General features: G+C 35.7%; 1 protein-coding gene across 2 annotated transcripts; it reads right to left on the bottom strand.

The window, feature by feature from the left end:
- Window positions 1-16,413: 16,413 nt before the first annotated feature.
- On the bottom strand, window positions 16,414-70,959 carry COL2A1 (collagen type II alpha 1 chain). 2 transcript variants are annotated; one of them, XM_063428204.1, is made up of 54 exons: window positions 70,670-70,959; window positions 67,379-67,591; window positions 66,040-66,056; window positions 65,601-65,633; window positions 65,460-65,492; window positions 65,315-65,368; window positions 65,097-65,189; window positions 59,879-59,956; window positions 59,197-59,241; window positions 59,050-59,103; window positions 57,801-57,854; window positions 57,395-57,448; window positions 56,162-56,215; window positions 55,490-55,543; window positions 55,155-55,199; window positions 54,541-54,594; window positions 51,700-51,744; window positions 51,185-51,238; window positions 45,042-45,140; window positions 44,560-44,604; window positions 44,270-44,368; window positions 43,818-43,871; window positions 43,155-43,262; window positions 41,542-41,595; window positions 40,304-40,402; window positions 38,940-38,993; window positions 37,190-37,288; window positions 36,627-36,680; window positions 36,179-36,232; window positions 35,485-35,538; window positions 35,162-35,215; window positions 34,592-34,636; window positions 34,227-34,325; window positions 33,231-33,338; window positions 32,220-32,273; window positions 31,446-31,499; window positions 30,545-30,598; window positions 29,868-29,921; window positions 28,283-28,390; window positions 27,835-27,888; window positions 27,518-27,571; window positions 26,940-27,101; window positions 26,552-26,659; window positions 23,986-24,093; window positions 23,147-23,200; window positions 22,669-22,776; window positions 21,019-21,072; window positions 20,146-20,253; window positions 19,351-19,404; window positions 19,154-19,261; window positions 18,712-19,000; window positions 18,267-18,454; window positions 17,639-17,881; window positions 16,414-17,217 (listed from the first exon to the last, which is right to left on the bottom strand). In XM_063428204.1, the coding sequence occupies exons 1-54, from the start codon at window positions 70,761-70,763 to the stop codon at window positions 17,071-17,073; spliced, it is 4,470 nt and encodes a 1,489-aa protein (XP_063284274.1). In that variant the 5' UTR covers window positions 70,764-70,959; the 3' UTR covers window positions 16,414-17,070. The 2 variants fall into 2 exon arrangements, with proteins under 2 accessions (XP_063284274.1, XP_063284281.1); XM_063428211.1 differs by lacking the exon at window positions 67,379-67,591.
- Window positions 70,960-72,089: the final 1,130 nt, after the last annotated feature.

Below are 72,089 nucleotides of genomic sequence, written 5' to 3'. Positions count from 1 at the left end.
CCATTTCTTCACGGCCCTGGTAAAATTGAATTTTAAGTACAATATTATTTTAGCAAACAGATTTGGGCTCAGCATCCATTTACCCCTTGGCTTATCCCCTTATAGGATGCAACAGCACCAAATCCTGGTTTGCCATATTTTAGAGCTTTAAGGGACTTTTGTGGGACTCTTGATTATTCAAGAAGTTGGATTAGAACATGCATTGTCATTTTCTTATCTACCGGTAATCTAGTTTATAATTTTTTTTTATTATTCTTGTTTAGTGTAATAATATAATATCTCCCTATCAATGGCTTTAATTTACTATTTTGATTTTATCTTTTTATCACATATTGCATCAGAGCATTTCTTTTTTTTTTTTTTTCTCGTCACTCCCCCCCTCTCTCTTTCGTAGATTACCTTTTATATCCTCAATAGCAGCTTCAGTTACCCCCTGTGGCGGACCACGGATAACTCAACAAGTCACCTCCGCTAATTCCCTTCTGTCAGTCGTTCCAGACCCACTTGACATACAAAGAGACTCATTTCCCCCCAGTAACTGGACAACGCCTAGTTCTGGAGGTACAACACATTTTTATTATGCCACACTCAGATTTTATGCAAATCCCCATGCAAGGGGTTTCCAACAGGGTCCTCCCCCTCCCAGGGTTTTTAATGCAGGAAATGGACTTCACTCCCTTTGTCCCCTGTTCCCTCCAAAGCCAGGATCTCCCGCTCCAGATGTCAGGGGGGTCTTCATCCCAGGAGTCTATGTATCTGGGAGTCAAAGTGCAGGAAAAGGTTTCCGCCTCTTTGTCTCCCAGGCAAAGAAAGCCTGCCAATGTAGCCCGTGCCCCAAAAGGGTGCCCACACCAACCGCAGGGACCCCCACAACGGCTCAAACAGCCTCTGTTTGTGGGGTACTTGTGTGAAACCAGGCAACGGAAGCCTCTCCTTTAGGGATAAGAATGCTCCCCCTGGCTGGCGTTCGTCTATACGAATGGCGGCCACCCATGGAAGCACTCATTAATTACTTCCCTTGCAGTTTCACACTTATGTTGCGAGTGTTAACGTTCTCATTGATTGGTGTGGACATTCCAATGGGGCCCTGGGGAGGTTTTTGTTCGAGAACTGAACGAAGAGGGAAGCAATTCACGAATGCTCCCCCTGTAAGACGTTCGTCTATACAAAAGGGCGGCCATCCAGGGGAGGACACGCGCCAAGGCTTATCTTGCGTTTTTGGCACTATGTCAGGGTGCGAACGTGTTCTAATGGACGTTCTAAATGGGTCATTGAGGTGATCCCCGTTCAGAGGTGAATGGATTCCCTTTGTGGAAGCAGTCCCGAACGGGGAGCGGGCATAATATGCTAACACATAGGGCAACACGTATAATAAAAAGAGGGGAAATGAACGAATGGCAGCAGTTCCGCCAAACCCCAACTATTTCATTTAGTGTTTCTTTTATAAAATTGTTCATGCCTTTTTATGTCTTGAGCTCTTTTTGTATTTTTTACTACATCTTATTTCTATCTTGTAAATCAGGGTTGCCCAATTTGGGACTTCCAGCTATCTATTCACAAACACATTCAAAATCCATGCTGTCTCCTGTTTTTAGGACAGCATTTGGGGAATAGCTGTCCAACATCTTGAAACTCTAGGTTAAGCATTCCACACTATCTTTCTTAGAGGGTGTTAATGGAAGTTGTTATCTAATATTAGCTGGAATTCCAAAGTCTGACAGCTGAGATGTATACAACGCACAAATTTAGTTGCTGGTTACTCATTAATTAGCACATACACAAGGTACTTACTGGAACTCTTAAGAACCATAAACCCTCTAGCTTATGCAAAAGGTCTCTGGGTGCCTTTTATTGTGGATTTTTTGTCACCAAAACAACTTTAGTTTAATGAATATTTTGTTGTGTATATATCATGACCCTGCAGTCTCACTGCTCAATTCTTTGCCATTTAGGATTTAAAGTTTATATTTGTTTATACAGCCCTAGTCACACCTCCCCTGCCAGTAACACAGCTCACATGGACAAAATGGATTAATTTTAATGGCATCTTATCTTACTTTAAAAGTTTTTATATCCTGCTCTGTAAATTGAACTGTAATTAAATATAGGAGTCTCCTGCAGGGTTTAGCAAGATATTAACAAAGCAAGAGATACATTCTAAATTAAACACATTTTGCAATATAGGAAGTGTAAATATTAGATGACTCAATACAGGAAGTAATTTACATAGTTACATAGCTGAAAAGAGACTTGCGTCCATCAAGTTCAGCCTTCCTCACATTTGTTTTTTTGCTGTTGATCCAAAAGAAGGCAAAAAAACCCAGTTTGAAGCACAATTTTGCAACAAGCTAGGGAAAAAAATCCTTGTTGACCCCGAATGGCAGTCAGATTTATCCTTGGATCATTCAGTTATTACCCTATATTGAAAGATTATATCCTTGAATATTCTGTTTTTGCAAGTATGCATCTAGCAGCTGTTTGAACATCTGTATGGACTCTGATAAAACCACTTCAGGCAGAGAATTCCACATCCTGATTGTTCTTACAGTAAAAAAACCTTTCCTTTGCCTTAGACAAAATCTTCTTTCTTTCTTCCAGTCTAAACGCATGGCCTCGTGTCCTATGTAAAGTCTGGTTTGTGAATAGATTTCCACACAATGGTTTGTATTGGGCCCGAATATATTCTTAATGTTATCATATCCCCTCTCAGGTGACGTTTTTCTAAACTAAATAGGTTTAAATTTGTTAACCTTTCTTCATAGCTGATATGTTCCATTCCTTTTATTAATTTTGTAGCCCGCCTCTGCACTTTTTCTAGTGCCATAATATCATTCTTTAGAACAGGTGCCCAAAATTGCACAGCATATTCAATATGTGGTCTTACCAGTGATTGATAAAGAGGCAAAATGATACTCTCGTCCCGAGAATGAATGCCCTTTTTCATGCATGACAATACCTTACTGGCCTTGGCCACTGCTGATTGACATTGCACATTGTTGCATAGTTTGTTGTCTATAACAATTCCCAAGTCCTTTTCATGTGTTGTTATCCCTAATTTGCTTCCATTAAGGTTATACGTTGCTTTTGTATTCTTTACGCCGAAGTGCAAAACTTTGCATTTTTCAAAATAAAATGTAATCTGCCATTTGAGTGCCCTGTCCTCCAGTCTATCTAAATCCCTCTGCAGCAAAGTAATATCTTGCTCACATTGTATTATTTTACAAAGTTTTGTGTCATCTGCAAACACTGAAACATGACTTTTAATGCTGTCTTCAAGATAATTTATAAACATGTTAAATAGAAGGGGTCCCAGAACAGATCCCTGAGGGACACCACTTGCCACCTCTGTCCAGCTTGAAAATTTACCATTAACGACAACTCTTTGTACTCTGTTTTTAAGCCAATGTTCTACCCAAGAACAAGCATTTTCATCTAGACCGATTTCCTTGAGTTTGAACACTAATCTATTGTGTGGAACTGTATCAAATGCCTTGGCAAAATCCAAATAGATCACATCCACTGCAACACCCTGATCTATACTTCTACTTACTTCTTCGAAGAATGCAATCAAGTTAGTTTGACATGACCTGTGCTTCATAAAACTGTGCTGATTTTTGCTGATAACCATGTTCTTCTCAAGAAATTCTTGAATATTATCCCTTAATAACCTTTCAAATATTTTCCCAGCCACAGAAGTTAAGCTCACATGTCTATAATTTCCAGGCAAGGATTTTGAACCCTTTTTGAATATAGGAACCACATCTGCCTTCCTCCAATCCTCCGGAACACTTCCTGAAAGAAAAGAGCCGTGAAAGATTAAAAACAGAGGTTCACTTATTTCTACACTTAGTTCCTTAAGTACACGTGGATGGATACCGTCAGGCCCTGGAGCTTTGTTTATATTAACTTTCTTTAGTTGCTGCAGCACCTTGTCTTGAGTTAACCAATTACAATTATTCTGCAAGTTTTTAGTAGCAATCATTTGCACATCTATTGCCATGGGTTCTTCCTTAATATATACAGAGGAGAAATAGTTATTTAAAATTCCTGCCTTTTCCTGGTCTTCATTAACTAACATCCCCGTTTCAGTTTTTAGTGTACCTACACTTTCATTTTTGTGTTTTTTTTTTTTTAGAATTTATGTACTTAAAAAATGCTTTGGGGTTGGTTTTGCTCTCTTTAGCTATCATTTTTTCATTTTGAAGTTTAGCAAGTCTAATTGCCTTTTTGCACGCATTATTTGCTTCCTTATATCTTTTATAAGATGCATCTGATTGGTCTGATTTAAATGCTTTAAATGCCCTTTTCTTATTTTTAATCTCTTGTTTTACTTCTCTACTAAGCCACATTCGTTTTAATTTGTTTATTTTATATTTATTTCCCAATGGTACATACTGAGAAATGTACCTTTCTAATATTTGTTGGAAGATGATCCATTTATCCTCAGTGTTCTTTTCACTAAAGAGTTTATGCCAGTCAATATATTGTAAAGCTTCCCTTAACTTATTGAAATTGGCCTTTTTAAAATGATATGTTTTAGTATACCCCATGTGCTTTTGTTATTATTTGTTATTTATCAATAGTTACTTTAGAGCTCATTTTTATTTTGAATATACCCTCATGTTTTGCTCTTTACATATATTATCTATGTTTTTATTTTATGTATACATTTTGTATTCGGGTGTTCACTACGTGTGTGCCTTGTTTGTTTCCATTATTATTATTATATGTTATAATATTTAATGGCATACTGCCGATGCTCCGAAACAATGGGTGACCCTGGACAGAGGGGACACGGGGGCTCAGCTGAAGTCGATGGTGTGGTGGGAGGGGGGTCGGGGCGGGGCAGGGGAGGGGATGGAGGGAACCCAGTGGCGCAGACGTTGAGGCCATGGGAATCGATCAGAGAACTGATGCATGTCTCTCCTGCCTGTAGCTCCTTACTCTCCATAACACACAACCCCAACATAGGAGGGGGACCCATCCACTGGTGCTTGGTCATTCTTAGGGGAAGGGGAATACATCCCGTTCCACACGGTCCTAAAAGAGGGATCTCTGCGGGGCTTAGACTCAATGCTGGGAGACAGGTCAAGGACAACCATTATATCTCTCCAATATATGCAGTTGACACACTACTACAACTCACTTCCTCATAAAGATCGACTGCACAGAGATCTCACATGGTTCGAAGACCTCTGCTACCGGGGAACCACACTTAAAAAGACAGTATCAACACTCTACCAACACCTCCTAGTAGGTGGCAACCCATATAATAATGCCTTCTGAAGACAATGGAAGGGGCTACTGGGTAGATCTTTCCCGTCAGCACAATGGGAGAAAGCAATGCTCTGGCAACACAAAAGCTCTTCCAGCTCCCACTATAAATTAGTCAACTATAAATTGATATCCCTGTGGTATAGAACACCAGTTTTGTTGCATAGGATCTTTCTGACAATGTCCTCGACATGCTGGAGATGCCAAGACGACAGGGGGACCCTGGTACATCTCTGGTGGCAATGCCGAGCCATTACCCCATACTGGGATCAGATTAAACTAGACGTACGAGCAATCCTGGGTGATGACCCTGATGGGTCAGCTGAACTGGCCTTGCTACATATTTCCTCACAACCTACTTCCGGATACAAGAAATCGATTTTACGCCACTTATTGAACGCAGCCAAATCTCTTATAACAGTATATTGGAAGAGGTCCGAGATCCCCACAATGGAGGAATGGCTCCAGAGGGTTGGGGACATCCAGGCAGAGGCGCTCCAGGCTTCCTTAGCAGGTAGTGAGACCAGGAACGCGGAGACATGGCAGCCATGGTTCTCCTATAGGGATGGACTGTAATGGACACTCTTGTGTGACATGGGGGAAGGGGGGCCGGGCGGTGGGCCACGCTCCCTCTTACTTCCCCATATGTCATATGTTTCCCTCGTTGAGCTTCCACTACAAAGAGGAGGCCACTCAAAGACCACCACCTAAGAGACCCGCTTACATGGAGACAGAGGGCCTCACACATACACGCGAGTATCAGACACACGCAGGCACACCTACCCGCGACCTCTCACGTCACCTGCACGGCCACTTGTTGCCCCTAAACGGGCCTCAATGGCAGCAGGGGGGGTACCAGTCACAGATGGGTGAAACGGCGACTCTCTGCCCTGCACCGCAGGCTTACCCCCCAGAAGGACAGTGCACAGCCTCTCCTAGTGCTAAATATGCTGACAGGGAAACGACGATCTGATTTGGGCAAACCGTACCGACACATTAAATACGTCATAGATGGGTGAAGACCGGGTACTGACTAACCTGTGCTCTTCACAGTGCACATTACGCGACACTGAATAGTCCCCAACACCTTGCACAACCGTAGGACTCACACATCCATCAAGATTTGAGACACAGAGACCATAAGGAGATTCTCTCTACCTTTCTCTATCTCTACACACTTACTACCTCTCTTCCATGAGCTGCCCTAAACTGGCAGATATTATCTTCAGACACTGGAAGGGGAAAACGAGACATGTTAACACTAAGACACTAAGACTACACCCTTGATGGAAAACATAAACGTGTAAATAAATAGCTCTACTTCTTATTCACAAAGTATCAATGTAAAGTGGGCATTGCAATAGCAATAACAATAACGGTTAAACAAACCACTCGAGCACTAGTCCAACGTATGTTGCATTAAATGCAACAGGAAAAGAATGTGTTCGTGAATTGTAAATGTATGTGTTTTACTGAAGGCCTGCCTGCCTACCTTTCATTCTCTTTACACTTCAATAAAAAAGATTTGCAAAAAAAAATAAAAATATATATATATATATATATATATATTTTATAATACTTTTCTTTTTACTTTGAATGGTATGCATTTAATATTTGTGATTGCTTTCCTTATGTCTTGGTGTTATTTAGTTGATATGCCCCTGGCCTTTACTTGACTTTGAGTTTCTAACTGCAGTATTTTATTTGTAGTCATAACTCGTATATCTTCAGGTGCTCCTTATTATGCAGATTGTGAGGAGCATTGGGGGGAATAAGAGGGCCAGTGGTTTAAACTAAAAGTGGAGTTTGGTTAAAGTGAAAGTATAGGAAATGCATAAACGGCTTTTTATTTTGTCAACTTTGCATTCCATATGTTGCTGAATGATTTTTAATACCCATACATGAAAGAATAAAGAAGATTTTTTTTTTTTTTTATCATTTTTTTTATTGTTTTTTTTTTCAATGTATATGTTTTATTAGATTTTGCATATAATAACATTGACACATACAAAGGGTAAATAATACATTAACATAAGAAGAAAGAACACAAAGTAAAATAAAGTAAAATAAAATCGTCCATAGTGTTACATGGCCCGGATTAAATATTATAGCCAGTGACGCCTGCGTCAGTAAGCACCAGCGATGTTAAGTATCTACGCTTTGTCCACTAAATTGTCCTGTATGGACGAGAATTGTCGACACAGGAGATACAGCTAGGAAAACATGGTTGCTATAATGAGAACAACAAACTCTACTTTGGACACATGCGAGGAGACTGTATCTTAGTATGTTACAAGGTGCATGAGTGTGTGCGGATATATTCTAAATGCTGTTTACAATACTGAACACATACACTTGTCTATAAAACGGTATCATGACTTGTGATACTAATATGCCGTTTGGCCGAGCACATTCAACTTGCGAGTTTGCGTTCTATACACAGAAAACATTCACAGGCCATGGCTTGTGCTAAGTGCTACTTGAGTGCTACGAAACATTTTAATGCACAAGGAAGAATAGGCAGAGGAAACAAGAGCTAAGGACGAGATTACATAGGGAGTGTGGGACATGAGGGAAGACATAGGGAACGGGATGTGGAGGTCAGAGTTTACCCCAATAACTAACAATACATTTACAGTTTTTTAGAAGACCGTTGCCCTAAACGTTTCCCAATTTTGCCAATTGGCTAGGAATTTGGCCAAACAGCCTTGTTTTGCCCATTCTTTTTCATGGTGGTATGTGGTGTCAGTTCTGCGGAGTACTTTTGTTACAGTAGGACAGGTGGGACTCTTCCAATGGGCTGCTATGCTGATTTGGGCTGCTAAGAGTATGTTAATTACCGCAGCTCTAGCTGGTAAAACTTGCAGGTTTGCAATGAGATGAATCAAGTAATTCTCTGGTGTGAGTGGGATCTTAGTTTTGCAAAGTGAGTGAATGGAGCTTTGTATATCACGCCAGAAATCACGTATGTCATCACAGTGCCAAAATATATGTTCCAGAGATCCCTCCGCTTTATTACATCTCCAGCACAAGGGGGAGGAGTCAGGATAAATTTTGTGAAGTTTGCTCGGGACCAAATACCACCTCATCAGCATTTTGGAGTATGCTTCCCAAAGTGTGACACAATTAGATGACTTTTGAGTGTATGAAATAGTTTGTTCCCATTCATCTATAGTGGTGGCTATGTCCAATGTTTTCTCCCATTTAAGCATATAAGGCAATTTTGTGGTATTGTGGGTTTTTTTGTCATAGAAAATAACAAGCATGTATCAATGAGACTCACGGGTCTCTGTGCTAGTAGCATAGCATTATAATAAACAGAATCAGTACTGGCAGCCTATCAAGGCCGAAGCCTGTGTGTATACCGTGTCCACTTTACCCCTGTAAGTATGGTACCTACTCGTTATTTGTGTAGTCTGGTTCATGCCCTTTACCTCCACTCTCTCCTGCGTACTCAGTAGGGGCACTTATGGGGCTATGGAAAGTGGAAGCTATCGGCAACAGTTGTGCGTAAACTATTGTGCATGCCAGCCAGTTCCGCAACTGGATAGATCTGGGAAGGGTTGAGGTCAGGGAGGAGAGGGAAGAGGGAAGAGAGTTTGAGAATGTGAGGGAGAGGAAGGGAAAGGAGAGAAAGGTGGATAAAAAGAGGGTAAAGAAAGATGGGGAGATGCAGTGCCTAGTGGCCCGCCCCTTGTGGGCCAAGACTCTCCTTGGATCCTGGCAAATACGTTCAAATGAAGTAAGGTCTCTGAATATGTTGGGTTGTTGTGGGATCTCAGTAACTTAGTCCCGTAACTGGGCGTACCTGAATTGTATCAGGAAGGTGGTATTAGGGCTGTTTGTAAGTTTGTTTATTGGTTTTAGTCTTCCGTCCTCCCCCGCGTGGTGGATTCGCGGGATCTCCTGTGGGAGTATGTCAGTTAATCCTGCTCTCGTCTGGAGCAAAGTCTGGGTTGTGAGTCAGGAACAAGAGGGTGTTGGAGGAAAGACCTAGTTTTGCTGCCAGGGTGTACCAAACCGACATTGTGGCCCTTACAAAGGGTTGAGAGGAGGATAGTGGTTGGCCGACGTGGGGACATAACCACAAGAGTGCTGATAATGGTCTACGCACTTGGTGCGTCTCTGTCTTTCCAGGGCTTATGTACTCCTTGCCAACTCCACTATTCTGAGTAAGTGGCTTGTCTGGTAATATAACTTAAGGTCGTATGATGGCCAGTCCACCTCTAGTGTTGGGGAGTGTCATCTGGGAAAACTTTTTGTCTGGGTCGTTTGCCCTTCCAGATAAATGTAATTATAATGGTGCGTAGTGATGTAAAGAAAGTTGTAGGAGCTGTGATTGGGAGCATCTGGAAAAGGTACAAAATTCTTGTCAATATGTTCATTTTTATGATGGCCTTTCGGCCCAGGCATGAGAAGAACACAATTTTTGGATTGTGTTCAGTATGGGTATAAAATTAGTATGGTACAAATGGGTCAGATCCCCCGTGAGTCACATGCCAAAGTATTTGATTGCCGAATTACTCCATTTGAAAGGGAAACTTTAACGGACCTGGTCTGCACGCCCCTGGATGCTCACGTTCAGTAACATAGATTTGGTGATGTTAATTTTGAGGTTGGATAGATTTCCATACTGTTTGAATTTAATTATGTTTGGGAGAAATACTTCTGGGTTAGATACGAAGAACAGCATATCGTGGCGTATGCCTCTTCTTTATGGTGGTCAGGTCCCAGCGTCATCCCTTTAATATCAGGGTTTGCCTGTGCTGCCCCCAGGAATGGCTAAAGGGCAAGGACGAAGAGCAGCGGTGACAGGGAGCATCCCTGTCTTGGTCCGTTATGTATAGGGAATGTATTTGTGTAAACCCCATTGGCAGTGATGAGTATAGGGCTTGTATCCATTGCCGCATGTGTTGCCCAATCCCTAACTCCGCTAGTGTTGCAAATAAGAAGTCCCAACCCACCCCGCTGTGCTTGGTGTATCAGGGATAGGACTCTTGTGGTGTTATCTCGTGCCTCCCTATTCGGGACGAACCCTACCTGGTCTGTGGACACAAGCTGAGGGAGAAAGGACCCTAGTCTTTTCACCAGAATTTTTACAAACAGTTTTAGATCGCAGTTTAGTAATGAGATAGATTGCACACTGCTCAGCGTCCTTGCCCTCTTTTGGTAAAATAATAATGTTTGTCGCCTGCGTTTGAGTAGGAGAATAATGGAGATTAAATGTTTTATTTTGAAAATTGGTTGCTGTTATCCATCTATTTGCACATTCAAGGGGAGATATGACTTTGGGGAGGGAGACTTGATACGTCAGCTAAGTAAGGCTGGAGATTAAAATATAATTGGAGAGGAAGAGTAAATGAAAGTTATGTGGGGAAAATATGATTAAAAGTGAAAATCAATCAAGTTTTCATGGATAAGTAAGAGTATTTTCTTTCAGAATTTAAATAAGTGAGGTTTAAGTGATAAACTAATTTAAGATAAGAAAGCTGGCATTGAAATTAAAAAAGTAACTATGTCTGTATACAGTGAATCTACCATTCTTAGCTAATCGTGGCAGCATAATTTATGGGTAGCTCCCCCCCAGCCGGATCAGGACAGGATACAATTAAACAATTAACAAGACTGTAGGCATAAAATGTCCCTCCTTCTTCCATACTTTAGATTTTATTCCTGTCCTCAGTCAGACAACAGGAGATTTTATTTAAGATAACATTTTTTTTTTTTTTTGGCCACCTCCCATGTTTACCATGGGTCTTCCAGACAAATTTCAGCCTTTCTTCAGCTGAAGAACTCAGTAATCAGCCTGCATGGGCATGACTAACTGAGTTTTGGATTCAGTTTACATAATGTCCCACATGAAAATGGGAAGGAGATTGATTCCCAACAATAAAATCCAGCCATATAAGTATAAAACGGGGGTTGGTTTTACTTTAAAAATAATCCCTTTTATGCAGTTCCATTATGTGAATTTCCTAGACCGTGTATTACAGGGGTCAGTTACCTTAAAAAAAAAAAAAAATGGTCCCCAAGTCATGGATATTATATCCATGTGAGGCAGTGTATTTTAGAGAAACCTCTTTCATGTTTTATTTCTATTGTTGCTGAAGTTTGTTGTGCTACCCTTGTTGTGGTATGATGTTCTGACCTGCTTCTCTATACCAGTGGTTCCCAAACTTTTTAGGTTCAAGGCGCCCTTAATATTTCCGTATTTTTCCAAGGCACCCCAAGTCAAAATTTCTAGGTTGTATATTTGTACAGCGCTGCCGCATTTACTGGCGCTATAGTGTAATGTTCAGTTTTGGTGTTTGAAGGGGTGCTTGTATACATTTATTGCGTTTTAATACACGGGTGTGTTTGTATGTAATGTTTGCGTTTGATTGCAAGGGAGTGTCTGAATGTAATGTTAACTTTTAATTGTGGATGTAGATTTGTGTGAAGTATTTGTGTTTGTATATATTTTTGTATATATATTTTTTGAATGCAAAGGGTGTGTTTGTATCTAATATTTGTGTTAGATTGCAGGAGTGTGCTTGTATGTTGTGCTGGTGTTTGACTGCTTGGATTTATGCACATACATACATACATGCATGAAAAAAACACTCTGAAGGATAGTGCGGGAAAACCAGGAGCTGACTCGTGATAATGGATTGATGGGGCAGTAAAAAAAATCACATAGGATCTGCAGAGACGTGAATATTACAAATATGTAGAAAATAAAAGGAAAATAGAGGTTGTTAAAATTAAGTACTATGCCTTTAAGAGATGTGAGATAAAAACTGGAGGTATAGAAATACAAATCAGAAATAAAAGATAAAATTGGTAAGAATTGTGGTGAAGGTAGCAAAATAGTAAAATATGCACATAAAAGATAGAAAAAATATAATATAAGAATAAGAATGTGTAGAATAAAATGAATAGGAGAATAAAAGAACTACTGAATCAGTTTGCAGCGAATGAATGTACAGTGTTAGTGTCTCTATCCCTGAAGGGTGCAGGGTAAATGACACTTTCACTGAATAATATACTTTGATCAGCAAAGATAAAAAATAATGATGAGATAGCATCACAGTATATGGAACTGTTTGCTTAAACAAAGCAATAAATGTATCACTATAGACTGAAGTTAATTGCAAAAACTGGATCAAATATAAAAAACAGTTTATTAAACAATAAAATATATACATATATATATATATATATATATATATATATATATATATATATATATATATATATATATATATATATATATATAAAATACAGAACAGGAACAGTTCATGATGGCATTACCAGTCTTATCAGTATCAAATGATGGTATGAACCCTCGTATCAGCTGAGGATGTATGTTGATTAAGTTGTGTAAACTCACCTCCTGATTGCGACTGGTGAGGACGGCGTGCGTCTGTGTGTACGTCCCGACGGGACCTCACTCCGGGGGATGGACAGAATGGACGGTTTCGGTAGATAAGTTTACCAAGGGTTATTTGTGTGGAGTGATCTTCTGCTGGTTAGATGGATCTGTATCCTGCTTTGTTAAGGAGTGAGAAGTGTTTTTGCTGTCGTTACTTCTGTGTAATACTTTTTGGGCATTATTTTTGCAGTATTCTTGAGTATCTTTATGTGTATTATTGTGCGTATTAATACCCCCGACCTTTTTTTAGCTTGGATATTACATAAGTGATGCTGCCATGATTAGCCAGGAAATGCAAAATTCTATTTTATACTTAGCAGCACATTTCTTTCCCTGGCTAGTTCTCATTGCAGATAAAACTGCCCTGAGTTTTATCTGAGCTGTTCAACTGGACTGAGGTATGGAACAGTCTAGTTTAATTGTTTCCTGTCTTGATCCTGCTGGAGGTGAAGACAGGAATTAAAATTTACTGGTAAGTATGAAATAAAATTTAGTTATTTTTTAGTTAGTCTATAAATAAAATGGTGTAATGTGTGAAAGAGATTTTTTTGTTTCCCTGTAGAGTGCACCTTATCTTATCTAAGTGAATCTGTGGTGTGTGTTGAGAATATCACAGAATTAGGTTTATATGTGTGCTAGGATATATAGGTTAATGTTTTGTGTTTCAAAGTGGAGATTTTTTTTTTTTTAAACTACAGTATATGAATAATCCTGGCAAAATCAGCTGTTCTAATGACATTACACAAAAATGCACACTTGTATTTACGGTGGGAGACCGGTTGGAATTTGTTTTATTCCAGGGATTTTGTAGTGATTATATTGTATTCATAAAAATTCATTTGAGACATATTTTACATTACTATGCACTTTATAGTCCTATTTTTAAGGGTGGTATGTGCTAACCAGATCTATAGTGTCTTTACACATCTGTTTCTGGGCAGATAATGACTGCTTTGATGGTGATTTACTGAGAGGTGAAAAGCAAATACCTGGTTATGTTATATCATTGTGACTCAGGAGTCCAAATTTATAGCCATACTTTTGTGCCCAGGTTTCCCATACTGTAGGCTTCTGAATACCCGTGCATGATGCTCAATACATACCTGGTTTTCCATTGCTTTCTAATATGTTTCAAATTTACATAACTTGTATTGTTCTTTCCTTTCTCTAACCTTGATATAGCTGAGTGACTCTCAAAGGGAAACTCCACTGCCCAAATAAAAAGCAAATATATATACATATATAATAGATATACACCCAATGAAAACATGTATGCATTCAATTATGCATAATCTCATTGATGGTACATCTAAAACCAGCTTATAAAAGCTATAGATCTCTTGTCTGCAGACTTTGCAAGCCCTACCCTTCATTTGCAGCCCAGACTTTTCTTGGCTGTCCAATCACAGACTTCCCAAAGCAGCTCAATGAGAAGTCCTTGTAAGGCAGGTGCTCTGGGTATTTGCAGTCTCTTGAGTTTAGCTTCACTGAGCTTCCCAAACCAGGAAGTGACATGACAGATTGTCTGCTTGACAGCCAAGGGGTGTATCCAGGTTAAGTTCCAAGTCACAATTTTTATCGAAATCTCCAGTTTAAGAAGAGAACACACACTTCCTAACCACTGTATAAAAGGACTGCTCTAACTATTAGGACTGACTGTTGTAATAGTATGCTGCCGGACTCCAACTCCCATTGTTTGATATCTCACAGCAGGCATGTAACCATGATTTTGTAAGAAAGTTCCTGTAGTATTGGTTATGTAAGTAGGTCTCTTGTATGTGAAGCATAGATTTTAGTGTTCTAATATGACCTAGTGTATGACCTAAATGTCATTATGTGGACTCCATGATGCATAGTTAGGTATGTATGGATGTAGGCTTAAGTGTCACTTACCAGTGTTTTTGTCTTTAGAAAGGTCTCCTGCTTCATTCATTGTATTTTGCTAAACATTCTCTTCAACTCACACTGGATATGGCTCATACTTTTGTTGCCTTTCTCCATTTGGTTTTACCTGCCTCTTACAGTTAATCGTGTCTTAAAAACAAACAAAAAAACAAACACATACACCACTTTAGCTTGCCTTTTTCATTTTATAAAAGTGCTAATTTCAATGAGAATTAACACTTTTATAAAATAACATCAATATACCCTTTGGCTGTCAATCAGACAACTGATCCTGTTACTTCCTGGTTTGGTTAGCTCAGTGATGCTAAACTCAAGAGGCAGACATTTGTCCAGAGCACGTACCCTGCAACGTATTCTCAATGATATTGTTTTTACATAGTTTTGTAAGCATTCTGCATAACTCATTTTACTACATCATTTGTGAATTTATTTGTGGTGCGGCATATTCAGTAAATATTGAGCTGCTTGCAAAATCTAGATTAAATATCTAAATATCAGCTTTTCTTTTATAGACATAATGTAACTAAATATATTTCCGTCACAACTTACTGTTAACCCATCACAACCCATCACAACTTACTGTTTAGAGAGCAAACCTTGTCACTTTGAATTGATACAACTTGAAAGTATTCACACTAACATTTTTTTCCTTTTTATTAAACATTTTTTTTGTCTGTGTATTATGCATTGCATTCAAACATTTTCTACTTAAGCTATTGTTGTAACTAAAAATGTTTTGACCATTGTAGTTCCATATGTTCTAAGATATTAAAAAAAAAATCACTTTACCTAAATTTTTTTTTTTCTCCACACTGAGGATCAATGAAAATAAAAAGCCTTAGGGTTATTTATTTTTTTTAATTAAAACTTTTATTTGTGTTGTTTCGTTTTCTCATGAAATATCCCAGATAAGATTAACATCATTCAACAAAGATTACATCGTAGGATGAAATTTAATACACATAAAAAATCAAACAAAACGTGTTTTATTTTTTTATAGAAAAAGCTTTCTATCTTTATTGCAGAAAAGTAGAAGTGATTGGAAAATGAGAAAAAAAGATACAGTAAGACAATTATTTCACAAGAAAGATTAGTGTTCGTGTTGGGCATATTTACTAGCCTACCATGCTGAAGATCAGTATAGCAAAATAATAATTAAAAAAAATCTATTTTACATATACAAAATAGTACATATTCTTAGTTCTTATCCGTTTTTGGATTTTGGGGTATTTTTTTGCATGCCCCGTCCCTCCCCCCTCAACCCCACCCCTTCTGGCCAAAATGCCTTCCTGTTTGTTTCTTGAAACTTCATAAAGTAAAGGTCAGAGATATTTCAATATAAGGGTTGGAAATGGATACTTCAAAATATAATTTGGGAAAAGAGCTTATTTTGAATGGCTTTGACCTGATTTGTATACATCATCCACTTGCCTACTACAATACTGATTTTACCGAGACTCTAGCTGCTATACTTTGGCATTGTCCACGCTGTGTCACTTGATATAGCAACATTTTAGTTGCCATCATCTATTCATTCATCGTTGTAGTCCTCATTATTAAGTTATGTTTTTCCTGAGGGGTTTCCTGAATTAGAAAAAGATAGGTCAAAATAGGAAAGATTCTCCAACTCAACTAAATTCGTACTTCTCTACATTGACCTAAATTTTAAAATTCATTTTTTTCAAAAAAAATTTTTGTCAAATAAACCCCTTTGAAGCATAATATACACCTATACATGAGATCGTAACCCACAATCTCTCCATCAGTAACTGTTTCAGTTAATTCCTAATGTGTGTTTAAATCAGCTTCAATATTTTAAGATGTGTGTTGTTCTAGTTTTAGTTAGTGTGAGGTAGCTTAAACCTGGGAAGTTTTAGATTTTGCCCTAAACTTCCTTCATCTCATATTGGAAAAAAAAGCAAAATAATAATAAAAAAAAAAATTAGGGGGGCAGGCGAACTGAAACATTGGAACTTTTCAAAAACCCTTCTATCTACAGCATAATAAAATAAAAAATGTAAAAGAACAAAGCCCAGATCAACTCGTACTTTCCAAAATATGTTTTTTTATATCAGTTGATGTTATAAAATACAAACTTGATTTACAACAATAGCACCATTTCATTCAATTACACACTGTAACCCTGATGATATACACTGTGGGGGGGAGGAGGGATGCTTTAAACTGCACTTCGTACATCAGTTAGGGGGCCTTCAAACATGCCAGTTAGTTTCACACCTTCGCCGGACCCATAGGTCTTACAGGAAGACAATAAATAAATAATACCATGATTTTATTTCGCAGTCTGCCCAGTTCTGGCCTTGTAATACAAAATAAAAAGTCCAAAATGTAAGCATGTGGATGAATGGAAATTTGGGGTCGGTTCAGCCATTCAGTGCAGAAGTCCTAAAAGTGATTGGAAAGTACTCAGGTCCTTAGGGTTTTTATTTAATTTTATTTTTAAAATTTTTTGGTTTTTACAAGAAGCAAACTGGGCCAATGTCAACGCCAAATTCCTGATCAGCTCCACCAATGTCCATAGGTGCAATGTCCACGATTGGCAGGCGAGAGGTTTTCTGTGTCCTGTATTCAATAACTGTCTTGCCCCATTTGCCAGTGTGTTTCTAAAATAAAACAAATGAGATATAATCATTAGTTTAGATAGTTGTTCTAAGTAATCAAGTCCATAAATATTTCAATGATTAAATTATAAATCATAATTTATACGGAAGACTCCTGATTCCTTAAAACCCTGTATGATTTTTACATCCATATAATTTCAAAGTTAACTTAATGTTTGCATATGTAAATCTTATATAAATTGCAATGTAAGTCTATATATTTTTAAAAGCACTACAAATGTAATGTTAACACTGAGAAACTATTTAAGACTAGCAGTGTTCAACAGTTGCCTTTTGACTTTTTCTTGAACTACATTTCCCTTGAACTCTCTGTGGCAGAGTACTCTGGAATTTGAAGTCCAAAATAGCTTAAAGTCCAAGGGTGCGTTCTCCATGTGTACCAATATACTAAACAATAATATACCTTGCATCCATCTTCCAAGGCATTGTATGTGAATCTGCTATTGCCTTCAGCTCTGATTTCAACATCATTGGTTCCCTGGAGCAGAATAGCTTTCTTCAAGTTGCCTGAAGCCTCATCCATGAAAGCAATGCTGTTCTTGCAGTGGTAAGTGATGTTCTGAGATGCATCAGTGGACAGCAGACGCAGGAATGTCATCTGGATGCTAGCAGTGTTAGGAGCTGAGCTGTCATCACCATAGCTAAACTAAAAAGGCAGAGAAAAAGATGTTGTTGACCAACAGAAAATTACAGTTTCATACAAAGTAGAATTATTATTTTACTTAAGACTAGATCAGGACTAAAAATTTCCACTCACTACTAGCCATTGGCGAATCTAGTGAAAATTTATACCTAGCGAGTAGAAATTCACTCCTATGCCATGGACTCTCCAGGCTTTCAGTAGCTTGTAACTTTTCTAAAGCCTGTCTAGTAGCGTAGAACTTTTAAGTTTAAGCCCTGAACTAGATATTCAATAAATGTCTTCGCTGATCATTTTCATTATAGATGTTTACTTTTCAAAATGTGTCTTAGAAACATTAGTGTACAAAATATAGCATATCGGTATCATCATTTTAAATTAAGTTACTTACTTGGAATCCACCATTGATTGTCTCTCCAAACCAGATATGTTTCTTGTCCTTGCTCTTGCTTGTCCACCAATTCTTCTTGGGAATCTTAGATGGATTGGGATATACACATGTCTCTCCACTTTCCATGTTACAGAAGACTTTGATAGCATCAACGGTGCATCCCTGGTTTGGATCAATCCAATAGTCACCTAAGTTAGAAAACCAAAATTGTAGTTAATGTTTCAATAATTGCAATTTTAATTGACTCATGGGAATGGCCTCTGCTTGACAAAACAGCCATATAGATTCTAACTGCCTGATTTCATAGTAAGATTGAAATACAATTATAAGTGGTTAGGTAGTGAAAGTGGAGTGGACACTCAATAAAAACATAGCAAAGAAAGAAAAGTGATGAATATCAGAAAATCCTAATATGATTCTAAAGTTAATATAATTTAGTACACACCGCTCTTCCATTCAGGATGGCACAGTTTAAGATCCCGGCAAGTGCGAGCTGGATTCTTCTTGGTACCATCTGGGCTACGAATGCTCTCAATCTGGTTGTTCAATGATTTCAAAGTGGCATCAACCTCTACATCATGTTGGCGGAGAGAAGTAGAGGCTTGGTCAGCACGCATGTAGCGCATAGGATCTGGTCCCTTTTCAGGTTGAGATAGACCAGCAAATGCAGACATGTCAATGCCAGGGCCAGGAGGACCAGGAGGACCAGGTGGACCAGGTTGACCAGGTGGACCCTATTGTAAAAAGCATTAAAACATTAGATGGGCACTGATTTAACAGGTACAGATTTCCAAATTGCTCCTGAATTATCTAATCTGCCTTAACATTGGTCTGTATTAGATGTTTTATCATTTATATTTAAAACTTCCAAAATATAATATACTTACAGAAGGACCAGTTTCACCACTACGACCACGGGGACCAGGGGGACCGATTGGACCAGGTATACCATTAGAACCATCTTTGCCAGAGGGACCAACAGGGCCAGGAGGACCCTACAAATATATAAAGCATACCAATTATAATCTAGATATTCACATTCATGTGATAACATATAAAAAAAATATATAATTTTTGTACTTACACGAGGGCCAGAAGGACCAGCAGGACCAGTTGCACCTTGATCACCAGCGGAACCCTGTAAGATGGAGTAACATTCATGTTATATGATTTATTATTCACTCTATGGTGTTAGTATGCTAGACATCCTCTAATAAAGTCAGTTATGTGAAGACTGGTTGTGATACAATTAAATCTTATTTATCTCTTAAATCTCCCCCTCCAGTAATATTGTATTCAATAATTAAATTTATTCTGGAAGGAATGTAATGGATATTGCCAACATTTGTCATCACTTGAATAACTTAATATCTATTAATAACTGTTAACTGCTAACTATTAATGGCTATTTAATAATTATTGAAGATTCTAGACCTGTAATTCTAGTGCTTCTCATGCTTAAAGTCTCTTTATTTTAAATGTAAGCATCAGTGGTGGTGGTGTTCATAATGATTAAAACTCTGTCAAATAATGCAGCATGTTATTGTCTTTTGGTGTCAACATATTATCTTGTAATGTATTGTAATGTAAAAGGGTAACTCTATTGAAAACAGCAGCATGCCCCAAGGTTGGAGATATATCTCACATACTGCCTATCTGACATACCTCTAAAATCTTAACCAAAAGCTAAAATGTTTTGTGAGCTAGTAATGGCTACTAATAGACAGGACAGTCACAAAACATCCAGAAAACGAGCCAAGTGGTGCATTTGTGTGAGAAGCTAGGGGGCCTGCTATTACCAAAGTTGCCCAAACCTTACTCAAACATGAATGGAGCATTGTAAAACAATGGGAATTGTTCAAATTTAATTTCTACTTACTGGAGGTCCGGGCAGACCTTGAAGACCAGTGAATCCTCTATGGCCCTTCTGTCCTCTCTCTCCAGCTTCACCGGCTTCACCCTTATCACCACGTGGACCTTGAGGACCCTACATAGGTGACATCAGGAAGAAAGAATATGACATAATTAGAGTATTTTCTATGACACCAGTAAAATTAGCAGTTATACATATTAAAAGTATTATATAATGCACATCAATGTTAGCATAATTTCTACAAGAATGTAAGATTTTAAAGTAATTCTAAAAAGTGTTTTGAATTTGGTAAAAATAAAGGGTATTATTTTTAATTGGTGAATTCTAGATCACTATAAAGAAATACCCCACAAAAGATGAAGAATGTAGCTTCATTACTTGTTTCATCTTACTCAGGGCTATAGTAATTATCGTAGGCCCAGTACACATTCATGGTAAAAATTGAAAAATAAATAAAAAGCACGTGTATTAATGAGTATTTATAAAATTATAGAATGCAGCGTGTTATTGTCTTTTGGTGTCAGCATATTATCTTGTAATGTATCGTAATGTACGAGGGTGACTCTATTGAAAACAGTAGCATGCCCCAAGGTTGGAGATATATCTCACATACTGCCTACCTGACATACCCCTAAAATCTTAACTAAAAGCTAAAATGTTTTGTGGGCTAGTAATGACTACTGATAGACAGGACAGTCACAAAACATCCAGGATATGACCCATGTGGTGCATTTGTTCATATATTGTTATTATTACTTTAATACATATGTTTCCCTATTACTGACATTGAAACAACCACAAATACAAGTAGGTTGCCATGTTGTTTGATGTGTGTGCAATAAGGGTGCAATACAATAAAAAAAGAAAAGGTATACTTACATTTAGACCACGAGCACCAGCAGGACCAGAAGGACCCAAAGGACCTTGGGGACCCTAGAAAAGAGAAATATGTCCAGTTAGTTCATTTAACAAACATTAAATAAAACATTATTTTAGTTATTGAGCTATGTGTTGTTATTCCTCTCTTTACTTAATGTATCTGGATTTATGAAGTCTATTGGTACTTTATGAGTAACTAATAAGGTATTAATGCTGAAGTAGAGATCTCCTTATTCATTTGCAGCAATGTTACTCAGACTGACTAAGTATTCATATCATTCTGCTAGTACTAAAGACCTCAGTAGAGTGTGTCAAAATTTACAAAGCTACCAGCAAAAATATAGGAAGCTATACGGATATTAACTACATTGCTAATTCACATCTCCATGCTTTTACCTGATCTATCTGTATTAATACTAATGTAAACTGAGTAGGCAGTGTAGGCTGGTCCATAAGGGTGGGTGAGGCAGTGCCCTCACCAGTTTGTTTGCGTTAATGATGACTGGAGACACCTAAGAGAAGCGGAGCAACTAATCGTGTCAAGATTTTAGTTATTTCTAAATTATAGAAAGACTCTTTCTCTTGTTATAGACCCCGTCAGACATGCTGAGTCTTGGCTTTGCATTGATTGGACTGTCAAATTTTGAACAGTGTATAATCCTTACTGGGTAACAGCAGTGGTGCCGCTGGTCCTGTTTAAAATAGTTGCTGTTTCCAAATATTTATAACTATGGATTATTGTTGTAATGAACAGAACATGACCTCTCAGAGGTTGAGTAGTCAGAGCCCAACAGGCCAGATGGTGGAGTCAAATTCCAGGGGCAGGGTCTAGTGCCTGGCCATCTTTAAACTATGCAAGCAACCACTGCCTACAGGTGCTTATGTTATTATGAGAGCTTTAAGACGTATTGTAACTAATGTTCTAACATCAGTTTTGCAATTACTGAACTACAAGATCCCAGATAAAATATATTAGCTTAGTTATATTTGCACCTGGGAACAGACACTAAACTTACAAAGTTAAATGAACATAAGCAATATTCATTACCAGGAAATTTATTTTTAATGCAATAATGTTTTTATATGAAGCAATAGTATATATATATATATATATATATATATATATATATATATATATATATATATATATATATATATATATATATATATATATATGTAAGGCGGGGGTTTCCAACATATTTTGCTGATGTGGTTGGGCTTTAGTCTCCCAATTCTCTGTGAGTCAATAAAGGGAGTCCAAGCACAAATGCAAGGTTGAAGATGGACACCTATCATCTAAGCTAAACCATAAAATGAGCCTTTACATCACTGGCCTAATTGGCCCTTGAATTTCAATTTATGTAATCGACGATCTATTCTGTATAAGTAATGACAAATTGCACATGCATTATATAGCAATTACAATGTGCAAGAAAGTAGTACTTTCTCTAAAATATATAACTATACAACTTAACATGCCCTGGGGTTACAGTAAAGGAAATGTAAAGTTAAAATTCTCACTAAAAATCTACGTGTCTCTACGTTTTAAAATGTTTAAAAAGAGTGAAAGATTAATGGTATAGTTAGATGGGAAAATGTCATAGTGAATTATACTGCATAAAATATAAAGAATTAAACAAATATACTTACAGATTCTCCTCTGTCTCCTTGTTTTCCAGTTGGGCCTACAGGACCAGGGGCGCCAGGGGAACCTGGGGCACCAGGAGCACCAAGAGGGCCAGTCTCACCACGGTCACCCTGTGGAGTTCAGAGAAAAAGCTTTGTTACAGTTTTACAGCAAAAGTTATATCAATGTTCAATTATCTATTTGTAACACAAATACTTGCCTGGTATCTCAATTCATTTCCAAAGAAATAATGTGGGATTTTTGGTTTGGTTATTGATCAAATGTTTGATGATTTATCTTTTGTGTTGTATTTAAGGGTTTAAAATGATAAATATCACTATATATCTGCTTCATAATGTTAACTTTTTCCTTGAAAATGTTTTTTTTTTTTTTACTATATTACAAGTGCAACATAAATATCTATCACTCCTTTAATAGTTGTCCTTAAAGAAGTGTCACATTTAAATGAATGCCATATAGTAAATAATGTCTGCTAATTACCTTAGCACCAGTTGAACCATCACGACCAGGAGGACCATCAGAGCCAGGGTTACCCTAAAGGAAAAGATTAAATAAATTAATTTGGATAGTGAACATAAATTAAAATGCAAAATATAATCTCTTGTAAAATACCTTCCTCTCAGCAAATAATTTTATGTTGCTTTACAAAGCCCTCATTCTCAGAGAACGCTATTATACTATAGCCAATGCTATACAATTGTCACTTGGAAGCAGTTAGATCCCCAAATTGTGTTAATGTGAAACAAAAGAGCCTAAACTAGGTAACAATATTAACCAATATGCACATTTAAACATAGTCCGTAATTTTTTTTTTCTTATAAAAGGAGTCATAGTCTGGAGTTTCTGGATCTCAAATGGTAATGGGTATTAAATATAATGCATAGTATTCTAGGTCCTGATAATATAATGGATTACGACATATCGAAAGATCTTAATATTTGCACAGTAAGAACGCAAGCAGAAACAATTGATAAAGGCATAGCTCTCTTGTCTCTATCAAAGCCTAATAATATGCTCTGCTTCTTAAGAATTTTCTGTAAATTATCAATATGGTTCCCTGAATGGATTACTAGAAACTAATTAACTTTTCTATATTGCGTTCCAATACTTGAAGGTCATATTATAATAATCTTTCTCAATAGAGATAAAAGGTAACATTTTATATAATATACCTTTTAATAAAGGAAAGGTTCTGGAAGAATAATTTGTATATATTTTCATCAAATCACAATCTTTACATTATATGTTTAAGTTGAAACAATATAAATAAGAAGTATATTTTGGGGCAATGTTTACAAATTATAAACATATCTGCTTACTTCACGGCCAGGTTCTCCAGAAGGTCCAGTCAAACCAGGTGGGCCAACAGGGCCTGGGGGTCCACGGTCTCCTGAAGATCCAGTGCTTCCTTGTTTGCCAGGCTCACCCTAAAGAGTTATATTTTAAAATTAGGAAAATAACAACTACAGTAAGTTGACAAAGAGAAAATACAACATGTTACTATAATATTAAGGTAATGTGTATATCCAGTATATTAAAAACAGCCAATATGGAAAGACATTTCAGACAGGCATTGGCAAAATATCATTGCCAATATTTCAAATGGGCAATAGAAAACAAGTTTGTTTAAAGGGGTGTGACCGAAGGAGTGGTCAAGGGGAGAAATATTGTAGAGCATTATTGGGGATGTTTTATATAAGTAAAAATAGATAACTTTTTAAATTTACATTATGCTAATATTTAAAATTACTATGGTTGAAAGACACATTACTATGAGATTCATTTTTAGTTTCTTTATTTAATCTATGGAGTTAGATACTCATATACTTTAATATAAATCTGAACTCTTAGAGAACACCAAGATTTTGTTAGAAATTGGAAAACCGTCAGTATGGCAATTTAATTTAGAAGTAGATCTACAACTTAATTTCTAAAAATATGACACTTCAGGCAAGTGTCCAGTGTACCATAAATTAAATATGCGCCTGTGGCCAGTTCAAATTTCAGTTCAATAGTTTGCTACATTTGAAAATGGTAATAAACTAATTTTAAATATGAGCATGCTGCATAAAGTGTAGTTGTTATACCCTTTAAACAAAATAACAAATACAATATTACAAAACAGTTCGTTTTTCCCAGTCCAAAGAAATTGTCAGGCTCTTATCCTGACAACTGTTCTATGTTAGTTTATTCTGTTCCTTTAAATAAAGTTCCAGCTCTCCACTACTAGTGGCCTCCCTAGCCACTAGTCACCTCATTCCTCATCTGTTTAGGACTAATTACAGATCCTATAAAAGGCCACAACCGACAAACCAAGTGGCCTTTACATTGAAGTTGATGTTCATACTGAAAAGACTTCAGATCCTGGCTCCTGAGAAGCAACCTGTGATTTACCTGGTTTACTACCAACCCTGCTCCATACCAACCTTGATTGCCTGCAACACTGCTTTATCCTGCCAACCTAGTTTACTACCAACCCTGCTCCATACCAACCCTGCTTCATACCAACTTGGATTACCTGCAACACTGCTTTATCCTGCCAACCTAGTTTACTGCCAACCCTGCTCCATAACAATCCTGCTTAACCTCTATCTGGACATTGCTGCTTAAGTTTATTTACAAGGTGTTATTTTCCTACCCTGAAACCTCATTGTTCTTTATACCTGTCTTATTATTCTTCCTATACTGTTATCTCTAGCTTTCTTATTATTTGCAAACCTGTTTATTATCTCTATAGGGAATTTTGCCTTAATGTTTATTTCTCTCACTTCCCTTCTCCCTATTATTTCATTCTATAAGTTAACCTGCTGATATGTCAGAACCTACCAATAAAGCCTCTTTAGTCAACTCTGGCCAAAGCCTCCTATCTGACCTGCACAAGATCATGACAGAAACACACAAGCTTGTGAACTGGTTGCTCTGTACAATGTAAATAGTTTAATTATAATCGAGTTCCATGTGCTATCATTTACTTACAGACACCGCTGTCACCCCCAATTTATTATAAAAAAAACTATAAGTTCAAGGTCAGATATATGTCATAGTATTATAAATAATGATGAGACGTCCAGGCACACAAATACGAAATAGTAGCAAGCTTTAATGGAACATAGAAACATGTGAAAGTGTTTCAGTGACACAATGACCAACATCGTCATGTGTTGCTATGTTACATTAAAGCCTGCTATTATTTTGGATTTTTTGTGCTGGACTATTTTATATTTATCAAGAATATTGTGAAAGTTCGGACAAAACCACTTGAGTCTGGAGCACCCCTCATGTGTATGAGAACTTGCTTTGGAACCTGAGTGCTGTCCTTTTGTAATGGTTAATGGCTATTTTTTTATGTGTAGGCTGCTTAATAGAAATCTGATTATGTTTATGTACTCAGGAATACTGAATTTTTACTAAATTTACTCTTCAATTTAATAGTTCTTATATTGTGCTCCTATCTGGAGTGCTTTACAAAATTCTGATATAAATGATTAATACTGTTACAGAGGGGGCGATATTATAAATGATCGAATCAAAAGTTCCAGGTATCTATCTGTTCATCTACACAAAATGTTGGCTCCAGTTTTTCCTAAAAAATTGAAAGAAAGCTCTTCCTGACTCTTAGGCAATTGTAGACTTACATCATTGCAAATGCAAAGTTGCAAGGATCTCTTCTGCCCTGACTTTTATAATGGTTATTGGAGTGAGCACCACCACATCTGCACTTGACCTTTTATTCTTTCAAATGCCCTAGAATATTTGGTAACTATATTTTCTCTATAGGTCCTCATCATGCAACTTTTAACTATAGCAATAATGTGCTCTCTCATTTTTAGTTTCTTTCATTCAAATAACATAATACATTAGAACTTCCTAGATGTATATACTCACAGAAGGACCAGGAAGACCAGGGAAACCTCTCTCACCACGCTGACCAGGCAGACCTACAATACCACGCTGTCCAGACAAACCTTGAGGACCTGAGGGACCATCGGGACCCTATAGAAGAGGATACAGATTGAGTATTTGATATAACTATGCTACATGTACAAGTCAAATGCAAAGTCACTAATAATTAACATTAGCGTTTGCTACAATTTTAACTGCAGGTTTGACTAAATGTTACTAGGTGAAATGCAATCAGTTACATCTGAAAATCATATATTTTCTAGATAAACCTTTTCAAATAAACATCCCAAATTGAGATATAGATTCATTATGCCAAATTGTAACAGATTTCAATGACATCGATTGAGACCATTTTTGCTGTAATACTTACAGGAGGACCATCTTCACCAGCTTCTCCCTTTTCACCAGGGGCACCAGCAGGGCCTTGAAGACCAGGGTCACCAGCACGGCCAGGTGGGCCTCCATCACCACGAGCACCCTTGGGTCCATCCTTACCAGCAGATCCAGGAGGCCCAGGAGCTCCAGGATTACCCTGTTTAATAAATATAAGCCAGTATTATAAAATCTCAGTTTAACAGAGCTGCATGTCAAATTACCATGTCTACGATGGTAAGTCAAAAGCAGAATGATAGCTCTTAAAAAAAAAAAAAATTGTAGTTCTTTTCAGCATTATACATTCATATATTTTTAGAGATTTGAATAAGTGCCCTCGTACTACAAGCATGCTATTAATATTCTTACTATTAGTAGTAGTAAACTGTAAAATATGTATAGTTATAAAATTAACATTATAAAAGCTATACTCTAAATATAAAATGTTTAACACAATTAAACCAAATGAAAACCATACACCCACATTACACCTAATTACTAATCCACGGAATAGTTCATTATAATAATAATAATAATATCTTAATATTACAAGATCAATAAAATGAGGTCACTTACATTAGGACCAGGGGGACCAACTCTTCCAGCAGCACCAGGGAATCCAGTAGCACCCTATAATAGAAGATGAGGGTACAATTTGTAGAAGTTGTAATGTGGTTTCAATTTTGGCTCTGTTTTATTAGAGATATGTTGTCATAAAGAGGGGGTTAATATGGGAATTGAACATAACTTGGGCAAACATCATATTGGCAAACTGTCATTGTAATACAGTCTTAATGAAATCTAAGGCAACAAGTTTATTCCTGGGAGAAACATGGCAATTTTTTAATTATAGGATATAGTGTGGTGCAAAAAGGTAATAATGTTATACTTACAGCAGGACCTTGGGCTCCACGAGCTCCTTTAGGACCATTAACACCAGTTGGACCCTGTAAATGAAAGGCAAGTTGCAAACATCAAAACTAGTAATTCTCATATTTCAAGGTCAGAATAAAATTCTTGTTTCTAGTGCGCTATGTATTTATAAGAATTACTTGATATTATATATTATTTTAGAGATCAATTATTATTATGAGATATTATTTTAACTTTTAATTATATTATGACATGTAATATTTATATAACCTTGTAGTATCTACTAGTCACCACTATGCACTATAAAACAATAAAATAAAATAAATATATCTTCTAATATTTTATATTGGGGTACTCCAGGTATAATTGCATGGTACATGCTATTCCAGCAAGCACAGTATCACTGATGACGGCTACTTTGGTGTCTCTTTGTATTAAGTTTACACATTGCTAAAATGTTTAACATACCTGTGGCCCAGGAGCACCAGATGGACCTTGAGGACCAGGAGCACCAGCATCACCCTTCTGACCAGACTCACCCTGATCACCCTTAAGACCAGCCTGACCATCAGAACCCTGTAAATACAAATGAGATGATTTATGCACTATCATGCATGGCCACCATTATCAGCACAGAAAGCGCCTGTCTTCTGCATGTTACATAGTTACAGATTTGTCTAAGTTGAAAAAAGACTAAAGTCTATCAAGTTTAACCATGAAGCCTGTACTTTTATGCTGTAATTTCAAAACAAGGCAACAAAAACAGCTGTAGCCATTCTAATTATGCCACAAAAGGGAAAAAACATTTCTTGACTCCATAATTGCAATCAGATAAATGGATCAGATGTGAATATGTTCATGTTTCAAGGACACTCTAAACACTCCAATGTATAGTAAATGGATCAATTTCTTAAAATATTTATTAAACTGGCCAACAGTACATATATTTAATACAGTATTTTTGAGGATATGTTTTAATGTAGTCATGTTTTTATTTTTTTATAGTAATAATAAATTATTTAACCAGAATTTTGCTGTTGTTATTATATAGTCTGGGGTCTAGATGTTATTATTAACCTACTTGATGTTACTCATTCTATTGACAATGAAAGGATAAAAGTCTGAGTTGATGCTGCCAAGAAGAATTCAGAGTATGGTAAAATAATTCATCACTTTCCAGTTGGTGTACACCAAATACAAAGGATTTTAATGAACAACGTTTGGTGATGGAGGAAACAAAAATTTAAGTTTAAATTGAATTAAAAACCCCCACAAACTAACAGTGCCTCACCTTCTTTCACTGTAAATATAATACATATTACATTTATAGAAAGCATGATACTACTGGTCTACCATAAATGATAAATTCCTACATGGAATAAGTGGAATCATAGAATATCCTAAATGTCATAGGCATTACTGATAAGCTGTGGCATTGCCAACAACCTTATTAAATAAAGCAGTGTATAAAATGACTATGGCCAATGTGTAAATCCAATAAATTCAAATTACAATAGGTCTATACTGGACAATACTGCCAAATGTTAGACTATTTAACCCAAATTACACTATACTAGAATTTCTTTGGAAGCAATGAGAGCAGATACTTCTGCATGGCGTCAGGATTCTGTGTCTCTTCTAAAGATGGTCAAAATGGAAATTAAGGACCATATCCTAATGTGCAAGCTAACATCTTTATTATACCAATCTATGTCCACGTTTCTTCAGATCTGGAATCCATGGTTACGCTATTCTGGAAATCATGCTTATTGAATTAATTTTTCTTTATTTACAGGGAGTCAATTTCCCAACCCTCCCCCTTCTCACATTCAATTCCTCTTTTTCTTCCCCCTTCCTTTTTTTCTGTTTATTGGATGTGATGGATATATGCTTCCTGTCATTGTGTGTACCGTAATACCATTTTTTCACCATCTCAATGTGATTTTCCTCTATAATAAACCCTGTCTTTGATAAATAATCTTAAACTAGAGGTTGCTGCTACCATTGATTCTGCATTTTTTATTATTTGTTTGACAAATTTGAAATTACTTACTGGAGGACCAGCAAAACCAGCGGGGCCAGGAGGTCCAGTCTCACCACGATCACCCTGTAAAAGAGAGCATTGCACTTATATTATTATTATGATTACTATAATCCAACTAATCAGCTCGATAACGTGGCTTTTTATAGATGCCAATATGGAGAAAAAGAGAATGTGGAGCCTACCATATGGACTCAACCTTGGCCTATCTCATTGGCGCATGTAAAATGCCTTAATCACGGATGAACAAGCTCTCTGCATATCATCTTCATTTATGCATAATCATTATTATCATTGTGTCTGATCCTATTTCTGCACATTATCCAGAATAAAGGACATGGCAGAATTAGCTGAACAAAAATGATGTAGTTTAAGATGGTGGGACTGTCTGAAACAGCACAAAATGTGTTGTTATTTTTTTGTACATGATAAGATACTATACAAGATGATAAATAAAGAAAAACCTAATGTAATCTGCCATTCAATTAATCAAAGGAAAGATAAACTAGATTGCATCTTAACTTGTAAAATTGTTCTACAACCAAAAAATAGATCAGACTAAGACTAACTGCAGATAATTACTGTGTGGTGAACATATGATTATGCTCAATGTCAACAAATCACAGAACAAAAAAAAAAAAATTAAAAAAAAGATATATACAATTTTCTTTAAAAGGTATTTAACTTACAGGAGCACCACGGGCACCAACAATACCAGATGGACCTGGAGGGCCTGATTCTCCCTAGAAGTAATGGAAGGAGAAATTGAATTTGTTAGTGTATATAACTTCTTATTGCTCACACATTTGCTGCATGCTAATAACCTTCTTTAGACTATGGAGTCGTTTCCTTCCTGATCGCATCTTACTTCCACATTATGTAATCATGCAAACTAATCTGCAAGGTAATTAAAATTACATTAGTCTGCATACATCAATTTAATATGTTTATTGACTATACTACACTGGAATCTGTTCTATTTCCCTTTTCATTCCTACTATAAACAATTGTTCCTCATGTGAATGTATGAACACATGCTAGGCAATACCCTTTTAAGTTATATTTGAATTCCAAGGCATTCCAATGGTGTATACCATAATTGTCTACTTAAAACTGACATAACGAAGGTGGTTCCAGTTCCAAATATTACATTTCAAAGATAGTAATTATCTCTGACAGAGGTTTATCTTTATGATGATGAACATAAACAAAAATAAATTAAATGCTTGCTATCTCCCTGATCATTAGAATTAATTACGCAGGGTTTAGTAACCGAGGTCCATAGTATCATAGCAGCAATTAATGCAATTTCCCCCACTGTTTCAGTCTAAAGATGGTCAGATCTGCACAAAGTTATAATGGAAACAGTGGTGGCGCTATTGATGATCAACTATTTCTAGGGGTTATTATGCCTTTTTTTGACATCTTCACCAGGATCCAGTGATGGCCTACTTTTTTCCATATCTACTTTTACCAGTCTCACTTAAAAAGCAGCCTGTGGATTTATTGCTGAACATCAGGATCAATGCATCAGGGTGGAAGTAGTTTAGAACAAGTTGATCATCATAGTTGAAATAAAATAACACTTACCTTCTCGCCATTAGGACCGCCTGGACCTGGTGGGCCAATTGGACCAGTTAAACCCTGAAAAGAGAAATCAGAAATTATTTTCTGTATGGTCAACAGTAAGTATTCACACTACTGACTCTGCATTTGAGATGGTGGATTATTCATTTACTCAACTTCCTATCAATAAAGGTTTAGTTTTACTATAAATATCTGGAACCAATGGGAGTATGCTTGCATTCCAGTATGGTATGTGATGGACATACATTTGTAGCCTTATTTGGGTATTTTCCAAATGTCTACTATACTGTATACAATTTTTTTTTTCAGGATTATTTTTATAATAATTTCCTAAAACACTGACTGCAAAGTGTCAGAATTTATTAAATCACTGACTGAAATGCAGATATGGAATGTTCTAACAATCTTCTTGCCAGCATTCAAATAAAGCATAATGAGTACTAGTAGGAAATGAGAGTGTTGAACCCTGCCCCAAAACTAATCTTTATACATAACCTTTACTATACCTGTACACTAATAAACAGACATAATGCCATATTAAGAATGAGTATTGATGAGTGTTCATATGTACAGCTTCCATGAACTTCATTACTGCAGAGTGTTAAATAAAGCCAGGATTTCCTACCTATGTATTCTCATCCTAAATAGTAAATTTTAAGTGGCCTAGGTGAAATTGGCTTTAAGGCCCTACAATACTGTTATTTCCACCAGTTAACAGACTATTGATGTGTAGGTTATCATTTTTTTTGTTCTTTGCTTTTATGTAATCATACTTACTCTTGCACCGTCCTTTCCAGGAGCACCTTCTGGTCCTTTCTCACCAGAGTCACCCTATTAAAAAACAAAAGGACAAAACAAAATCATGAGTATCTGTTCTAATATATAAGGTTAATCAATAGATAAATAGCTTTATCTCATGACTCAAAGGTGTTTTATTTGTTTATGGCAAATAGGTAGATTCATTATCTTCTAATAAGTGGGCTCTTGCATTCTCTGTAATGATAATAAGGTAGGCCTCCACTGTGATACATGTCTAAAGTTGCAGAATTTCAAACTCCTGTCCCCCAAATCTTTCAAACGTCAATAATTATAAATATAATACTAATGCAGTTCCAGCAATGTTGTTTAGATTCTGGATGTCTAATAAGCTCCACATTTTAGGAACGTAAGTTTTGTCAACTAGCTGAGTATTATTGTTCTGGGGATAATTTGCATATACTAAAAAAAGAGAATGATAAAAATTATTAAAAAGGTACACATATATAGGCACTGCTAATACTAAAAAGCAAGATTTATATTTTCTGGTTAGATGTATAAGTAAATATTAAAAGATTCTCCCTGTACTATTCTCCTAATAGTGTTAGGTTTCAACATCTCATATTAGCACAGCTGACCTTTTATAGACATTGGTGAATGTTTCACAATGACAGGCTTGGCTCTTCTGGTGTTCACATACAACCAATAATGACTTTAGATGACTGTGGTTTAGTATGTAAACTCAAAAAACTAACACAGGAAATTGGGAAGCTTCAATGTTTTAGAAAAAGTTTCCAGTAAACAAGGCTTCCAAAATAAAATAAAAAATGTATGCTGTTTAATACTTTTTTTATGGTGAACCCTTCCAATCAGCCTGGGCTATTGAAATGTTATATTCTTGTATTTTTTTCTTAACTTTTCAAGTAATTGACATTTTCACGTTAATGCCAGTGTCATGTAAATAAAACCTCAGAAACTGTTTCAATACATAGACTTCGAAAGGAAATAAATTGTAAAACATATTTTACTTACTCTGTCACCTTTAGCTCCGGGAATTCCACCAGTACCTCTCTCACCAGGCATACCTTGAAGACCAGGAGGACCCTGGGCACCATTGGGACCAGATGGACCAGTAGCACCCTACAAAAGATATCAAAGTCAGGTGATTATCATATTATTTATTATATTCATTAACTCTAAACAATGCAAAAGTAAGGGTGTGTTTATACATTAGCACATGTAGACACTTAGTGACTGAATCACCAGGAACACATCACACACAATGCAGGTTGTTTAGTAGGCAATGGGTGACAAGAGGGCATGGTCAATTTCCTGCCAGTTAGGACTCAGTCAGCCAATGTGCTGTTCCCAACATCATTCTAACTCAGAAAAAAACCTGGACACTTTCCAACCAACCCCTCCTGGCCTTTCACCTCCTCTACTATTCTTCCATCCTTTTCTTCACCCACAAAAGCCAAAGGGCCGTTTGCTTTTGCATGCCCTCATGAGATAGGCACATTAATATCACAATATCTGTAAAAAGCTTCTGCTTTACAAGACAACTAACACAGATCACTCTGTCCCCATACAAGCATATGACACAGATAGTGAAATAGATTTATCTATTTAAGAGCTGTATTTAAATACTTTATCTCTATGTATATATCTATCTCTGTGTCTGGTTTTACATCCCTATGTCTTGTCTGTCTGTCTCTCACAGATTCTTTTAATCTCTCTGAGAATATGTTTATCATTTTGCCCTTATCCACCTCTATCCATCTGTCTCTCCCTGCTTGTCTACCTTTGTCTCCTCCTTTCATTATCTCTTAGCTTCTGTCTCTATTTTTTTTCATTCTAACATTTTGCTGAATGAAAATAGCCACTTTATCACAATGTAGCTGGGCACGTCACTGATGACTGAGACATTTTTTATATTTGGGGGGGAAGGGAAATAGGCTCCTCAATGACCATTCTGTGCTAATTCCAACCTGTCTTTAATCCATCTCTGGTATTACAAATGTTCCTTACCTTAGGACCATCAGTTCCAGGGGTACCAGGTAGACCACGGGGACCTTGGAGACCTTGAGGACCTGAAGAACCACGTTCACCTGGGAAACCACGCTCTCCCTGTAATGATGATGTTGGTCAATAAATGGATTACAGAGTGAACAATAAAAATAGGTTAATAATTGTGATGTATTAACATGGACTTAGCAAGTCAATATAAAATGATGTTGCATGTGCTATGGCACAAGGTATATTAGTTATGCCATAATGTACTTGAGTACAAGTTAAGAAGGTACTTCTTGAAGTAGGATTGTCGATTAAATAAAGGTGATGGACAAAATATCCACATCAAAAGATCTCAGCATCAATGTTGATAAATAACTTACTCTTGGACCAACAAGACCTGGAGCACCACCTTCTCCGGGAACACCCTAGAACAAGACAGAATGAGATAAAAAAGAGTTTTATGAACTTATAGAAATAGATGCCACAAAAATGATTTATGCTAACACACTTAATTAACTTGTGTGTATATATATATATATATATATATATATATATATATATATATATATATAATGGAACACTGGATAATAACTAGTACTGGTGCTAGACAATAATATGATATAATTTGTGACTAGAAGAGACTATATTTGCATAAAAACATTCTAAATACAAGCAGTGGGAGATAAGCATCATGCTAATTCTATCTCTAATTGGATGAATGTTATCCAGACAGTTTAGAATCCTACACATACTTAATTGTGTTGGTAACCTTTCTTATCTGTGTTTTGGAAGAATGGATACATTAAAGAACAAACAACGGAGCATATACCAATATCTTTAAACTGGCCCTAGTATGATTTAGCACAACCACTAAAACAAAGATAACTCATAATATAGGAAATCGACAATAAACTGGATGAGATCTATAAATGAAGGAATGTTTTACTCACCTGATCACCGGGCTTGCCACTTTCACCTGGAGGACCTGGAGGTCCAGGGAGACCCTAAAAAGACAAGGTAAAATAATATTAATTGTGTTGTATTCACAATTCATAATTCTATCAAATGTAAGCTGTGTAATGATCTGAAATATGTTTTGTGTTGTGTGTCATAAAGTAAATGTGTCACTAGATTTTTGTTGTGAAATATGTGTAATTGTATAACTTGGTATTAATGGTCATTGTTCATGTCTTCAAGATGCCATGCATAGTGGCAAAGTGACAGTGTTTGGAATGTATCATGCTACAGTATAGCCCTGTCTTCTGCCAAGTACCTGGAAGCCAGATGGGCCTGGAGGACCTGATTCACCTCTTTCACCAGCAGGTCCCTGGAAGGAAAAGAGTCAAGAGTACTATTTAAAGGCATATTTGGAAATCCATTAATAAATAATTTTCTAAAGATACTAAAGATGAGTTTTACACAGTGCAGAATGATTTAATTAACTTTAAGCTCTCCAGTGGACAGTTTTGTATAAATTGTATAGGACTGTATAAACTACCATTGCATAGGAGTGATGCTATCATAAAAAAATCTAAACAAAAAAAATAGAAGTTACCACATAAGAAAAAACTGTCAACCTTCTGTTGGTGACAGTTTGGATTTCTCTCAACCCAGGACGACTATTGAAACACTTATTGGAATAAGGTGTGTGTTGGACACAAGTAGTATTGCACATCTACTCCAGTCTACAACACTTCCTGGTGGTAAGCAAAGACATTAGCTAAAGATACCTTACATGCACAAGTTCCCTGCATATAGACTAACCCATCGGAATCATAGGACTTCACTTATTATTAGTTAACTTTTACGATCTTAATGATCTTGTGTGACAGTTACTCTTTAACACCCCATTTACGTTTGACTCCAACCTATGGATACAGCACAATAGGTGATCATGCTACTTTCCTACCCCCTACATGTAGATCAAGATTGAGGTTAAGACACTGACAAAATAATTGGTTACTTACAGCTGGACCATTAGGACCTTGAGCACCAGTTTCACCATCTTTTCCGGGGAGACCCTAGAAAAAGAGAAATTATATATTGTTAAACTTCTATGTAAAGCCCAACCTGAATGTTATCATCCAATCATACACTGTAACAGTGACAATAGTATTTTTTTCATTCTTGATATATCTTGTTGATGAAACTAACATGTAACTGTTTTTCTAGACAATTTCAAAAGACTTAAAGTCTAGTACAAAGCAGTCAGAACTTGTTCTTATAACAAGTCAAGTCTTTGGTCTTCTTGGTAAAAAAAAAAAAGCACTGAGCTATTTAAATTTGTAATGTCTAGCACATTGTTTTGAGAACTGGAGAATTGATTCTGGCTGCTAATGTCTTTAAAGTCATCTTAAATAAGAAATTAATTAATTGTTTAGGCCAGAGTTTTATTCCAAAGAAAAATAAACTTACTCTTAGACCTGGAGCACCAACCAATCCTTTCTCACCAGCTTTGCCAGCTTCACCCTAAAGGAAGAAACAAAAACAATATTAAAGAAAACTCTGTCGCCAATCACATCTATAAGGTTTTCTAGAGCACGTCTTCCAGTCTAACCTAACATGTTAAGTATAAATGGACCAAACAGTATAAAACATTGATCTAAACATATTCTTACAATTAAGTATTACATGCAATAAATGTGCATTTAAGCTGCATAACTGTTGTTGGGAATATGACATTTTGGCCTCATTTGAAAACCGAAATCAGACAACTCACTTTATATTAATCTCTGGAAACTATGTTACTATGTTACTATGACTGATGATGCCTCGCTGATGATGATTACTTTAGAAATCACCTAATAATTGATGATGATTATGTTAGAAATAATATAATAATTGATGATGATTACTTTAGAAATAATATAATAATCGATGATGATGATGATAATGATTATTAGAAAAAATGTATTAACTTCTTACGATTACTTTAGAAATAATTAGCATTGTAAATTGTTAATAATATTGTTCCTTACATTGGCACCCTTAGGTCCAGGGAAACCCATGACACCAGGCTGACCACGAGCACCTTGAGGTCCAGGAGGTCCGGGGCGACCATCTTCACCAGCAGCACCCTATAGGGTAGTAACAACAAAAAATATTAATGAATACTGTCTTGGCATTACATTGATTAAACTATAATTCAACTAAAGTATTCCAAGCAAATTTACATGTTGATATACCAGTGTGCAAGCAAAGCAGTGTAAGAACAAATATGACTTACACTTGTCATTTATCTAAAGCTCAATGTGATTTTCCAGTCTGACGCATGGCGGGAAAAAACGAAACTAGTGTAAATTATCAAGTCTGCCTTATCATAGGGAAACAACTAATCTGCCATCATACGTTTTTAACCGCTTAAGGACACATGACATGTGTGACATGTCATGATTCCCTTTTATTCCAGAAGTTTGGTCCTTAAGGGGTTAAACAAATGGAACCATTCATCTAGAAAAAATATTGTGCAGTGTTACTTAATGTACATTTCCAGCTACTGGGATTTTTCAACTCCTTTAATACTGAACTGGCATGACAGCTGCCCAGTAAATATTACACAATGACAGCGGATGTATATCGATGCTCTATGGATTTTTAAAAAAATGTCATGGTTATATGAAACATTAATATTGTGTGCTTTTCCCATTCAGAACACTGGAATGCAATTGCAAATTAATTATCCTCCTTTATAATTCACGATGGTGTTTTAATCTACTTGCTAAAGCTGTACAATTATTTCTCACGAGAGTCCTAAATATCACATGGCAACCAGTGATTCTGTGCAGTAACTCCAACTCTCAATATCTCATGCATGAGTAACTTGCAGAGCTTTTCTAAGTACTGCAAAAACTATATATCAAGTGAAATCTAACAGGGAAAAAGAATTAGCACATGCAAATATGGCATTTTAACACTGCCAATTAATTTAGAACCATAGAATTCTTGTTCTGTATGTGCTTTCATTTGGTTTAAACTAGTACCTAAAGTGTAAGTTATATTAGTTATTTAGTGCATCTATTGAGACTTAAAAGATTTAGAAACATAAAAACATAAAATGTGGCAGCAGATAACAACCATTCGGCCCATCTAGTCTGCCCAATTTCCAAAATACTTTCATTAGTCCCTGGCCTTATCTTATAGTTAGGATGGCCTTATGCCTATCCCACGCATGCTTAAACTCCTTCACTGTGTTAACCTCTACCACTTCAGCTGGAAGGCTATTCCATGCATCCACTACCCTCTAGCCTAATTCCTCTTGTTGCGGTAGGTTTTCTTCTTTTAAATATAGTCTAATCCTTTACTGTGTTGATTCCCTTTATATATTTACATTAATAAAGGTCTGACACCTCCTACACAAGTGAGTTATTAGGCTCACAGTATCCTATGCCTGCCTAGAGCAGGTTCAAATTTACGGAGTAACTGTTCTGTTTTTCTACACATATGTAGCTTAATCCATCTGTTAAATACAAACTGACATTGCAAGTTCAATGGTAGTTTTGGTACTCGTTCGGAGAGTGTTTCCACTGGTGTAGTGGGTAAGAAACAAACACTGTTAAATACAATTTTTTTGTATACAAAGATGATTTATTTTTTTAAATGACCTGCCTCTCATTTTTGTTCATTATTCTATATTTGGTATTTACAGTTCACTTTACATTGCCTTGATTTATTACTATGTCCTGTAGAGGTAGCTATCAAATTACTGACATTATTAAATATATAACTTACAGTGGGGCCAACTTTTCCTTGAGGGCCAGCATCACCAGGACGTCCAGTGAGACCCTGTAGAATGCAAAACAATCCATTAGCAAATAGTGAAAGTATCATAGTGTCATATAAATCAGTATTCTTGAAACCATTTTCAATTAAAGGACTTACATTATGGAAGTAAACCGAGAGGAGTTATGAATGTTGTACATGTTCCTTAAATGTCATTAATTCCCCCAAATCATGTCATGCCACCTGAGTTACTTTGTAGAGGGATATGTTTTTAATATAAGGGGGAGTACAGATATGCCTTGATCTCTTAGTAGGAGGGTTTATAGGGGAGACGTCACTTCTCTAGAAATTACACCATTGAATGAAATATTGAAAATCACCTATAACTTCAGTTAAAATTTTTTTGTGTGATGCTCCATTTCCTTTGAAATTTATATTAAATATTTGGTAAATTGCATCACAATCCAGGTCAGTTGAGGCACAGCCTGGGCACAAATTGCAAATGAGGAGGAGAAATGTAAACATTGTTTCATTTAAACTTTTCCCTGTATTCTTTATCTGTGCTGGACAGGGCTTATTGCAAAGACTAACAGGGAGCTAAGATGAAGGTGCCCAATTTCAGAATAAACAGGTGTTGATTTCGACGTTTGATTTTATTATTCACACCTCACAAATGCACAGTTGTTAACTTTAGGGGATTAATAAACATAATCATTGAAAGTTACAGCTTCTGTTTAAAATAACATTGAATCATTACATTTAGATTACCAAACTAAAGATAGTTGATTCTCTAGATTCTAGAGAATCAGGATACCTCTTGTCGACAGAATTTTAGCATCAGAGGTTCATAATTTCTACAACACTGAACAAAATTCACTGGCCTTTACTTTTGGTACAGGTACGCACATAGGTTACAATGTATTTAAAGTTTGGTGCAGATTTGCCTGGCTCAAAAATACTTATATCTGAATTCACGTAGACAGCTGAAACACGGCTTCAAAGTTAATGAGCACCATGGATCTGTTGAAATATGAATTTTATATATACCGTAGTCCTTTTCCATTTTAAAATGGTGCAAGCAGAGAGAACACCCCTGGAGATTTACTCTCATGCAAGGAAGTAAAGTGCGGTGGTGGCAACAGACAGTCTAAAGCCTCAAGATAGCACAGCTCTAAGCTAATTATCAGACATGGTCCCATTTGGTCCAGAGTTGATCATGTGCGGAAGATCTTTCATTTTTATACAATCTTAAATGGCACTGCTGTTATAATGCTACTGCTGCTGTATTATGTAACTATTTTGAGTGACTGAAAAATTCACTATATTCTGGTCTTCAAGCTAGAATTGTAAATACCATTTTTAGAATCACTTACTCTAGCTCCAGGGAGACCAGGTTCGCCAGGACGGCCAGGATCACCATTAGCACCCTTTGGACCACCAAGGCCAGCAACACCACGTTCACCAGGAGCTCCCTAAAGAAAGAAAGCAATTAGGATAAAGTTTAACCCACAGAAGAATAGTTAGTGGTATGTATTATGCATTGATAATGCATACATCATATTGATTACATCAGATGTGTTTAGATAATCCTTAAAGAAATAGGTCCATAATTATACATTTAAGGTAAATGTTATATGCATGAAGGTATTTTATCCCATATTCATTGCAACAGTTTCCTCTTAAATCATACTTGGAAACCCTCTGTTTTTGTAGTAGACTTGCTCTGAAGAGTCAGATATGAGATGTAGTTGTTATATATCCAAGGCATGGCTCAAGTTAAAGATGGGGGGGAAATCTGACTCCTTAAATGGTCTTCCCCATTTTGCTGGCTCCCCACTACTTCCTTTATACTATTGTCTACTTTTTAATTATAACCCTATCCACGTGCATAAGCAACCTATCCCTTTCTGCCTATGATCTTCCCTTTCATGCCCTGATATAATGAGGAAGTAGAAGGACTATGGGCCAATCACTCGATGTTCTCCAAAATAAGATTCTAAAATCATTGTAAAGAACCCAGTGCATTTGGGGAAAACCTGAATCTAACACATAACACTCAGTCTGGAAAACCTGAAAACATCTCAGCAATGATGATAGAAATGATAGGTATTGTCCTAAGTATCTCAGCTAGGTTAGGATTTAGAATCTTAAAATAAGTGATTGGACAATTTATTTTGCAAGTATGAGCAGTGCTAGGCAATATATGTCCTTAAAGCTGATGGCTATAGCTGCTTGTTGTTTCTACCTTCTGATAGATGTAGATACATTATTGCATTTAAGAAAGTCCATATAAAATGAGCTAAAGAGAACTACCCATACTAGGGAATTAGTCACTAAGAGGTAAGTATGGCACTGAATATGTTGGTAGAATATATTTCCCATGATGCTTAGCCAGTCAGTCACGATACTCAATCCTGCACCCTTTAGGCTGGATGTCATCATGAGGAACATAGTCCAAAAGCACTTGCAACTTTAAGGCTAATCATCACAGACTGAGACAAAATTGGTAATAAGATGTATGCAGAAAATAACTAGCCATTGGTTTGCTAAAACGCACTTTCTAAAAAAACATTGGTTACAAAAGTTAAATAAAGGAAAAAAATGACTTTACCTTAGGGCCAGCGAGACCATCTTGACCAGGGAAACCACGGTTGCCAGGAGCACCCTATAATACAGATAAACAATAGGATTTTTTACTAAATTAACTTAAAAAAAGATATTTCACAGAACATCAGTACTTTAGGTCTTATTTCTCATTTCACAGTATGTTTAATTAAAAAGATGGGTACAGATTGTACAGCTAGTGATGATATACCAAAATGGCTCCTGGAGGACACTGGAAAGTTTCACTTTAGTTCCAGTTCTGTCAGGATTGAAAGATGGCTTCATAGGAAGGTTGTTGGAACTTGGCATGTATTGTATTTATTGCATGATGCATGCAGACATATATGTCATATTGGCTTAGAAAATATATGATACTTGTGTAGCAAATTATTACTGGATTTTTATTTTATTATTCTGGATGACAAATGATCAATGGGTCTCCATCTTTGGAATCTATCCCTCTCCATGTTTAATGTACCTCATCCAGCAACTGAGTGCCAACCTGTCTGCCAATTACATTGATCAGCACCCACGGACAAGAGTACATGGGATTACAGTGATTTCAGCAGTAAATCCCATCACATGTGCAGTATTCCAGCAGGCATGGGCATAACACATAAACAGAGGAATTAAATACATCATGCATGCACTTTAAAAACTACACAACATGCAACAGCTAAATAAAGAGATGAGACACACTGCACATGCATCACACACATCACATAAGTATATTGCAAACTACACATATATAACACACAAAACAATCACATAGCGTACATCAGACAACACATACGTAACTTGAATCACACAGTCCCACACTACACATCACATACTAAATATGCATATTGCACACTACATATCATAGACACATGACATACTATACATGCATATTACGCATGACACATACACAAAACACATCACACACTACACAGGCATAACATATGTTACTCAGACACACCACACATTACATTACATACATCACATAAACAACCTTCAATGCATCATGTGTGACACACGCCATATACATACATACTACACATATATCACATGCATATGTATAACACACATTACCTGCATTTCTTTAAACGGCATGCATAAGTAAAGGACAACAATAGGACAATGTGTTGTGTTATTGAAATAATTAGTCTAACTTTAAAAAGTCTTGTATAACCGTGAATTATAAATTTTGTATGAACTGTTTGATATAAGTGCATTTTCTGAGTGCCCTGTCAATTTTGCCTGTCCTTGATTTTTCGCTCTCATTTGTATGACTCTTTGAAGCTTCATCTTTTAGCAGTTCGGTCGCCAAAGAAACACTGAAATATTTATATATATATATATATATATTTTTTTTTTTTTTGTATGCCTTTGAACAATTCGATGGAGTACAGGTACATAAAAAGGTTCTGGTTTGTTTTTAAATCCCTTAACAACCTACAGGGATTAACTGGTAATTTGTACGGAGAGACAGAACACTTATATAATTTCTACTATAGCTTTAGATTGCTATATGTTACTGTGTAATCATGTTTACCAGTATTCAAAGATGCTCAGCATTATGTTAGTTGATAAACTAACTGATAATGACTCATAGGTAGAAATAATATAATGGATACTTACTCTTTCGCCAGGAGGACCAAGTGGACCAGCAGCTCCAGGTTCACCACGGGCACCTCTTTTACCTTCTTCACCAGCTGGACCAGGAGCACCCTGAGGACCTGATGGCCCCTAAAATCAAAAAGACTCAAAGATGTCAGATGTGTGCAAACTGGCACCATTGTAGTTTTAGCATTTTATGGCTCTTCCACCAAACTCCAAACTATTGCAATTATTCTTGAGTGAGTTCAATCATACATTAAGAGTTCTAATGAATGCAGTAATTTAATAATTGACTTAAAAAATAAATAATAAATAGTAGAGTTGGAAAAAATAATATATTTTGCTGTACTGGAGATTATTTCCCACTGGGCTATTTTAGTCATTTTGTCAAGCCACTACAACTTGACATTTTGGCAATTAAACCCATGGTTTGCACATCAGAAGTCTATATTTTTTAAACTGCTATGTTGTTTAGTTCAATATTGGAAAGGATAGATATCCTTTCTGTCATTAAGATAATGTGCATTCAAATTATTTGGCTGGAACAAGAGAATGCAGCATAGTCAATTGGAATTACTGCATGTTCTTTGACAATATAAGAAGTTATAATATGTTTAAGATGTGAATAATAAGTAGAATAGCCTGAATTTATCATAATAAAAAGTTAAATGGTGTAATACTTACGATTTCTCCTTTGGGACCCTGTTCACCCTTGAAACCTGCAATACCAGGATCACCCTAAAACAAGACAAGCAGGTGTTGAACATTTCTGCTAAAGACACATTTTGGTATAATGCAACACAAGGTTATGTTATGACGCTACCACTATATTTTAAAATGTCATGGGACAATTATTATTATCAGCATTTATATAGCGCCAACATGTTCCGTAGTGCTTTCCAATATTATAAGAGTGGGAGATTAAAGTGTACATCTAAATCTTGCAATTGTGGATAAGAACTCAGAACATGTAATAAAGATTGTTTATATAACTGATTGGGCCTAGTACTTTGAAGTCATTTAATAGCCTTCATAGATTTTTAAAGCTCTGTATGATATAATCGAGATCAATTAACACTAAGCGAGAGAATGAAGAATGCAGAAAAAGAGAAAAAGAGTGCAGATTACTGACTTACCGTCTGACCTTTGGGACCAAGAGGGCCTGTAGCACCCTGAGGTCCTGGTGGGCCACGTGGACCAGGGAAACCAGGAGCCCCAGCAATACCGGGACCACCCTAAAGATGAAAAAATATATATATTACTTGTTACTAAACTGTTCTATATGTAGTAATATACTCCAATGTGTTTTATTACCACCAATAGCTTATACCCACCAAATTGTATTATTTATTTATAACCCCAATGATTGATGTAAAATCAATTAATATACATTTCCCTATATAAAACTAATATATGTGCTACTTACAGTTGAACCTTTAGATCCGGGAATACCATCAGTACCAGGATTACCCTAAGCAAATAGAAACAAAAGATGTATTATACACAGTAACATACATTATCAGAAGCAAATGTTTAATAACAAGAAATTATGATCGAAGATGACTAGAAATTGATTATACAACACAGCCAGCTATACAGTTGTTGGGGGGGAATTCTAATGTTGACTATTATTTCTCCTCCCGGTTATTAGCATATACCGGTACATAGGAGCTTGTTTCCTTGATTACCAATACACAACAGACACAAGAATTATAAAAGCAAGAAAAGGTGTACTTTTTCTAAAAAACGAATTAGCAATATAATAATAGAATATATATTTGTGTTTTGTGCCTAGGACAAAGCCAAAAAAAAGGACAGGGTTCTAAGATGTTGCTACCATATAGAGAAATTAATCAACTGCCAAGGCTCCCCGTTTTTTTTTAATGTGCTTGTGTTGTAAGTACTTACAGAAGCACCAGAAGGTCCAGGAGATCCAGGTGTGCCAGACTCTCCCCGGGGACCTTGAGCACCCTCCGGACCACGTGCACCAGTTGGACCAGCTTCACCCTGAAAAATGGAAATGACAATCAGAGATCAATGCTTCTGTATGCATGCACCCCCATATTATATAAACCTTTTTTGATAAGTGGAAGACTTAAGAAAGTCAGGATATGCCCTAATAAGATAATCGAATTCCGTTCAAGCATGGCTACTTGAAAACGCAAAGAGGTTAAATGATCAAATAAAATAATTATTTCACACATTAACACATATTTTTTTTTAATTTCAAACTGATTTGCTTAACTGATAGGCATGTATAGGTACCATAAACTAAATGTGTAGGTGAGCACTGAATGTGGGTATCTAAGCAAGTGTACTATTAACACATGAAGTATAATATATTGATGCAGAAAAAAAGATGTATAATTGATTAGTGATATATTTATTAAATAGTTTGTTGACAAAGTTATGCCATAATGCAAAATTTTATATCCAAAATGGCCAATTTGGCAAAATACAAATTCCACTCTTCTACGTATCAGTTGTTGCTTAGTAATCCCAGGCAAAGAAAAGGGTATGCTAGCTAGCTAAAATTATAATTTTTTTTTCTTGTAGCTAATCCAACAGTGTGGTTTGGTCTGTGGTCTAGGTATTAAGCTCTAACATTTGTGCTTATTCTAAAACTAATAGATGTGTGCCTGTGGGAATTAATAGTTTTTATAACCTCATTAGCACCACCTAGTGTCCAGTTATATGTATTGCTTTTTGACAGGATTTCCACACATTTATCCCTAACGTACCACTGAATATATAAAAAGCACCACAGCTCTACGTGTATGGATTATGCATTTAAAAGACAGTTTACAAAAGTGCCAATATCCATTCTGCATTGTTATAATAAATTAAGAGACACCTCCCCAGCTGTCAATCAAACAGCCGGGAGATGTGCTTCCTCCTTCAGATAGCTCAACTGAGCTAACAGAAGTGGTAAATGCGCCTGCCTTCTCTCCATTCCTCCTAACAGACTTCATATCAAACTGAATAGCAGACATATGTGCGTACGAAGTGACAGATTCAGAACATCCTTAAAGAGAAGCTTCTGATTGGTTATTTCCATGTGAATTGAAAGTTTCTAATGGGAAAGAAGAAGGGGGTTTGCAAGGTTGCAATCAAACTACAGCTTTTGAAAGCCCTTTTTGATATATCCACAATTACTATTTGCATTATTAAATGTAGGCATGTATTCATTGGGGGTATAGCTACTGCTAGAGGTTTTTATCATTATTTTTCTACGTATTTATTTTTTGCACTGTGGAGTGGCCCTGTAATACTAGAATTAGCTTTAATGTTATCCAATATGATTGCATAGGCATAATGATGCTAAAAAATAAATAAAAAAAAAACTATCAAACTATGGTTTTTACTTAACTAGGAATTCAAATTAAATTTTAAATTTAAAGCTAGAATAGCTGAAAGCATAGCTGAAAGTGGATTTTCACAGTTCATGTATTTAGACCTTAAATTTTAAATTCACTTTGATTCACTTTGAATTCTCACTTTTGTGTATAACAAATATGCACACATCTTACACTGCCTGTTCTAAAGCAGGGGTGTTTTTTTTTTTTTTTTATAATGGAGAATGATTTGAGAAGACTATCTTAATTCTCTTAAATAAATTATTTCCATCACTAAATGCATTCCTGCTATCAATGTTTTATGTCTAGCAAATAATTATGAGAGTTATAGTCTCAAACATCTGAAAATAGGGTGCAGTTCAGTACCCCAGTTTTAAAGGGCTAACACTATCAGTTTAGTAAATATATTGTAAAATGTAAATGTACTGTAAAATATAGTATGGAAAACATAGCAAAACATAATTAAAAACAAGTATGGTGTATATATGAACCAATCACTTATAGAAAAGGGGTTTCCTGTTTATGTGAAATACACACAAAATCAGCTAAGATTATGAGATTTGTTTACTTAATTCAGTTGTATTTGGAATGGAATGTATAATAATTGATATGAAAACAATTGTAGTAAAAAAAAAAAAAGCAAAATGGTATTGGTTGTTACACTCTGTCAAATGAACAAAATAGTTTCAGAAAATAAAGTAGCCAAGATGTGACTATAGCTGAACTGGAAAACAAAATCCATATTAATACTTATTATCCTTAATATAGCCTAAATGTTGCAATTAATTTTTTAACCCCTTAAGGACCAAAATTCTGGAATAAAAGGGAATCATGACATGTCACACGTCGTGTGTCCTTAAGGGGTTAATTTACTACACTATGAGGTTTCACGGATAAACCCTCATGAGTTAAATCAGTATATTTGTTTGTATCTGTCATTTAAAGCCCAACACTTCACTGAAGATTCTAAAACAATGAAATATGCTGTATATAACTGTATAAACTATGCATTTACGTAGTGAACTTTGCATAAATGAAGGGAACCAGTGTAAAGCAATATATTTAATATATTTAAAGTTTAAACTCATCTAAATGGGGTGACACATATTCTAAATGTGGGAAGATATCCCTAAGAATTTTCCCATCAAAAAAGTTTGTACAATTATTGGGGCCTGTAGCAAAAAGGTAAAGTCACAATCAGATAGTGGACAAGGAGTGGGCAATATCATTTATTTGGAGAAGAGGGTGTGGCTTCTCATTGAGACCCAGCCCACATCCCAAAGCAGAGGACTCTGGGAGCAAATAGAAATAAATGTACTTTTTACTTTCTTCATACATAGTACTGTTTATTTGGTTAATAATATTATTATTAATATTAATATAATTATTGGAATTTGTAAAGCGCCATCTTATTACACAGCACTTTACAATATTACAAAAAGGGGACATTTAACAATAAATGAGACAATTACAAAATGTTACAGGAACAATAGTTTGATGAGGACCCTGTTCAAACGGTAATATGATGAATATCACAGGTCTTGCTTAAAAAACTACCATGCTATACTAATAGTAAATGTATAATTTCTAGCAAATATACTTAATATTAATATTATTTTCCTGCAAAACATCAATTTCTTAAGGAATGCATTTGGGAACGTTTGCTTTAAGGATAAATTGAATGCTTTAAAGGACCACTCTAGTGCCAGGAAAACATACTCGTTTTCCTGGCACTAGAGTGCCCTGAGGGTGCCCCCACCCTCAGGGACCCCCTCCCACCCGGCTCTGGAAAGGGTAAAGGGGTTAAATCTTACCTTTTTCCAGCGCTGGGCGGAGAGATCTCCTCCTGCTCTCCTCCTCCGATCCTCCTCTTCTCCTCCCCGTCGGCTGAATGCGCATGCGCGGCAAGAGCTGCGCGCGCATTCAGCCGGTCACATAGGAAAGCATTCATAATGCTTTCCTATGGACGCTGGCGTGCTCTCACTGTGATTTTCACAGTGAGAATCACGCAAGCGCCTCTAGCGGCTGTCAATGAGACAGCCACTAGAGGACATAGGGGGAAGGCTTAACCCATTCACAAACATAGCAGTTTCTCTGAAACTGCTATGTTTATGAAAAAATGGGTTAACCCTAGAAGGACCTGGCACCCAGACCACCTCATTAAGCTGAAGTGGTCTGGGTGCCTAGAGTGGTCCTTTAAGGATAACTAGAATGTTCAGGATTTCTCATCTCTTTTTTAATGACAATGTAATAAATGTTCTCGCAACTCAATGTTGGTTTCCAAAATACCTGTTTGGCAATGAAAATGTTCCTTTTTTCGAATACTTTTTTAAACAAAAGATTTTATATGGTTTATATGACAACTTTTATTATGTTTCAATGTATCTTCCTTCGCATACTTTTTGTACTCTTTCCTAAATAGTCCAAATCTATTAAAATGAACTTGTTATTATCTCTAAATGTTGCTGGAATTGTTTTCTGTGTTTTGGCTTTTATCTCCCCTGAATTGATTTTGTCCTTGAGTGTGTTGTTTTATTCATACAAGAACAAGCACCGAGGCATTCATTATTGTCTCCCATTTACAAAGGGCCTTGTTTATCAAAATTCCAGGCTGGACCCCTGTACTGTCTGGTTCCCATAGAAACTGCTGAAACTAGATCCCTGGGAATGAAAAATGTAGATCATGAACAACAGGGCCTCCTATTCAGCTCCACACTAAAATCCTGGAGGAGCAAGCACTGTGTATGCTCTTCTGTAGCCTTTACTTGAACCCCTTTGTCACCCACTGTTCTAGCCTAATCCTTTTAAGTACTTAGTAAACCGTGTGTCCTGTTTGTCAGCTGATTAAAATATTGTTAAATTTACATTAATTCACAAATTCCTAGCTTGATCTCAGGAAGCTGCAGTCATTAGATCCCCCCCCCCCCCCCCCAAATATCATCTTCAGCCTATGTTTGCATTAAATTCGTATATCTACACATGCACACAAACATTTTTAAGTTAGGACCTCAGATAGATGGCATTAACAAGAAGCCCGATTTTGATCACATAATTGGCATTTCACCAGCAAGCCATTAATTATAATTAATGACCAATAATGGGTTCTTGCCAGTAAGAACATGGTCTAAATATTTCGTTATATTTTTAGCATGTTGAAGTCTAAATACAAAATACATCTACATTCCCAATCTGATACGAAATTATTAAGTTTTGTTAATTCTTATAATATGCCTTATGAGGTGTACCATTAACCCTTGCAGGCCAACCATCAACCACTCAAAGACCTAAGAGGTCTAGCTATGTTGTCTACCTTGCTGATTCTATCTGATCTATGCTTTATGAGAATTACGAACGCCGCACTGAGCTGCAACACTTTGTGGTGAAGTGAGATGCAAATTTACTTAGCTGAGTTAGAAGTTAAAAGGATTGTGTTGTGTTCTAACCACAGTTCACAATTTAATGCCTACATCACTGCTGTTATGAGACAGTTTTTGTGATAGAACCAGTATGAAAATTCACTTTCATTGTCAGCTAGTATAGCAGATCAGAAAAGCATCCTTCGGCACTCCAGGTGTTAAGGACTACATCTCCATTGATGCTTTTGCCAGCTATATGGCGGTAAGAGCATTATGGGAAATGCAGTCCACAACATCTGGATAGCCGAAGGTTGCCTAGATTAGAATATACACTGAGCATAAAATATCCTTTTGAAAAAATCCCTAGATAGTAAAACCATCACCATATTTAGGTAATAGTCATTCCATGCAGGGATACTTTGTAAATATGACATGATTTGTGGCGTGGTTTAAATGAAGCATGGTAATAAGTTTTAGTCATTATCTAGTTTGTATCTACCAGATGCACAACTGCCTGAATATACGGAAGGCTTTCCATATTGTTCAAATACATTCTATGCTCGATTTATGTTATAGTTATGGAAACATATCTACTATGTCTGAAAGTGCTTCTAATAAAGCATCCTTTGTGGTAAAATAAGAAATTAATCATTGAAGCTAAAGCATTCCCACAAATAGGAAATTAAATGTTTTTTTTTTGTTTTTTTTATGGAAACCATTCAAGCACATTAGGACAGAAATGTGGATGTGGGATTTAAGTGAAAAAGGACCATCTCTCCTTAACAGGGATGCCGGTCAATTATGCCTGAAAATAAAGCTTCAATTGCTTTCACAGTTCTGTTATTCCAAATCTGCATCCTCTTCTAGCAGGCTATGAAGTAAGTTGTGATTTGAGCACCTTTTTCACACTGTGTGCATGAGAAACTAAACTAAAGTGAGAATTAGAAGTAAATTCAAAATGAATTTCAAATTTAAGTTTAAATTACCCAAACTGAGAAAGTTCTTTAAGTCAGCTGTGTTTTCAGTTCCGCTTCTCTGGCCTTACATTTGAAATTCACTTTAAATTCTCACTTTAGTAAATAACCCTCATAAGCTATATTACAGAATAAAGTCACTACATGTTATATGTTCACAAGACCATAATCATAAGCCCGGATATCTACTGCTGAGACTAAAATGTTTTGCTTCTGGACATACATGGTGGTTTTGAAACTATATAGATCTGTCTTTTAATGGCTTATTCAAAGAAGGAATTTTTTTAGTGGTTTTTCTGACTCATGACAGGTCTGATTGCTAAAGTGATAAGATATTGGTTCTCTGCGTGTGAATTCACACATACCTTAGAGCCAGGGGCACCGGGGAAGCCAGGAGAACCTGCAGGACCGACTGGACCCTGTAATAGAAAAAGAGCGTTTTAGAATTTACAGGGAAATCTTTCGGTTAACAGCTGGAATAGAAAAAGAGATAAAATATTATCTTTGTAACCCGTCTGACAGGTTTTCTAAGAGGCACAAACTTTATAGCCAAAGAAAGATACAACAGATATTTTAACTACTCTCATTAAGGAAGCAATAACATATGGAGCTTAACATGACACTTTAAGCGGAGACATTTCTAAAACATGCAATATTTTTAATTCAGCCTGATATTGTTACCATAATAAGAAAGATGAAATCAAAAGAACTATAAACCACTAACATTATTACCAATAATAAGAATAATAGCAATAACACAAAATCTAAAAATAATCATAATAGTGATAATTAAATTAATGAGCAGCTTTGTATTGTATTAGTGTATACTATGTATCTTCTCATTATTAATCTTATTACAGAAACAAATGAATCAACTTACTGGTGGGCCAGCTGGACCTGGAAGACCATCATTACCACGAGCACCCTAAAAGGTAAGAAAAGTAAATAATGCAAGATTAAAATATATCCACGGATATTCAAAAAGATTTAACTAAAATTAATGATACAAATAGTAAATCAAATATTTATGTTTCTAGTCGAGATGCAAACTTCTTTTCTGGAAAAAGTGCAAGAAATTCTTCTGCACACTGCCACACTGTGGATGATATGTGCCATTGCGCACACTTTATACACCTGCATCTAGTGTCTGCTAAATTTGGAAATATTTGGGAAGGTTATGCAGGCCATCATAACATTTTGAGGGAATGTTAGACAAAAAACAAGTGGATTTCAGTGCTGTCCTAACATAATATACCAGAGAGGAACAGCTACTGTCATGTATGTCTTGCTGTTCACTTTCCCAGCAGACTAAAAGTACTATTATGGGAGACCCTTTCTTGAAGTATGCAATACATTAAAATTAACATGTATTTATATATGTGAGTGAATGATAAGGGAGGCAAGAGGGAGAGGTAAGTGAGACTGTTTGAATTTGAACAAAGTTTCAACATGTTTTAGTTTTGTTCAAACTGCAACATGAGTTATGGCCACAGGGGGCATAATCATTTTAGACTGTATTTATTCTATTACTGGATACTTTTTATATTCCTCATATATAATGTTTTGTTGAATTCTATTTGTTGAGCACTGTTTAGCAGGAATTGACATTCATAGTAAACCCTGTCAGCAAAAAAAATATTTTGTGTTGACTAATTTATTCACAAAGTAGCTTAAAAGAAACCCGAGAAACAAAACGATAACTTTAATTCGCCCTTGATCTCTGAAAGTATTCTCAGGCCTCTCTTATTATTCTATTACAATTCTCCATTTTTTTTAATGAGGTTGGCTGTTTTTGTAAAATGGGCTAACTCTAATAAATATGAACACTAATAGCGTAGATCATGTTACAAAAACTCATTAGGGGACCAATTTACACTTCCTTCCTCCCAGAGGTCAGCCTTATCTTACACTATGTCTTGAAATTGCATCCTCACCATTATCTCTATTATATAACCTATTTCGAACTTCCAATGGTAACAATTCAATTATTTTAGTGAGATTTTTAAAGGGGATTTATTCTAATATTCCAATATATAGAGGTTTTGGGTTTTTTGATCACCTAAGATGAGGGCTATGAAATTAGACTCATAAATCTGCAACAGACAATCAAGATCATATCTCTATTTAGCAGCTTAAACCAGCTTGCTACATCAGTGCCAGCCAGTTAAATGCAGTAGCATGATTTGATATAGAGTAAAATAGCAGCAAAATGTGCATGTTGAACTAGAATATATAAGTATATAAAAGACAAACTAGTAAAATCAGTAAACCAATGTTACAGTATGGAGGAATGTTGGAAACAAGCCCAAACAGCAACCTCTTTAAGTGTTCAAACCAAGACCGTCTGCTAGTGTTACCAGGAAGCTCTAGGGTAATAAGGTGGGGTTTGATCAGCTATATCATTGCCACATATATTTACATTGGCAAATCCCCTGAACTAACTTTTTTGTTTGTTTCTATAAGTTTAAAAATGGTGGTTATTTGCGTCTGTCTGCTAAAAATAACAGTCCATTAAAAGTAACAAAAAATTGTCGGAAGTTTATGTATCTATTTTAAACAAACTGACTTCGAGGCCTACAGCAGACAAGAGTCTACTAGCCTGTACATGTAAAAAATAAACACCTATAGGAAAAATATAATCCTTAGTAACAACCATGATTATTTAAGTCTCACAAGTCATGTCAGGTTTTTCCCCACAGAGCTCACTTCAAAGATAAATGTAATACAAAAAATCCCTAAATTACACTGAAAAAAAAAAAAACTACAACAACAATAGACTGAGATCCTAGCTGCTGGAACTGATGAATTTGGTAATTATTAATACTATTGCCTGAACATATACACCTTCCTCGTATTAATGAAATAGGGATTGGCTTGATATATTATTTTTAACTGGCTGTGATAGACTGTGTTTTGGTTTCAAACCTTTTAACACTCACAGTAGACTATAGTCTATTTAGTTAAATTAATTTACATTCATATTATTTGCAACACGTAGACATAACAAACCATTTTTTCATAGTGCCCTACACATGGCAATAATAAAAATACATGTTTCCATAAAACTCCCAGAATGCCAGGCAAAATATGCAAATATCGAATTATTATCACTTTCAATTTCCTCACAATTTTTTTTATACAATCCCTTAGAATCACTTTTTTTTAGACATAACATTAAGACCAAAGCATGGATGGGAGCCTTAGGGAATCTACGGATCCCCCTCAGACAGCTCTTTTGTCCTATTTGGCCTTGTCAGCATGAGACTGACTTTGGGTCAGTCAAGGAAATTATTTGAAAGGCCTAATACTAAAAAATAATACAGCAGTGCTGAGAAAAAATAATAAATTTATCCGGTATGACTAAAAAGGAACTATCACGTTAATCACTATTCTATAGATAGAATTCAATAAGCACTAAGCTGCCATGATGGTGACATATTGCATGGTATCACTACATATGCACACTGAATTGAAATCCTATCTTTTAAACAAGCAGATGTTCTTTTCTTTTTTTATCAATAAAATAGTTTGAGATGTTCTGGTAACCAGATGAAGTGTAAAACTAAGAAAGATTCACCCCATGTATTTAGCAATTTATTAGTAAAATGATAGTGTTTTTTGAGTGTTTTTTAGATTAAGCTCTCAATATGGAAATTGAACGACTTTCTTGGGGGGCAGCACGTTATAAACTCTCATAATACTCCAAAATTCTAATACTTACAGCAGAACCAGAAGCACCAGGACGACCTCTCTCACCAGGTAGACCACGGGGACCCTAAAAAAAGTAGTAATACAATATATTAATTATTTCCCTTTTCACTAAATCTATTAAACAAACTTAAGCACTCTTCAACTAACATGCCAAAATTAAAAACTAAGCTTAGGGAATCTGTTTATTAGATAAATATATTTAAATATAACATTTGAAACTTTGTTAAATGTTAAAAGAACTTTTTTTTGTATTAACATCCTATAATCTAATAACAGAGGGGAAAAAAATCTTAAGTGTCCATATCTTCTGTTTTAGTTTTATCTTCAAACTCAGTGTTCTAGCAGAGTATCTTCTTTACCTTCTCATATCCAGAGTGATATGCAATATACAACATACTGCTCAACTCTCGGGCACTCTAAGGGTTATACTTCCTGCAGTCTGATATAATGACATATTACACATGCCTTTGTTAAACATTAAGACTCATGTTCTGCACATAACTTTAATTATGATCTACCTGTCACTGAACTACAAGTATATATAAGATTATTGGAGTTTATGCTTCTCCAACACTCACGTTGGTATTTAAGTAATCATCTCAGAATAACACTACTGGTACTTACCATTGGACCAGGAGCTCCAGCCTCACCATTGGAACCACTCTCTCCCTACAGGAGAAAACAATGCATGTTAAAATACATATGATTGCTGCATTATCCATCTAATAATAAAGTTAACCATATTATAACATAGACTGTATGCAATATGTTTGCCTGCTTCTGATACTTAACAAATAAGTTTAGTGTCTAATGGCAGCAGTAGCATGGAAGCATTAAACATCTTTCTCAAGCACTACGCTCTAAGACTGTAATGGGGCAGGGCAATTAATATAAAAACTGGGAATATTAATATTTTTGTATATTGTTTTATCAGAAGGTTTGAGGATTTAAAGTCTTACCTTGGCACCAACTGCACCGCCTTCTCCTTTCGCACCATCCAGACCTGGGTAACCCTATAGCAAAACACATAAATAGTTATAGGTAAATAGTTTAGATTAAACTGGCAATTCTTTAACATTAGTTATGATAATATTTTATAAGACCAAATTGACATATAAGGAATAGGTTTAAGGTAATCACACTTGTGGCATCCTTTAATGTAACGTATGATGGAATCTAATGGGCTTTGTGTTATATCATATCTCTGGTGATACTTAACAAGAGGGTTAAATAAAGACCCAGAATTTGGAATTCTTGGATTTGAATATGCACGGGTTAAGTTTGCACTAATGTTAAGCTCTTTTTTAAAAGCCAGAATGGCCAAAATGCATCACATGGTGTTCAGATGATGTTTGAGTTCATTTGGAACAGTGTTCTTCATAATACAATATTGCTGCTCTGATAAGGGCAGTTTTATCTTTAAACTAAAGGCAGGAAAGAAGAATGGGTCATGTTGCTTATCTTTAAATCTAATGTGCAAATATGGGTACTATGAAATCTCTCAATAAGAAAGGTCATGGGTTTATCAAATAATGGATGCCAAATTAAATATGGTTTTGATTACATAGTACATGCCACTCATTGAACCGGTTAAATGTTGTCTATTGAAAGAATAAATTATTTTTACAAACCCTGTGTCCTTTCACTCCAGGAAGACCTGGGGTTCCAGGGAATCCTCTAGCACCCTAAAAAAGAAAGGAGAAATATTGTTGAATAAAAAATCGCATGTAAAAAAAAAATGTTAGAATAAGCAATTGCTACATTACTATGCCTTGTTTTTCACATATAATACATTAATGTACTGTGAACACTGTGTCTGGAATATAAGAAGTAACTGTATTATAAAGTGAATTTGTACCTATTATTCTTGTGTGTGCCTAATTTCACCACCTGCTGCTCGGATGTTAAAAGTTATGATACATCCCAAGTGTCCCTGTTTAGAAAGGACATTCGCTATTTTTGTTCCCAAATCCACCTGTCCCACTTTTCTATACTAATGTCACTCTTATCCAGGAGGTCCATATCGTTGGTGTGTCTGAGTGTATAACAGAGTTCCACAGCAAAAAATACTCACAGTAATGTGTCTTTAAACTATAATAAATGTTTTTAGAAATCAGTTTGTGCAAATAATATGCATTGTTCTTGTTCTGAATTTCATTCTAGTAACATAAATAATTATTAGTAAGCCACCTAAAATTTCTCAAAACAGCCTCTCCCTAGTCACAACCACACACAAAAAAATGAAAGTGTCCCACTTTGTCTATTTAAAATTTTGGGAGGTATGAGTTATGCACAGTGCATCACCATTATAATAAGAGAAAGCTATGCTTCTAATGCAAACTTATTGACTGGGTAGTACAGTGCAGTCACTATTTTTCCATATTGCGCCCCCTACTGCCCGAATGTTAAAAGTTATGCATAATGTATCAAAAGTTCCCAATGTTGCACACATCCTACCTAGAAGTTACGGGTGATGATACATCTAACTGATTTAATGACCAGAATATCCAGATAACCTTCAGGAACAAAATATCTTACATAAAATATTCTTTTAAAGGGATGACAAATGGTAAAGTTAGTTTGGCCACTAGGTCATGATAAATAATGAAGATAAACTAAATCCTCAATGTGTCATGATATCTGGAACAAATTGTAATCTACTTATGAGGCACAGTTTGTATATTAGCATAATTATCCTGTTAGAATATTGTAAAGAGATATATTATGTAATTAGAAAATATATGTATTTCTCCATAGAACAACAAAGTAATTTTTGAATTATAAATAACATCTATTGGTCTTAATATGTCAAACTTGTTCAAATTAATTTCATTGGAAAACTTAAAAACAATGGTCAATTTTACCTGTGGTCCTGGAGGTCCACGTTCACCAGATTTGCCAGGTTTGCCAGCTTCACCCTAATATAAAATACAAAAGGTTAGCTAGTTTTACAAATAAAGAGATATACTGTAAGGTTCTACCAAGAGGAGGAGCCATGGGAGCCATTGGTAATATAGAATATATATAAAATATATAAGGATATGTAAAATAGACTCCAAATCCAAATCGGTTGATATAACTTAGACCTTTTTAATATTGTTGCAATGTATCATTATACAGCATTCTGCAATAAATGGAGCTGCTCGTTGCCACTCTATTTAACAGCCATGTTTATTATTCTATGATGCTATCTTTATACTGGCCTTATTATAATTTTTTTATGAATTCACAAAAACCTAATTTACTTTGAAAATTTCAAATACAACTTACATCATCACCAGGTTTTCCAGAAGGACCGGAAGGACCACGAGGACCCATAGGACCCTGCAAAGAAAACAACAAACAGCATGAGGTACAGTCAATGAAAGTAACCAAACTTGTTGATGATGTACTAAAGGCCTTAATTATCCAGAGAGCTCCCTCTGGTGTTCAGAGAGTAAAGATATTTTGAGTTATTTTGAATTACAGCATAATGACATACCTCTATGTGTTTGAATGAGCAGCTTGTTGTGTGTCTGAATTATAGGCTATTTACACTAGTAAATTCTAAAAGTGATCTTTTATAACTTAAATTGTTATGTTTTCTTTATCTTACAATATGTAACAAATAATACACAATGATTTAAACAATACTTTTAACATATAATCCTGCATTTGCTATACTTATGATAAGCACTCGCTGCCTGTATAGAAATGATAGAAAAATTTATGAATCCAGTTCTGGCCATGAAAAGGAGTCTAGTGACTCAACACAAGCCTGCACCCTATTTTACATTGTGTATAAAGAGTATTAAGTATAGAATAATACTATAAGAACACACTTATATAATTTATAAGAATATACATGCTTGGTGCAGATCCCAACTCCCACATATGTTTTGTGGGTAAATGTACAATCAATAAGAATCTTTCCAATGATAAATAAAGACGTGTGCGTAATGTATGTATGTTATGTGTACATCACAGAGGATGTAAATAAAGAACACCCACACAGTTTAAATGTGCCGTGACAAGTTTGTGCTATGGAAATGAGTGCACGTTGCACATTATATATACATACACAACCAAAATTTAATTGAGGAAAATATTCATAAAGAAAATTTTCTGTGTCTACATTACCACTTCAATATGGAGCCCCTTCTATTACCTAAATCAGTTTAGAGAAATCCTGGACCAAAGAATCTTTAAGATTGTATTTACAAATTAACTCAAGAGCTTGAAGAATGTAAGGGACTCTGGTAGGTGTTCTCCTTAAAGTAGGACACTGTGTACTTGTGTCCACTTTATAGATGGCCAGAAGATGAAAAATGCTGTGAGTCTTCATCTTCAACATTTCATGGCCACCTAAACCAATTGTGATTAGTTCTGATATTGAAAATTTCCCTAACTTTTTTTGTTGTTAACTAATTTAATGAGTTTGCAGTTGAACTAAGGCAATAAGCCTATCTGTACTACTGCAAAGACCTGTGTATCTGTGACATATAAAAGAAAAAAGAAAATTAAATATGGGAATACTTACAGCTGCACCAGGTTCACCAGGTTCTCCGGGATTTCCTTGGAAACCTTGAGGTCCCTATAATTAGACAAAATGAAGAATGTTTAGGTAAAATTTAAACTAATGAGCTATATAAAAAAAACTAACTTATTAAAGAATGTGCATACTTACAGGAGATCCAGAAGGTCCGGGAGGTCCTCTTGGTCCCATGGGGCCCTAAAAGGAATGAATTAAGAGTTAGTAAATATATCAAAAATGTTAATAATCAAAGTCTAAAGAATAGTGAAAGTGAAATCCCTGCTGTTCTGTATAGATCCATTAGTAAGAGAGAGACAGTATGCTTTTTTTTTTTTTAAATATAATAACTAACACATCTCTATTTATTTACAGCAGTTACGTGGAGGCTAAGATTGGATGGCAGCCATGTTTACCAGTTCTAAGTTTCATTTAGCACATGCCAAGAAAGACATTCAATACATTCAATTCCTGCTAAAATTCTTTGAGAACTCTGTAAAGCAGTAGCTGTTATCTGAATGTTTAAACACCCAGTCCAAGAATAACTGACTTCTACACAAATCATGCATTATATTTACTTGCTTAGTTTTATATGTAAATATTTTTAGGCTCCTGTTCTTGGATAGTCTTGCAAAGAGAGGGGACAAGAAATGATATGTGTAATCTGAGTAAGGCAAGTTGCATAATTACTATAGTTTGGAGATGGCTTTTAGCATTTAGACAAAGATCTACATGGGTGTTAATTGCAACACATTAGCCCTCCAGTCCTCTAGGTGGCTCCACTGTATTTTATTTGTATTTTTTTTTTTTTTAAAGACTGATAATATGAAAAACGTACCATTGGTCCTTGCATAACACCCATTTGTGCACCGCCAGCTTTTTCATCAAAACCTCCTGTCATCTGAGCAGCAAAGTTCTGTAGGAAGAAGCACGTTATATTAAATTATAAATATACAGAGAACATAATATATTGCTTTTATATAATAATAATAATTATTATTATTATTATTATTGGTATTTATATAACGGCAACTTATTCGGCAGCTCTTAACAATATTAGAAAAGGAGTGCAATTTAACAATAAATGAGACATTTACAAAATGATATAGAAACAATAGGTAAATGAGGAACTTGCTCAAACGAGATTACAGTCTAGAGATGTTTCATAAAACTGTAATCTATTTTCACCTAACATCACTTCTATTTTTTTTTTATTTCATTGTGTTTACATATTTTCTTGTTGTCACTTGATGACATCAAATAGAATCTGACATGAATTGCCTCAGAGAGCAGTAAAGCACAATGCTTTTTCTTATTTTTTTTTTTATCACTTAAAGGATTGAACATTTTCAATTATAATTAACATCAAACAAGACATTCATGTGACGATGTCATGAACATGGGTTTCTATTGCCATGTTAATATGCAGCAAAACACATCTTAATGTAAAATGTCTTCTTTGTTTCTAATTTATTGCTGTTTTTAACCAGCTCATGTTTTTGGTCAGAAATAAAGCTTAATCTCATTTCATGGTTTTCCTTCTGCCTAGATTTAGCGTATAGCTAAGTGAGTAATAGGGGCTCACGTTCAAACTGTAACGTAAACAGCACTAAGAATGTCACAGGTTTCTGAGATCTGCACAAGTGCTCACAATCCAAAAGCTATTTAAATACAATTTAGCCTCTTCTTCTAGTTAAATAGGGATAGTGATGTTTTTGTACTTGGCAATTCCTTGCTTTATTCACCTCCATAAATTGAATTTCAGCATTTTCTGGGGTGAAATATACGAAGGTAAGGGAAGGAAAGGTTGGTAACAGTGTGGCATATTTGGTTGAGAACCCTGATGTAAATCACAGAAGATTGTCATAAATGTGATTATTTTGTATTTGACCCAAATGTTCTGGATTTTACTCTGGGGGCAGTTAGGCATTAACTATGAAGGGACATGTAATTCAGCTTTCTAGAGCTCTTGGCGCGGTGTGCCTTTATATTTAGTCATATACACTCTTTGACTTCTAATTGAAGTCTGTTCCCAACCATTTCCTAGGGGTTTGGACCGGGGCAGACTACAACTAATGTAGGAAAGGTTCAGTATGCTAGATAAATCAACTACTTTTAGTGGCCATTTGATATGCAATGTTCAAATAATTACATTCCTATACTATGCATCATGACACTGAATAGCCATTGTTATGCTGTATGTTCTCATATTGAGCACCCCTTATAATATGTGAAGTGAGAAAATTTCTCATTTGGTGTATACTTTGTGTTATTGCGTATCCTGTCATTTTATATATATATAATATATTAATATCATTTAGCCTGCAGTAATGGGACTGATCATTCTGTTAATGCTGTGTACAGTGTATTAGTGCTCTTGTTATCAAATTGTGTATAGCGGACTAGTACTAAGCATTCTTTTTTATTGCTGAGAGTATCGGTACTGAGTACCATTTATCATGCTGTGTACAGTAGACTAGTACTGAACAGATTTATCCTTGCTTCGTGTAGTGAGATTGGGTATTCTTTATCTTACTATTTATAATGACACTAGCAATCCTTTGAGTATCCTTTATCCTGTTACCTATGGTAGTATTGAGCACCTTCGTCATGCTATCTATACTTATATTGAGCATCATTAATAACATATAGAAGTAATACTTAGTATGAACTGCTTATTACTGAGTATAAATGATCATGCTGTGCATCCACTGTCTTATTTTGTATTATAAAAACCTATCCAGAACACAAGACTACTAATTATCATGTGGTATATAGTGTGCTATAAATTATGTATTATGCTGTGCATAGCTGTACTCCACATCCTTTATCCCGTGTGTATGGTAGTGCTAAGTATCAATAATCACAATTTGTCAACGTTGTACTGAGTATATTAATCATGCTGTGTACAGTAGTACTGAGTCTCAGACATCAGGCTCTATACTGAACATCCTTTAACACTCTCTGAGAGGAGGTATTAAATAGCATGTATGTTGCAGGTGTGGTGGTGCTGAGAATTCTTTTGTCATGGTTGTTATGGTGTGCTGGGGAAGCATTGCAGTCAGGGGTCCTTTTGGTTAGAATGTGCCTGCAAATTGCTTTCTTTAAAGGATCCGGGGAGCTCTTAACCCACAACGAAGTACTGCCTACAAAGCGCTTCTGTAAATATGTCTCAGAATGTTGGTGCCAACTTCAAATAACATAATCACGGAAGTACAGTGTATGCTTCAATCTCCTGCAGTGCCCACTGAATGATTATTCCTGGCACACTTATTTCATGCTGATTTGGCATTACTAAGTATTCTGTATGATGCTATGTATATTCTGAGTATACTAAATAATGCTGTGGGTAGTGGTACTGAGAATCCTTAATGGCAATGTGTGTTAGTGAACTTAGCATCCTTAGTAATGTTGCCATTGGTATTCAATAAACTGCGAACTGTAAGGAACTGACCAGGGAATTTAAAATTTTAGGCCTATTTAGCCAAGCTAAAAAATAAATTTATATGGAAAATATTTCCAATTTAGCCTAAAATATGAAAACCATGGCCAATGTATGGCTGCTCCCAGTTAAATGAATAAGCTTGGCTCTGTAGTGGTACTTATATACTGTGTGAAATTCTCTATGATGCTGTATGTAGTGCTACATAATACTGAGCAAATGTTACTTACTAATCTAATATAATGTCCTGCATAATGGTGATTGCAGTGGTGCAGAGCAGCATACACAATACTGATTATTGAGAGGAATTTAGCATTCTAGATAATGTTATATTTAGCATCCGATAGACATTCCAGGTTAAAGGATTGTAGAGAATTAACAAACAATTCAAATTAGAAAGGCTGTGCAATTAACTGAGCTGGAAATTTTTGTCCTAAGTTTGTTTTTTTAGCCCAAATATTGCAATTCCCTTTTCAGATCTGCACAATTTCTGATTCAGTTAATAACCCAAAAATGCACGGTTGTTGAATCAGCAGGCAATTATCAATTGTAAGCCAAAATAGCTGAACTTGGAACTAGGAAAAATACTGCTTTGTTCGCAGCTCAATAATTAATTCCCCAAATTTTGCAATTACCTGGTGAATTTCTCACAGTTCTCAACTTGATGAATAACATAGGAATTGCAAAATTCTGGACAGAGTAGCCAAATTGCAAACATTCTCCAATTCAGCTGAATTCCCCATTTGGCTACATTCTAGATACTGCTGCGTTTAATGCCATTCTATATAATGCAGTGTGCAACATTACTATGTATACTGCTCAATTTTGTACCTAAGGAATTTAGCGTTTTATATGACGCTGCATCCTACTTGCTGTTGAGTGTAATGGTAGGTACTGTGAAATTTAACAATAATGTTAATAACAATGTAGATAGTGCACTCTATAATACTATATGTGTAATATACCTGGGATACTATATGATACTAACTAGTGGATAGCTGAATTTAGTCTCTAATCAAATGCTGCTAAGCATATCTCTTTGATGTTGTGTAATCGTTATTTACTGTATCTTATATAGTATGTCTGTTATGCATTCTCAGTCATTTTGTGTAGCAAATAAGATACATATCTAAAAAACATGAGTATATGCAAAGAGGTCAAAAAGTGTGAAGTTCCAGAGGTACAGTAGTGTTGTTCCGTATTGCCTAATTATTAGGTATTAAGAGATTTGTAATGGTATTTATTAATTCATGACGTTACAAGTAGTAACAAAGGTCATTTATGTCTTAGTTGCTGCCAAGGTGTTTATAGCTGGTGCCTAGGTTTCACAAAAATCCCATGGTATTAAAAAGGTTTTTGTTTGTTTTTCAAATACTAAAATCAGGGTTTAAAATTTTGACTCGCCACTAGCCTTTGACAAGTGGATATTTAGCCATTGGCAAGTAGAAATTGATACACTTGGTGTGCATGCTATGACTTGCAGTGTAGCGAGTAACTTTTGAGACCTGGCTAGAAAAATAGGACCTTACATTTTAAGTCCTGCTAAAACATACGAGGAGATGTCCCATAGGGTAACAGGGATGTCGGATAAACATGGCAAAGTGTGACTCCTTGGCCTGCATCTCTGCAAGGGGATTGGTCAACATGATATCAAGTTGGATTCCTTTAAGTACCAAATCATTTCGTTGTACAAAACTTTCTATACTATTATTTGGGGTAACAGGGAATTAAGTGTGTAAAAAGAGTGTAGTTTCTATACAGTTTAGGCTTAGTTTGTATATTATAACTATGAGAGTAATAAATCTATTCATGACAATACTTATAGTGTGAAAAACAATGTGCATCATAACTCACACATTACTCTATTTTTTTATATATCTGCTTGGAAATCTTGTTATTGCATAAATAACCTGTCTGTTCCACGTAACCTGTATGTGAAAATTGTGATTTTGTGAGAATTACGTTTTCCATGTAAATTAAAAATACAACCAGACATTGTGATTAAATTATTTCTCAATTTTAGATAAAAGTGTAGAATGACCCTTTTAAGTCAGGGAGCTTGAATGTGATATCAAATGTCTAACTATATAGTCAGGTCCTGTGCTGGTAAATGGTTGCCATGGTAACATCAAATTACATAGATTACCATCACCTAAAGCTGCACATGCACATTTAGTTCAGAGAGTGATGTATGGAGAGAAGGATGGTTTGAATTTAAAGTTTTGCAAAAGATGCACAATAATGATTTAGAAATTATTTAGAAACATAAGTAGATGGATTACTCATTTTTTTTTTTATTACATTTTTTTTATATACGTTCGTGCATATGGTACTTTTTTCGGGGGTTCTGAAATGGGACAATCATTTGCTTGTATAAAGGCCAAAGAAGTAAAAAAAAAAAAAAAATGTGGCTGCACTGAGGAGATATTTTGTGTCAGAGGAATGCAAACAAACTGTGTGATTACAAAGGATGACTGTTGTGAGTTACTTTGTAACAGTGAAGGCTTTCAGCTCAGGAGCTGACTTCTAAGAGCTAAAGCAAACTGCTACGGTCAGTATGAAGCTGTAATATGAACAGTGGCAAAGGCTGGGTGTCAGAATTATTTCTACTTACTCCGCCGAGGCCATGGGGTCCAGGAGGTCCAGGTGGTCCTGGGTTTCCAGGAGTTCCAGGTTCGCCATCTCTTCCACGTGGTCCGGGAGCACCCTAAATGGGAAACAAGATGAACTCAATTACATTGTTTTCATGTCTTATAAGTCACCGTGTCCGTAGAAAAGGACATACTTTATTAGTTTACTTCTTAATAATTGATTTCTTTGTTTTTAACTTACTTTTTCTCCTTTGTCTCCACGATCGCCTCTTGGTCCTTGTTCACCTGAAGGTCCCTTAAAACCAGCAAAATTGCAATTTAATTAGCTTAAATAATAAACAATAATATCGATGAATATATAACCATTACACATATATATCCTTTACCTGTGGTCCAGGAGGTCCTTTTGGTCCTAAAACCTGTGAAAAGAAAACAAATAGTACATTTTGAGTAATCTTTATCAAAGCACTGTTTTATTTTTATTACTAAACTAACTAAAAGATCATCTTATAGGATAGAACACTTACATCTTTAATATCGCCAGGTTCACCTTTCTGCCCCTAGTAAATCAAACACAGAGGGAACAATCAATAAGGAGTCTTCTAAAAATGACTTTTACAGTACAATAAAGAGGTGCTTGTATTGAAATTGTTACATTTCCTTCTAAATGATACAACTGATGGTCTGCAAGATGTGACTTTACATCATCAGTTTCCATGAGACTGTTAATGTTGCTCTAATTCTTGGCTCTACATCTGTGTGCAGTTTAGGAGCCAAAATAATACGTAGCTTAAGGCGTAACCTTAACTGTAAAGATAGTAACACAGTTTTACTATGGTAACAGCTTTAATTAGAGCATAATGGTAAACATAAAATTTAGTGTAATTAAATGTCTGAGAATTACATTCAAAAAGTATAAATATAATATCTGTTCCATCACAAATTATAGTTAATAAAATGATTTACCTTGGGGCCTCCTTGCCCTATTTATAAAAGAAAAATAAGGACAGTTAGATATCGGTATAAATATGTCAACAAAGTGTGACATGGACATGATTTGATGTACAGACATAGACACACTAAACAAAACAGAACAGACGAGTTGGACAACACACAAATGGCTATCTTCAGTTCAATTTAACCTCCTTTCAAGAAATGACTGTAGGAATAATTGAATTGGAGCTTTGTCCAGCAAACAGTGATTTATGTTTTGGGAAGCTGAAAAGAGCTCTGAAATATCTATGTAGTGAAATTGGAAAAATAACTGTTTTGTATTTTAATTTTAAGTTTACTGTTTATGTTTTGTAACTCAGCTGTCAACTCACCAAAATGATAAACGATTAAACCACATTGAGTTTCTTTAACTGCTTACACACATTAATATGCTGTCTTATTGCATAGGCATATAGGGCATATCTGTTTTCTTCCATTTCCAGAAGTGAAAATGCTAACAAGTGCAAATCAGCAAATTAATCATTTAGAAATAAAATGAAAGAATAACTCCTGTATTGCAATCTGAAGACTGAGTTTACTGCTTCATATGTCAGCAGTCAGACTGAAGGTATTGGTAACACTTTGTTAGTTACAGGACAGCCAAGGACGATGAAGACAACAGATGTTAAAGCCACATTTAGAACTGTTAAACAAACATTAAGGAAAAAAAATAATGCAACAGCCTTTTATTACCAACACTGGCTTGTAATCAAACATAAATGTTGCTTGCAATTACAATGCAACCTGTGCTGGTAAATTATTAAAAAGGGTGCCTCAGTTTATGCTTTAAACTTTAGTCATTTATATTGGAATAGAAAAATTTGTGTCCAATCACTAGCCAAGGGGCCACTCTCGTCACCATCAATCACAGGCAGTGGGGCACATGGGACCACCTATCTCTGACACAATTTTTTTTTTGTTGTAGGTTAAAAGAAATCAATGATCTACTTAATGTTCTTTTTATATTTAACCAAGTCAATTTTAGAATGTTCAGAATTTGCCTGCCAAACCAGAAACCACTAAAGATTAGTTGTGAGACTTCAACCACAACGCTAAAAATATATATATATAGATCCTTGATCTACTCCTTTGACTCTATACTTAAGCAGGAGCTGTCAAGGCTTTGATCTCACATATATTTATCTCAAAATGGATGTAATGTGGTCCAAAGCACTATATGGAGAAAATTATACAAGAGGCAACCTTTTTAATTGCAGCAGAGACCTATGGATGATCTATCTGTTAGAGGAAGGTAGATTCTCCATAGGCATGCTCAAGTAATTTATTTATGGATCAGAAATAAATAAATTACGATCACTGGAAGCGGAAGACTGCTCGGTTGGGCAGATGGGGCAGCATTCTCCGAAGGGGATCTCAGCATTGGGGCAGTCTTTATTTTCCTCGCAGATTATTTCATCGCAGAGAATATTCCCTGTGTCACAAACACAGATCTGGCAGGGTTCTGGCTTCCAAACATCTTTATCACTATATCTCTGCCCATCCTGTACGCAGCTCCCTACGTCCACTGTACCAAGTGGTAAAGGAGTTAAAAAAGGAAGTTGGAAGCAGCAAAAGAGATGAAGCCGGGGAAATAAGAAAAAAAAACACATTTATGAAATATTATTATAAAAATCTGCTATTTTCAACATATTTCAAAAACATATTTAAAAATGTCATCTCTATCTATCACACAGTTTTAATGGTGTTGGGATTGAAGCCATGCTTAATATTCAAAACATAAGATGAGAAACTGAAATTAGCATACAAAAAATATGTATTCTATATAATATTAAGATTATGCATATTATTTACCATGTAATAAAATGCATTATTATACATCTCCAGATGAGGGCAGTGTTGAACCAAAGAGATGAAGGGGATATAAGTTTAGACATTGTAGTATTGTAGGGACTACATTGGTGAAGGTAAGAGGGAGGGTGTTTTAACTTAATATATGTTGGCTGGAACTTTAGGAAGTTGTAATATAATATCATAACATGAACTAAGGCGGGATAATAACGTTGGGTTTCTCTGAGGTCATCTAGTAGCTATAGCAAATCTTTTGGAATAAGCTTCTTCTTGATGAAGCTAATTGTTTAGTGTGATTAGTTTTGAAAGCTGTGGAAAAGTAATTAAAAGTAATTACTGTTAATACAATTATTTGAAGGAAAAAAAAATAATATAAAATATAAAATGAAGAATGGATGAATAATGTAATAAAATGAAACATTCAAAATTGTGTCACAAAAAAATTATAATAATAAATAAAAGCAAAATAAATTATTTTATATAAAGTATATTGGCATAAAATAGCATCCATTATAAGCAGAGGTCCTCGTTAGACTGCACAGCTCCCTTTGGGTCCCAAGCTTGTAGTTGGGTAGCCCAGAGGACCCTTAATGAATGGCCCTTTTTGTGGAATAAACAGAGGTCTCAATTCACATTTCACTGTCAGGGGCCAGTTTAAATAAATATGGGCAGCATTTCAACTCCATCTGGAAACCATTGCTGCCAATCCTCCCAGTGCAAATAAACCATCACAATTCTCAATTGGGGCCTTTAAACAAGGCCACAAATGTTGATTTTAACCAAATTTACAAATATAGCAGTGTAAATACCTAATCCAGCTCAAAGCAATATTATGGAGAACATAGAGCAGTTGTTTAAAAGAATTTCCTATCTAACAACCAATATAATATTCAGTGAGATTAAAATTAACCCATTTTTAACCCAATCTTTGCAAGCGCCCATCATGAAAAAGGTTCATCTCCTGTGGTTTACTAACACCAGACAGGATGATACTTATCGGACAAATGGGGCCCATTTAAAACACGCAAGGCCTCTACCATTTGCACATTTGAAGCAAATCTGATTTCTGACTCAATTAAAGACAATTTAGACAATCTTTACTAAGTCTCTAAAAAGTGTGAAGTAGAAAGGTTTGCATACGTCGAGTCAAGAACGTTTAGTCTATAAATGCTTTCAGAATGATCAGTCTTTGAATATTTTACACATTCCATTTCTGCAGATGAGAATTTCAGAATTAGAGCTGTTTTTTTGGAATGGAATATCTCTTCCAACACATATAATGGCAGAGATTCAAAGAAACGGACCTTTTCCTTGCTACTTTTTCAATGGATTTACAATCTGTAGTATGTGAACACTTAAAAAGGTTCAGAGAGGAATTTATACAATTGGGGACTTGTCCAAGCAAGTTAAAAAATTTCTGCTAAGAAAGAAAGCTTCCAGCATTATCTAGAGGAACTGCCCAGCCTACATAAGAGCCAGGTGTTTTCTCATATATTCCACTATATTTTGCCAGTGTTTTTAACAGATAATTGAAAAAAAAAACCTTTTTACTATTGCGGTAAAATCAGGTTAATTAAAATATTAATCAGATTAAAGATGTTCTGGACGCATACACACATTCACACCTATGAAAATATAAATATATCAACACAAACTAGCCTACTTAGTACGCTTCTATATTCCTTTTATTTTCTTTATATTTCTAAAAATGTATATTGGATGGCCATTTGTAATTAATGCTGAACTAAAAATGATATTTTCTGGAAGGGTCATCAATTTTAAGATTTTGTTTTAGTTTATAATGAGGTTCCCTTAACCCCTTAAGGACACATGACATGTGTGACATGTCATGATTCCCTTTTATTCCAGAAGTTTGGTCCTAGGCATTTGACCTTGAAGTCTCTGTTAGAAATGTTTTTCTTGCAAAATCAAATTCCCCCCTCAAAAGGTTATTTTTTTTTTTTTTAAATAAATACTTATTTTTGCCATCAATAGACGTAAATGGCTGTACTTTCTCTAAGTGTACACAGTAGCCTATTTCATGTCTTGAAATTTTTAGCCCTTGCTGGAAGGGTAGGAATTTCAACGTCTAAAACAGCCCGCTGTCATTAAAATTCTATTTTATTGTTATTTCAGCTGCCTCACAAAGGATAGGATTAGCTTGACAAAAACAAACAAAGCAAAAAAAAAAAAACTAGACTTTCAATTTAAGGTGCTTGTGTGACCTTGATCTGCAATAAATTAATCACAATATGCATCATCAGTATGTAACTATCCTGTGTATGTAATACAGTCATGCTTCATTAAAACGTTAGAATGTTTGTCTAATAGAATGCAGCTCTCAACCTACACTAAACAGTTCATTTTATTCTGGGACAGTAGCACATTTTTCTGAAGACAATAGCATATTTAAATACCACACTGACTGCCTGCACTGTGGCTGCCAAGTTTACAAAGATGCAAGTGCTTTGACTAGATTGCTTTTCTGCAGCATTTACAGATGTGACTCTGCTGTCAGTATCCACATTAACACATTTTTACATCACTGGCAGGTCATTTCATTCCTACAAATGCATTAACACACTTTACAAATCTGGGTGGATTAACCCCTTTCACTGCTGGAAAGCAGCAAGTACATTTAAAAAAAAAAAGTTTGCAGGTGTTCTAATAACCACTGAAAATGAGAGATAAGCATTACATTCATATATGTATATATATTAAAAAAAAAATAAAAAAATAAAAAACACTGTATATACAGAGATAGTGAGAGAGTTAGAAGAAAAATGCAACTTACGGATATCTTCATCTTGGCATCGTACAACCGCTAATAATATGACTTGGGTGGCTGCAATGAGCACTAGAGTCCTTGAATCCACAAAGCTGAACATGTCTAAATGTTAGACATGCAGAAAACTTGTGGGAAGAAGTAAAGAGGAGGGAGGGAGGAAGTTGGCTGTGCCCAAAAGTTATCTTCTCTTCATGCAGCCGACTTCAGGGGTAAAAAAGGAGAATCCAGTACCAGGCCCCAGCAGAAACTTAGTACTATCTGCTCTGGGCCAAGGTACTGAAGTTATACTCCTGAGTGCCTTCAAGTCAACGTATATGCCCACATCTCAGTCCTCCCCTGCCCCCAGCAGAGCTGAAATCTGAGCCCCCATCCACTCCTCTCTACCCTCTATCCATTGCAGCAGACCCCTCCTTCCCTATTAGGGTCTCCCCTGCCTTCCTTGCCACTCTCTGTCCCCTCTCTCCCTCCCCTCCCACTGTCCCAATCACTCCTACCCACTCTCATCCCTCCCCCAACCCATCACCTAAACTCTTTCATTCCCCCTGTCAAGGAAAAAAAAAAGTACCACCATTTAGTATGAAGCAAGGAAAAAAAAAAAGCAATTTGCTTAAGCAGGTTTCTTATACAAAAGTGAGTCTGCAGAGGAGTTTTTGCTGGGGAGCTCTGGTAAGCCAGAAAGTTTAGTCTATGAGAGTGGATATTCAGGGGTCTTCAAGGTTCATACGGCTCTTGTGAGTTAATGGATGTGGATCTGTCCAACTTTCTCAACTGCTTCCCGGACACTTTTAAAAAGGCTCAGGGCACAGTATGTGTGTTTTCTATTTTCTTGTAACCTTTGCTTTTTTGTTTTGTTTTGTTTTTGCAGAACACATTTTCCAGACTTTTTTTTTCTTTTTTCTTTTTTTTTTCTTTAAACTTAATCTCTCATGTAATTTTTTATTATTGTTTATCTGTCTTCTCCATCTGCTTTCTAAAGGATAAATGAATCATCTTGATACCCTGCAGCAAAAGATATTTGCATCTCGGAACATATCACCTTAAGATACAAAATATCAGGCATCCCCACTTAACCTTGATATTTTTTTTATTTTTTTTATGATTTATCCTGTCTTTCCATCTACCTATCAAGCCTGTCAGAATCTTTAGTGTCTATTTTCACGTGTGAATGTACAGCTTTGTGAAGAAGGAAAAAAAAAAAGTAATTTTAATCCTGTGTGTCAAAAGGTATTGCTAGGAAAGGGTTAAACTTGTATCTGTCCTATACATTTTATATGACATTAAACGATTTTAGAATGTTGTACAGCATAGAGGATTGACAGAAGAGAGTTTTAAAATGCAGTTATATTTATTTAAGAAAGATACTTATAAAGAGAATAATTAAGAATGATTTGCTTTTCAGACTAATGTCTGGCTGACTAGGTGGTCC

This window comes from Pelobates fuscus, chromosome 1 (genome assembly GCF_036172605.1).
Source record: "Pelobates fuscus isolate aPelFus1 chromosome 1, aPelFus1.pri, whole genome shotgun sequence".
In the NCBI taxonomy this organism is placed as follows: domain Eukaryota; kingdom Metazoa; phylum Chordata; class Amphibia; order Anura; family Pelobatidae; genus Pelobates; species Pelobates fuscus.
Note: the sequence above shows the minus strand (reverse complement) of the source record. Positions and strands in the feature narration are given on the sequence as shown.

Coding starts and splice junctions, on each gene's coding strand:
- COL2A1 (XM_063428204.1), bottom strand. CDS start 70,763: ATGTTCAGCTTTGTGGATTCAAGGACTCTAGTGCTCATTGCAGCCACC. Junction 44,605..45,041: donor CTGGACCTTCTGGTGCTTCT/GTAAGTACTTAC, acceptor CTATTTGCTTAG/GGTAATCCTGGTACTGATGG. Junction 34,326..34,591: donor CAGGTCTTGTTGGTCCAAGA/GTAAGTTATTTA, acceptor TCATCATTACAG/GGAGAGCGTGGTTTCCCAGG.